The sequence below is a fragment of the Leucopleurus acutus genome (genome assembly GCF_964270905.1).
Source record: "Leucopleurus acutus genome assembly, chromosome: 8".
NCBI classification, from domain to species: domain Eukaryota; kingdom Metazoa; phylum Chordata; class Mammalia; order Artiodactyla; family Delphinidae; genus Leucopleurus; species Leucopleurus acutus.
Window position 1 is genome coordinate 42659792 of NC_139151.1, and position 72089 is coordinate 42731880.

The window sequence follows — 72089 nt, forward strand, 5'->3', positions numbered from 1 at the left end:
ATTATTATTATTTTTTGCAAGTTTTTTAGTTGTATACATTGTAAGTGGCTGTCACTATAAATATCTTTTGTCAAAGTTTATGTAAAATAAAATAGCCTGACTGACTAGGTTGGTTAAATAGCCTTTTATTTTTTGCCTATGTATTACCAAAATTATTCTGCCCTTCAGCCAAGGACATAAAGATTGTATAAATCAACATTGATTGTTTTGGCATTACATTGCTTTGCTGTTGAGGCCAAAGCATATTCACAGATGTCCTTAGATAGTGAGATATCATTTACAGATATCTGGGTAAGGCACTATGGAGACAGTCAGTTGGATGTGTGAATGCTCTGCTTTCCATGGAGATGTTCTGAACTCTTGGTAAACAAGTTTTTTTGTTTTTGTTTTTTTAAATAATGTGATGAATTACTAGTGAAGCAGTAACAAAATGCTGTGCTGTTTCAAGAGTAATGATTATGTTGAGATCATTTTCTTATTAAAAACAAATCAGTAAGTAGGCACATTCCCATTTTGGCTTTCATCTTAAAAGAAAAAAATATATTTAACATAACTTTTGTGACTTTCATTCAAAACATGTGTTCAAAAATGTCAATAAATGGTCAGCTTAATGTCTGGATATTTTTGTTACTAAATATTTTAAAATATCTTGATAATTGATTAGATTTTTCAGTTAATATTTAGTTTTATGGGCACATAGTTTACAAAACTGAAAAGGGGGAGTGCTTTTACAAATAACTTAGACTCCTGGTTTTCATTAATCACCATAATAATAAGTGGATTTTTAAACCATATGGGATTCCAAAAATGGTTTCTGCCATTCCAATATTTTTCATTTTTGTATTCAACTCACATGCACAAACTATAGAAATGTCGAGAGTTTTCTCAAATCTACTTTAGGAAAATAGACAAAAGGTTTTAATTTTTGTAGGGAATTTAAGTGGTCAAAGATCCTCCCTCCAAAAACATACATTTTAATTTTCTGAACAACCTCTGTTGTTTTATAACTTGGTGTATATTTCTGTTTTTCTCTTATGATATCAAAACTCTAACACTGCAACTCTTACTATTTTGCATATAAATCATCACTGGAAATCAGAATCATAGTTTACATTTCATGACTTGAGTTCTCAAAAGATTCAGCTGTGTGTAAACCAACTTTGTTACTGAGCATTTCCTGGGTTTGTTTAGATTTAGTCTTAACAAAAATATTGAAGCACTTAAATTAAAATCTGAGAACAGAAGATATTGAGCTGTTCAGGATTTGAAGGGACAATCAGCCTAAGATACATATAAAACTTGCCTTCTCCTGGAAGTGTGAGAAAATAGATATGATATGCATGTTCTGGTTCAGGGTTCAAATGGAAAAGCACACCTTAAGAAAGACACTGAACTAAAGAAAGAGCATGGATGTCTGGATAAAACTGGGTGGAAGGAACTTTAAAAGAATACTTGTCCAAAACCTTGTATTATCACCACAAGGTAGAAGTCAAATGACTTCTCAATGCCATTTACTCTCTTCATTTTGATTGACCTGGGAATTAATGATGAACATGCCTTGAATGTTCAACCATGGCACGGGAATCATTTATTTTGTAAGTGGCACTGGAAATGTGCCGAAACGTTTACAATTTAAACTCTCAAGCCAGCCATTCTGTCCTGCTGATTCAGTGGTATCAAGGACACAGCATCTAACCCTCACATTTTGCTTGGTTGCAACCCTCTATCTGCATAGGGTCCATGGAGCATGGATCTTGGTCGTATGAAACAAATCTTTCCTCTTTAAATGTCAGTATCTGATTAGACCTTTGTTTTGGTTCATTTTAGTGATGTTTTCCCCTGCTCTCTAGTGAAATGAAGTGAAGTGGTTAACAGCCTCTGCTGCCTTAAAAGTAAAAGCTTGTAATTTGACTCTAGGTAGGTTGTGTGACTCAAAACAAAGACTAAACATGCATTTCTGTCATGGAGGGATTTAAAGATCACAATAAAACTTGATAAAGTCATCTTATAAGAGAGTAACAATAATTTCCATGTTCAATAATGCTTAGTTAGGAGATTCCATTTGATCTCTAAAGGCCTTGGCTGAATTACAGTAATGCTGGATTGTTAAAGGGAGTCTATCTCTTATATCTCTTGGTTGAAGCTATATTTTGGTATAGGGTTCTATAGGTATGTTATGTGTATTGTTGGCAGAAGGCTTCTATCATTCAATTTTCTGTCTTTTAGACACAAACAATTCTGATTTTATAAGAATTTTATGATACATCCATTCAGAATGATATGGGGAAGATTTTCAGGGTCTATGTCAAATCGTACAAATATATTGCCCTGTCATTTTGTCATGTGAGATAAACAATTTTAAAATACTGGGTGCTATGGATGAGTTTACATATTATCTTGAAAAAAATTTAATTGTTTAATATAAAGTCAAGGAAAACTTGTTTTTGGCTTCATGCTGGCAAATAGTATTTTAGCTTGATAGTCACATTTCAATCAACTGTTTTGAAATAGCATAGAATGACACACAACAATAACAGCAAGGAAATATGTGATAACAAATTTCTTAAATTATTTATTTTCTAAATGATACATGAAGTAGAGTTGAAATGAAGCAGGACCCTATTATTCTTCCCTGCCATGTCCTCCTGCTTTTCATCTGTGGAAAAACTTTAGTCAAAGAATAAATTTAATCAGAGAAATGAGAAAATGAGGAAACAAGGAAAAAGCCATCAAACAGGACAAAATAAAAATAGTTTTGTCACTAAACAAACTTAAGGAAATTTAGTTCCTCCTCAAGTTCTATAGATGATATATTTTTAACATCTTTATTGGATTATAATTGCTTTACAATGGTGTGTTAGTTTCTGCTGTATAACAAAGTGAATCAGCTATACATATACATATATCACCATATATCCTCCCTCTTGCATCTCCCTCTCAGTAAACTAATCACATCCTCTGGGTGGACACAAAGCACCGAGCTGATCTCCCTGTGTGATGTGGCTGCTTCCGCTAGCTGTTCATTTTACATTTGGTAGTGTATACATGTACATGCTATTCTCTCACTTCATCCCAGCTTACCCTTCCACCTCCCCGTGTCCTCAAGTCCATTCTCTACATCTGCGTCTTTATTCCTGTCCTGCCCCTCTAGGTTTTTCAGAACTTTTTTTTTTTTTTTTAGATTCCATATATATGTGTTAGCATAGGGTATTTGCTTTTTCTCTTTCTGACTTATTTCACTCTGTATTAGAGACTCAAGGTCCATCCACCTCACTACAAATAACTCAATTTCATTTCTTTTTATGGCTGAGTAACATACCTTGTATATATGTGCCACAACTTCTTTATCCATTCATCTGTTGATGGACACTTAGGTTGCTTCCATGTCCTGGCTATTGTAAATAGAGCTGCAATGAACATTGTGGTACATGACTTTTTTTTTTTAATTACACTTTTATTTATTTATTTATTTTTCACACACACACACACACACACACACACACACACACACACACAATTTTATTTTTTCAAGAGATAAATAAACTGCCACCAAGCATTGTAAATGGATGATTGGAACAAAAGGAACAATGATTGTAATTATCAAACATGAAACACTCATACTAAGTCATAATATTGACATTCAGTCCAGTAATCCTCTACAGTAACAGCTCCTTTACTTTGCAGTGAAAATTGATTTTATATTTTTTGCCTCTGAGTCCTTGTTGGATTTTTTTTTTTATTCAGACAGAAAGTCACAAAAATTATAATCATCCTCATCAGTTCACTCAGTCCCATGTAATTAATTTTTTTTATCTTGATCTTCTGTTAGCACTTTTATGAATTCATCAGTTTTCCATTAGAGTTCTGAAAATGCTTATTCATTCAGTTCAGCAGTATAGTCAGTTACCAGAAACCTGTACTTGTCAGAGTCTTTTCCATGAATTCCTTGAAGAGGAAACCCTTTTATACGAACATTTTTGCAATAACATCAGAGTACACCGAGAAATGTCTGTAAATGACAAAAGACTTAAAAATGATCACAGTTAAAGATTTGATGAAAGTTCATAATAATGCAATTGACAAGGAAATTTAGCTATTTCTGAGATATACATTTTAAAGTAATAACTAGAATTATGACTTATAACATTGTACCAGAACATATAAGATTTTTAGAAATTTCATGTAATGTCTGAAACATTTATATTAACATATTTCCATACAAATAACCCAAAGAAAGTTTAGTATTCATTGTTTTTTTCTGTTTGTTTGTCTGTTTTTTTATACTGCAGGTTCTTATTAGTCATCACTTTTATACACATCAGTGTATACATGTCAATCCCAATTGCGCAATGCAGCACACCACCATCCCCAACCCACCACAGATTTCCCCCCTTGGTGTCCATATGTTTGTTCTCTACATCTGTGTCTCATTCTCCCCTGCAAACCAGTTCATCTGTACCATTTTTCTAGGTTCCACATACATGCGTTAATATACGATATTTGTTTTTCTCTTTCTGACTTACTTCACTCTATATGAGAGTCTCTAGATCCATCCACGTCTCAACAAATGACTCAATTTCATTCCTTTTTATGACTGAGTAATATTCCATTGTATATATGTACCACAACTTCTTTATCCATTTGTCTGTCAATGGGCATTTAGGTTGCTTCCATGACCTGCCTATGGTAAATAGTGCTGCAATGAACATTGGGGTACATGTGCCTTTTCTTTTTTTAAATCTTTATTGGAGTATAATTGCTTTACAATAGTGTGTTAGTTTCTGCTTTATAACAAAGTGAATCAGTTTTACATATACATATGTTACCATATCTCTTCCCTCTTGCGTCACCCTCCCTATCCACCCCTCTAGGTGGTCACAAACCACCGAGCTGATCTCCCTGTGCTATGCGGCTGCTTCCCACTAGCTATCTGTTTTACGTTTGGTAGTGTATATATGTCCACATCACTCTCTCACTTTATCACAGCTTACCCTTCCCCCTCCCCATATTCTCAAGTCCATTCTCTAGTAGGTCTGCAGCTTTATTCCCGTCTTACCCCTAGGTTCTTCATGAGCTTTTTTTTCTTCTTTTCTTAGATTCCATATATATGTGTAAGCATATGGTATTTGTTTTTCCCTTTCTGACTTACTTCACTCTGTATGACAGACTCTAGGTCCATCCACCTCACTACAAATAATTCAATTTCATTTCTTTTTATGGCTGAGTAATATTCCATTGTATATATGTGCCATATCTTCTTTATCCATTCAACTGTTGATAGACACTTAGGTTGCTTCCTTGTCCTGGCTATTGTAAATAGAGCTGCAATGAACATTTTTCTATATGACTATTTTTGAATTATGGTTTTCTCAGAGTATATGCCAGTAGTGGGATTGCTGGGTCATATGGTAATTCTATTTTTAGTTTTTTAAGGAACCTCCATACTGTTCTCCATAGTGGCTGTATCAATTTACATTCCCACCAACAGTGCAGGAGGGTTCCCTTTTCTCCACACCCTCTCAAGCATTTCTTGTTTGTAGATTTTCTGATGATGCCCATTCTAACTGGTGTGAGGTGATACCTCATTATAGTTTTGGTTTGCATTTCTCTATTTATTAGTGATGTGGAGCAGCTTTTCATGTGCTTCATGGCCATCTGAATGTCTTCTTTGGAGAAATGTCTATTTAGGTCTTCTGCCCATTTTTTGATTGGGTTGTTTGTTTCTTTAATATTGGGCTGCATGAACTGTTTATATATTTTGGAGATTAATCCTTTGTCCGTTGATTCATTTGCAAATATTTTCTCCCACCCTGAGGGTTGTCTTTTCGTCTTGTTTATGGTTTCCTTTGCTGTGCAAAAGCTTTGAAGTTTCATTAGGTCCCTTTTGTTTATTTTTGTTTTTATTTCCATTACTCTAGGAGGTGGATCATAAAAGATCTCGGTGTGATTTAGGTCAAAGACTGTTCTTCCTATGTTTTCCTCTAAGAGTTTTATAGTGTCTGGTCTTACATTTAGGTCTTGAATCCATTTTGAGTTTATTTTTGTGTATGTTGTTAGGGAGCGTTCTAATTTCATTCTTTTACATGTAGCTATCCAGTTTGCCCAGCACCACTTATTGAAGAGATTGTTTTCTCCATTGTATATCCTTGCCTCCTTGTCATAAATTAGTTGACCAAAGAGACGTGGGTTTATCTCTGGGCTTTCTATCTTGTTCCATTGACCTATGTTTCTGTTTTTGTGCCAGTACCATAGTGTCTTGATTACTGTAGCTTGTAGTATAATCTGAAGTCAGCGAGTCTGATTCCTCCAGGTCCGATTTTTTCCCTCAAGACTGCTTTGGCTATTCGGGGTCTTTTGTGTCTCCATACAAATTTTAAGATGAATTGTTCTAGTTCCATAAAAAATGCCATTGATAATTTGATAGGGATTGCATTGAATCTGTAGATTGCTTTGGGTAGTATAGTCATTTTCACAATATAGATTCTTCCAATGCAAGAACATGGTATATCTCTCAATCTGTTGGTATCATCTTTAATTTCTTTCATCAGTGTCTTATAGTTTTCTGCATACAGGTCTTTTGTCTCCCTAGGTAGGTTTATTCCTAGGTATTTTATTCTTTTTGTTGTGATGGTAAATGGGAGTGTTTCCATAATTTCTCATTCATTAGTGTATAAGGAATTCAAGAGATTTTGTGCATTAATTTTGTATCCTGCAACTTTACCAAATTAATTAATTAGCTCTAGTAGTTTTCTGGTTGTATCTTTAGGATTCTCTATGTATAGTATCATGTCATCTACAAACAGTGACAGATTTACATCTTCTTTTCCAATTTGTATTCCTTTGATTTCTTTTTCTTCTCTGATTGCTGTGGCTAGGACTTCCAAAACTATGTTGAATAATAGTGGTAAGAGTGGACATCCTTGTGTCATTCCTAATCTTAGAGGAAATGCTTTCAGTTTTTCACAGTTGAGAATGATGTTTGCTGTCATTTTTTCATATATGGTCTTTATTATGGTGAGGTATGTTCCTTCTATGCCAACTTTCTGGAGAGTTTTTCTCATAAATGGGTGTTAAATTTTATCAAAACTTTTTCTGTATCTATTGAGATGATCATATGTTTTTTCTTCTTCAATTTGTTAATATGGTGTTTTACATTGATTGATTTGCATATATTGAAGAATCCTTGCATCCCTGGGATAAATCTCACTTGATCATCGTGTATGATCCTTTTAATATGTCGCTGGATTCTGTTTGCTAATATTTTGTTGAAGATTTTTGCATCTATAATCATAAGTGATATTGGTCTGTAATTTTCTTTTTTTATAGTACCTTTGTCTGGTTTTGGTATCAGGGTGATGGTGGCCTCATAGAATTAGCTTGGGAGTGTTCCTTCCTCTGCAATTTTTTGGAAGAATTTGAGAAGGATAGGTGTTAGCTCTTCCCTAAATGTTTGATAGAATTCACCTGTGAAGCCATCTGCTCCTGGACTTTTGTTTGTTGGAAGACTTTTAATCACATTTTCAATTTCATTACTTGTGATTGGTCTGTTCATATTTTCTGTTTCTTCCTGGTTCAGTCTTGGAAGGTTATATCTCTCTAAGAATTTGTCCATTTCTTCCAGGTTTTCCATTTGATTTGCACAGAGTTGCTTGTAGTAATCTCTTAGGATGCTTTGTATTTCTGCAGTGTCTGTTGTAACTTCTCCTCTTTCATTTCTAATTTTATTGATTTGAGTCCTCTCCCTCTTTTTCTTGATGAGTCTGGCTAATGGTTTTTCAATTTTGTTTATCTTCTCAAAGAACCAGCTTTTAGTTTTCTTGATATTTGCTATTGTTTTCTTTGTTTCTATTTCATTTATTTCTGCTCTGATCTTTATGATTTCTTCCTTCTGCTAACTTTGGGTTTTGTTTGTTCTTCTTTTTCTAGTTGCTTTAGGTGTAAGTTAGAATGTTTACTTGAGATTTTTCTTCTTTCTTGAGGTAGGATTATATAGCTATAAACTTCCCTCTTAGAACTGCTTTTGCTGAATCCCATAGGTTTTGGATTGTCGTGTTTTCATTGTCATTTGTCTCTAGGTATTTTTTAAATTTTCTCTTTGATTTCTTCAGTGATCTCTTGGTTAGTTAGAAACGTATTGTTTAGCCTCCATGTGTTTGTGTTTTTTACCTTTTTTTCCCTGTAATTCATTTCTAGTCTCATAGCATTGTGGTCAGAAAAGATTCTTGATATGATTTCAATTTTCTTAAATTTACTGAGGCTTAATTTGTGACCCAAGATGTGATCTATCCTGGAGAATGTTCTGTGTGCACTTGAGAAGAAAGTGTAATCTGCAGTTTTTGGATGGAATGTCCTATAAATATCAATTAAATCTATCTGGTCTATTGTGTCATATAAAGCTTGTGTTTCCTTAGTAATTTTCTGTTTGGATGATCCGTCCATTGGTGTAAGTGAGGTTTTAAAGTCCCCCACTATTATTGTGTTACTGTCAATTCCCTCTTTTATAGCTGTTAGCAGTTGCCTTATGTATTGTGATGCCCCTATGTTGGGTGCATATATATTTACAATAGTTATATCTTCTTCTTGCATTGACCCTTTGGTCATTATGTAGTGTCCTTCCTTCTCTCTTCTGACATTCTTTATTTTAAAGACTATTTTATCTGATATGAGTATAGCTACTCAAGCTTTCTTTTGCTTTCCCTTTGCATGGAATATCTTTTTCCATCTCCTCACTTTCATTCAGTATGTGTCCCTAGGTCTGAAGTGGGTCTCTTGTAGACAGCATATAGATGGGTCTTGTTTTTGTATACATTCAGCAAACCTGTGTCTTTTGGTTGTAACATTTAATCCATTCACGTTTAAGGTAATTATCGATATGTATGTTCTTATGACCATTTTCTTAATTGTTTTGTGTTTGTTTTTGTAGGTCCTTTTCTTCTCTTGTGTTTCCCACTTAGAGAAGTTCCTTAGCATTTGTTGTAGAGCTGGTTTGGTGATGCTGAATTCTCTTAGCTTTTGCTTGTCTGTAAAGCTGTTGATTTCACCATTGAATCTGAATGAGATCCTCAGTGGGTAGAGTAATCCCCCGATCCTCGGTGGGTAGAGTAATCTTGGTTGTAGGTTCTTCCCTTTCATCACTTTAAGTATATCATGCCATGCCCTTCTGGCTTGTAGGGTTTCTGCTGAGAAATCAGCTGTTAACCTTATGGGAGTTCCCTTTTATGTTATTTGTCATTTTTACCTTGCTGCTTTCAATAATTTTTCTTTGTCTTTAATTTTTGCCAATTTGATTACTATGTGTCTCGGCATGTTTCTCCTTGGGTTTATCCTGTATGGAACTCTCTGTGTTTCCTGGATTGGGTGGCTATTTCCTTTCACATGTTAGGGTGGTTTTTTACTATAATCTGTTCAAATATTTTCTCTAGTCCTTTCTATCTGTCTTCTGTTTCTGGGAACCCTATAATGCAAATGTTGATGTGTTTAATGTTTTCCCAGAGGTCTCTTAAGCTGTCTCCATTTCTTTTCATTCTTTTTTCTTTAGTCTGTTCCACAGCAGTGAATTCCACCATTCTGTCTTCCAGGTCACTTATCTGTTCCTCTGCCTCAGTTATTCTGCTATTGATTCCTTCTAGTGTAGTTTTCATTTCAGTTATTGTATTGTTCATCTCTGTTTGTTTGTTCTTTAATTCTTCTAGGTCTTTGTTAAACATTTTTTGCATCTTCCCAATCTTTGCCTCCATTCTTTTTCCGAGGTCCTTGATCATCTTCACGATCATTATTGTGAATTCTTTTTCTGGAAGTTTGCATTTCTCCATTTTATTTAGTTGTTTTTCTGGGGTTTTATCTTCTTCCTTCATCTGTTATATAGCCCTCTGCCTTTACATCTTGTCTATCTTTCTGTGAATGTGGTCTTTGTTCCACAGGCTGCAGGCTTGTAGTTCTTCTTGCTTCTATTGTCTGCCCTCTGGTGGATGAGGCTATCTGAGAGGCTTGAAGGGAGGGACTGGTGGTGGGTAGAGCTGATTGTTGCTCTGGTGGGCAGAGCTCTGTAAAACTTTAATCCACTTGACTGTTGATGGGTGGGGCTGGGTTCTCTCCCTGTTGCTGTTTGACCTGAGGCAACCCAACACTGGAGCCTACCTAGGCTTTTTGGTGAGGCTAATGACAGACTATGGGAGGGCTCATGACAAGGAGTACTTCCCAGAACTTCTGCTGCCAGTGTTCTTGTCCCCATGGTGAAACAGAGCCACCCCCCACCTCTGCAGGAGACCATTCAACACTAGCAGGTATGTCTGGTTCAGTCTCCCTCAGGGTCACTGCTCCTTCCCCTGGGTCCTGATGCACACACTACTTTTTGTGTGCTCTCCAAGAGTGGAGTCTCTGTTTCCCCCAGTCCTGTCAGAATCCTAAAATCAATTCCCACTAGGCTTCAAAGTCTGATTGTCTAGGAATTCCTCCTCCCATTACTGGAACCCCAGGTTTGGAAGCCTGACATGGGACTCAGAACCTTCACTCCAGTGGGTGGACTTCTGTGGTATAAGTGCTTGCCAGTCTGTGAGTTACCCACCCACCAGTTATGGGATTGGAGCTTACTGTGATTGCACTACTCCTACCATCTCATTGTGGCTTCTCCTTTGTCTTTGGATGTGGGGTATATTTTTTGGTGAGTTCCAATGTCTTCCTGTTGATGATTGTCCAGCAGCTTGTTGTGATTCTGGTGTTCTCGCAAGAGTGAGTGAGAGCACGTACTTCTACTCTGCCATCTTGGTTCCTCCCCACATGACTGTTTTTGCATTATGGTTTTCTCAGGTATATGCCCAGTAGTGAGATTGCTGGGTCATATGGTAGTTCTATTTTAAGTTTTCTCAAGGAACCTCCATACTGTTCTCCATAGTGGCTATATCAATTTACATTCCCACCAACAGTGGAAAAGGGTTTGGTTTTCTCCATACCCTCTCCAGCATTTATTGTCTGTAGATTTTTGATGATGGCAATTCTGACCAGGGTGAGTTGATACCTCATTGTAGTTTTAATTTACATTTCTCTAATTATTAATGATGTGGAGCAACCTTTCATGTGTTTGTTGATGATCTGTATATCTTCTTTGGATAAATATCTATTTAGGTCTTCTGCTCATTTTTGGATTGGGTTGTTTGTTTTTTTGTTTTTTGTTTTTTTGTACTGAGCTGTATGAGCTGCTTGTAAAGTTTAGAGATTAATCTTTGTCAGTTGTTTCAATTGCAAATATTTTCTCCCATTCTGAAGCTTCTCTCTTCATCTTGTTTATGGCTTCCTTGGCTGTGCAAAAAGTTTTAGTTTCATTAGGTCCCATTTGTATATTTTTGTTTTTTTTATCTATTTGTCTAGGAGGTTGGTCAAAAAGGATCTTGCTGTGATTTATGTCATAGAGTGTTCTGCCTATGTTTTCCTCTAAGAGTTTGATAGTGTCTAGCCTTACCTTAAGGTCTTTATTCCATTTGGAGTTTATATTTTTGTATCATGTTAGGAAGTGTTCTAATTTCATTCTTTTACATGTAGCTGTCCAGTTTTCCCAGCACCACTTATTGAAGAGTCTGTTTTCCCTCCATTGTATATTCTTGCCTCCTTTATCAAACAAAATTTGACCAGTCCCTCCCATTAGGAAACTTTCTCAAGCCTCTTAGATAGCCTCATCCACCAAAGACCAGACTGCAGAAGCAGGAAGAACTACAATCTTGCAGCCTGTGGAGCAAAAACCACATTCACAGAAAGATAGACAAGATGAAAAGGCAGAGGACTATGTACCAATTGAAGTAACAAGATAAAACCACAAAAAGACAAGCACACAAAGTGGAGATAGGCAACATTCCAGAAAAAGAATTCAGAATAATGATAGTGAAGATGATCCAGGAACTCGGAAAAACAATGGAGGTAAAGATCGAGAAGATGCAAGAAATGTTTAACAACGACCTAGAAGACTTAAAGAACAAACAGACAGAGATGAGTGACATGATATATTTAAAGTAATGAAAATGAAGAACCTACAACCCAGATTACTCTACCTGGCAAGGATGTCATTCAGATTTGATGGAGAAATCAACAGCTGTACAGACAAGCAAAAGCTAAGAGAATTCAGTACCACCAAACCAGCTCTAAAACAAATGCTAAAGGAACTTCTCTAATTGGGAAACTCAAGAGAAGAAAAGGACCTACAAAAACAAACCCAAAACAATTAAGAAAATGGTCATAGGAACATACATATTGATAATTACCATAAATGTGAATGGATTAAAGGCTCCTATCAAAAGACACAGGCTCACTGAATGGATAGAAAAACAAGACCCATATATTTGCTGTCTACAACAGACCCACTTCAGACCTAAGGACACATACAGACTGAAAGTGAGGGGATGGAAAAAGATATTCCATGCAAATGGAAACCAAAAGAAAGCTGGAGTTGCAATACTCATATCATATAAAACAGACTTTAAAATAAAGAATGTTACAAGAGACAAGGAAGGACACTACATAATGATCAAGGGATCAATCCAAGAAGAGGATATAACAATTATAAATATATATGCTCCGAACATAGGAGCACCTCAATACATAAGGCAACTGCTAACAGCTATAAAAGAGGAAATTGACACAATAATAGTGGGGGATTTTAACACTTCACTTACACCAATGGATGGATCATCCAAACAGAAAATTACTAAGGAAACACAAGCTTTATATGACACAATAGACCAGATAGATTTAATTGATATTTATAGGACATTCCATCCAAAAACAGCAGATTACATTTCTCAAGTGCACACGGAACATTCTTCAGGATAGATCAAACATTGTGTCACAAATCAACCCTCAGTAAATTTAAGAAATTTGAAATCATACCAGGCATCTTTTCTGACCATATGATATGAGATTAGAATTCAGCTACAGGGAGAAAAATGTAAAAAACACAGAAAAATGGAGGCTGAACAATACGTTACTAAATATCCACAAGATCACTGAATAAATCAAAGAGGAAATCAAAAAATACCTAGAGACAAATGACAATGAAAGCACAACAATCCAAAATGTATGGGATGCAGCAAAAGCAATTCTAAGAGAGAAGTTTATAGCAATACAAGCCTACCTCAAGAAACAAGAAAAATCTCACATAAACAATCTAATCATACACCTAAAGGACCTAGAGAAAGAAGAACAAACAAACCCAAATTTTGTAGAAGGAAATAAATCATAAAGATCAGAGCAGGGCTTCCCTGGTGGCACAGTGGTTGAGAGTCCACCTGCTGATGCAGGGGACGTGGGTCTGTGCCCCAGTCCGGGAAGATCCCACATGTCGCAGAGCACCTGGCCTGTGAGCCATGGCTGCTAAGCCTGTGCGTCTGGAGCCTGTGCTCTGCAACAGGAGAGGCTACAACAGCGAGAGGCCTGTGTACCGCAAAAAAAAAAAAAGAGATCAGAGCAGAAATAAATGAAATGGAAACAAAGGAAACAATAGCAAAGATCAATAAAACTAAAAGCTGGTTCTTTGAGAAGATAAACAGAATTGATAAACCATTAACCAGACTGATAAAGAAAATGAGGGAGAGTACTCAAATCAATAAAATTAGAAAGGAAAGAGGAGAAGTTACAACAAACACGGCAGAAATACAAAGCATCGTAAGAGATGGCCAGAGATCCTAGAAAGGCCAGAGATAAACCCACATTCCTATGGTCAACTAATCTATGATAAAGTAGGCAAGGATATACAACGAGGCAAGGAGAAAAGAGTAAGCAAGGAGAAAAGACAGTCTGTTCAATAAGTGGTGCTGGGACAACTGGTCTTTCCCTTTCATCACTTTAAATATGTCCTGCCTCTCCCTTCTGGCTTGCAGAGTTTCTGTTGAAAGGTCAGTTGTTAACCTTATGAGGATTTCCTTGTGTGTTATTTGTTGCTTTTCCCTTGCTGCTTTTAATATTTTTTAATATTTTTTCTTTGAATTTAATTTTTGATAGTTTGATTAATATGTGTTTTGTCATGTTTCTCCTTGGATTTATCCTGTTTGGGACTCTCTGTGTTTCCTGGATTTGTTGACTATTTCCTTCCCATGTTAAGGAAGTTTTCAACTATAATCTCTTCAAATATTTCCTCAGTCCCTTTCTTTTTCTCTTCTTCTTCTGGGATCCTTACAATTCAAATGTTGGTGTGGTTAATTTTGTCCCAGAGGTCTCTGAGACTGCCCTCAATTCTTTTCATTCTTTTTATTTATTTTTTTCTTTTCCTGCATCTTGGTAGTTATTTCCAGTATTTTATCTTCCAGGTCACTTATCCATTCTTCTGTCTCAGTTATTCTGCTATTGATTCCTTCCAGAGAATTTTAATTTCATTTTTTTGTGCTGTTCATCATTGTTTGTTTGCTCTTTAGTTCTTCTAGGTCCTTGTTAAACGTTTCTTGTATTTTCTCCTTTCTATGTCCAAGATTTTGGATCATCTGTACTATCATTACTCTGAATTCTTTTTCAGGTAGACTGCCTATTTCCTCTGCATTTATTTGGTCCAGTGGGTTTTTACCTTGCTCTTTCATCTGGTGTGTATTCCTCTCTCTTCTCGTTTTTCTTAACTTACTGTGTTTGGGGTCTGCTTTTCACAGCCTCCAGCTTCATAGTTCCCTTTGTTTTTGGTGTCTGCCTCCAGTTGGTAAGGTTGGTTCAGTGGGTTGTGGAGGGGACTGGTGCCTGTGTTCTGGTGGATGAGGCTGGATCTTGTATTTTTGGTGGTCAGGACTACATCCGGTGGTATGTTTTGGGGTGTCTGTGACCTTTTTATGATTTTAGGCAGCCTCTCTGCTAATGGGTGGGGTTGTGTTCCTGTCTTGCTAGTTGTTTGGCATAGTGTGTCCAGCACTGTAGCTTGCTGGTCAATGAGTGGTGCTGGATCATAGTGTTGATGTGGAGCCTTCTGGGAGAACTTTTGCTGTTTGAGATTATGTGGAGTCAGGAGGTCTCTGGTGGATCAATGTCCTGAAGTTGGCTCTACCACCTGAGAGGTTCAGGCTTGACACCCGGCTGGAGTACCAAGACCCTGTCAGGCAAACGGCTCAGAAGAAAAGGGAAAAATAAATAAAGAAAAAAATACAATAAAATAAAATAATTAAAATAAAAAACATTAAAAATGTAATAGAAAGAAGAGTACAACAAAACCTAAAAACAAATCTGCCAATGATAACAAAAGCTAAAAACTATACAAAAAGAAAAACAAACAAAAAAATAATGGAGAGACAGAACCCTAGGACAAATAGTAAAAGCAAAGCTATACAGACAAAACCACACAAAGAAGGATAGACATACACACTCAGAAAAAGAGAAAAAGGAAAATAATATACATATATATATATTTATATATATAAAGAAAGAGAGCAACCAAATCAATAAGCATATCTACCAATGATAATAAGCTCTAAATACTAAACTGAGATAAACATAAAACCAGAAACAAATTAGATGCAGAAAGCAAACTCCAAATCTACAGTTGCTTCCAAAGTCCACCGTCTCAATTTTGTGATGATTTGTTGTGTATTCAGGTATTCCACAGTTGCAGGGTACATCAAGTTGATTGTGGAGATTTAATCCACTGCTCCTGAGGTTGCTAGGAGAAATTTCCTTTTCTCTTCTTTGTTCGCCCAGCTCCTGGGGTTCAGCTTTGGATTTGGCACTGCCTCTGCATGTAGGTCTCCTGAGGGCATCTCTTACCCTCCCAGAGATGACAGGGTTAAAGTAACAGATGATTAGTGGGCTCTGGCTCACTCAGGCCGGGGGTAGCGAGGGGTACATAATATGGGGCAATCCTGAGATGGCAGAGGCTTGCATGACGTTGCAACAACCTGAGGCATGCCTGTGTTCTCCTGGTGAAGTTGTCCCTGGATCATGGGACCCTGGCAGTGGCGGGCTGCACAGCCTTCTGGGAGGGGAAGTGTGGATAGTGTCCTGTGCATGCACATAGCATTCTTGGTGGCTGCAGCAGCAGCCTTAGCATTTCATACCCGTCTCTGTAGTCCATGCTGATAGCCACGGCTCACGCCCATTTCTGGAACTCCTTTAGGCGGTGTTCTGAATCCCCTTTCCTTGCACACCTTGGAACCATGGTCTCTTGCCTCTTATGCAGTTCTAGGCTAGCTATGGCTCACTAATCTTCCCAGCTAGCTGTGACCCACTAACGCCCTTCAGGCTGTGTTCATGCAGCCAATGCCAAATCTCTCTCTGGGATCTGACCTCCAAAGTCAGAGTCTCAGCTCCCAGCCCCCACCTGCCCTGGAAAGTGAGCAGACAAGCCTCTCAGTCTGGTGAGTGCTGGTCAGCACCAATCCTCTGTGCGGGAATCTCTCCACTTTGCCCTCTGCAACCGTGTTGCTGCGTTTTCCTCCGCTCTGAAGCTTCCCCCCTTCCCATCCCCTGTCTCCACCAGTGAAGGGGTTTCCTAGTTTGTGGAAACTTTTCTTCCTTCACAGCTTCCTCCCAGAGGTGCAGATCCTGTCCCTATTCTCTTGGCCCCATTTTTTCTTTTTTCTTTTGCCCTACCCAGGTATGTGGGATTTTCTAGCCTTTTGGGAAGTTTGAGATCGTCTGCCAAAGTTCAGTAGGTGTTCTGTAGGAGTTGTTCCACATGTAGATGTATTTCTGATGTATTTGTGGGGAGGAAGGTGATCTCCACGTCTTACTCTTCCACCATCTTGAAGGTCCCTCTATATAAATAATATAATGAGGCAGATCCTTTGAGCTGTTTTATAGATACTGAAACCACTACCAGGTGGAAGAAGTTAACTATATGATGACCAGGCTGTAGCCATGACATAAGATGTGACAATTCCAAGAACTGGCCTCAAAGAAATGGGAACAAACCGACCCTAGAACTAAAGATTAACTGTACTCAAAACAATCAAGATGACACTGATCAGAGCACTGCATGCACAATTTCAAGATGACTGTCAGAGCTGACTGTGCCCACTTATACACCTCTGAAACTCCCCTTTAAAAGTTGTTGCCCAGGGCTTCCCTGGTGGCACAGTGGTTGGGAGTACACTTGCCAATGCAGGGGACACGGGTTCATGCCCCAGTCCAGGAGGATCCCACATGCCGTGGAGTGGCTGGGCCCATGGGCCATGGCCACTGGGCCTGCACGTCCAGAGCCTGTGCTCTGCAACAGGAGAGGCCACAGCAGTGAGAGGCTGCGTACTACAAAAAAAAAAAAAAAAGTTGTTGCCCACTGACTGTCAGGGGAGAGTTGGCATTTGGACATTAGTCCACCCTCTCCCCCAGTTGCCAGCCTCTGGAATAAAACAAACTTTCCTTTCTACCAGCCTTGTCTCTAGAGTATTGGCTTTCCAGCAGTGAGCACTTGGACCCAACTTTTGGTAACAGAGTTAAAAATTACTATCAAAAGTTTTATAATACTGCTACTATTACTACTACTACTGATAATAATAATTATGATGATAATAACAATAATATTAAAATGATTCTTTTTCTTACCACCTCTCATAATATCCTTCCCCCCCAAGGACTGTTCAGGTTTTAATACCCCAAATCCCAAGCCTGGAAACTTTTCAGTACCTGACAAACCAGGAATATTTATCACTGTAACTTAAACAAAAGTACCTTCTCATGGTAAATATCTGGAACTCTAAAATACCTCAGAAGTCTTCCTATACTTATATCACTATGGTTGAATAAGTTTTTATATCATTATAACCATGTAATGCTAGACAGAGTCAAGTAGTATTATGATGATATTCCCCTTTTCATATTGCTATTTTGTCTTCTTGGAGGTTATAATTTGTTTTTTATTTCCACTTGTATAATTTGCTATTCACATAGCCTTATTTTGTTTCAAATACTATATTATTCTATTAAAACTTTCTTTCTTTCTTTCTTTTTTTCAGTATGTGGTCCTCTCACTGTTGTGGCCTCTCCCATTGGGGAGCACAGGCTCCAGACGCATAGGCTCAGTGGCCATGGCTCACAGGCCCAGCCACTCCGCAGCATGTGGGATCTTCCCAGACCGGGGCACAAACCCATCTCCCCTGCATTGGCAGGTGGACTCTCAACCACTGCGCCACCAGGGAAGCCCTAAATCCTTATTTTTAATGAGGACCTCTTTTCCATAATCCTTTTCTTTTTTCCTAAGTTGACTCACTTTTGTGGTTTAATCCTTCACTTTCTGAAGCACATTACTCTTTCCTCAAAAAAAGTGCAAAAAGTATATCTCTGAATCCTTTCATGGAAAAGAAAAATGGAGTGATAGTCTACCTTCATATCTTCTGAGTGGATATTTTGGCTTAGCATAATATTCAAGGTTGAAGAATATTTGCCTTCAGAATTTTGAAGACAATTCTCTCCTAGAATCCATAGTTGCTACTGAGAAATTTGAAATAGTTGTAATCCTTACCTTATGTATATGATGTTTTCCCCCTCTCTTTAGAAGATGTTAAATCTTCCAAATATCACTGATATTTCATGATAATTGACCTTGGGGTAGACTTCTCCATTGGTTATATCAAGCAGTCTGTAGTCTTGTGTACTTTAGTTCCAGAAGTTTTCTTGGGTAATGCCCTTTCATTTATTTTATTCATGTTTTCTTCTTGGGATTTTTTTTTTTTTTTAGTCAGACATAATTCTCAGATTTGATTCTTTAAGTATATTTTATTTCATATATTCTAACTTCATATCCTTTTTCTTTACTTTCTAATTTTTTTTTCTCAAAGATATTTATAACTTTTAGTCAAATTATTTTTATTTTGCAATATTTTGATTTCCAAGAGTTCTTCCTTCTTTACTGATTTTTATTTTCAGAGCATTTAAAAAAATTGCATGCATTAACTCTTCTTTGTGGAGAAAGTAATTATTTAAAAATTTTTTTGTTTGATTATGTAAAAGAGTTCTCTCTTTTCTCAAGACTGAATTATCATTTTTCTACATTTTTTCTCTGCCTTTCATTTTGAGATCTTTCTTCAACTGTCAGGTGATCTTTAACTCTCTCTTCCTATATAAGAAGGAGTCATTAAAATATCAGTTTGAAAGCCCTTTGCATACTGGTGGCCAAAATATAGGGGACTAGATCCAGTATTTGGGTGGACAGCTGGCTCTTTTGCTGGGTTACTGTCTTTGAAAATAGGAATATGTACATGTTATTTCTCTGCAGATCTTCAGTTTACCTAGAGATGATGCTTCCAGTTGACTTCCCAGGGAAGGATGTGGCAGCCACTGTTGATGCTCAGGCTCCCAGCAGGAGGCTCAATGTGCACATGTTTATTTTCCTTCCTTGTTTTAAACTCTGTGCATCACCTGCACTTTTTCTCATATCTGCTGATTTTGAATCCTGTGCCTCTAGATTAATTTCTCCAGAAGAAAGCATAAAAATCCTGCTTGTAAAATAGATATCTGACTGTTGGTATGTTTTATTTTTTTACTCATCCTTCCAACCACCTCCCCTCTGGCAACCACCTGTTTGTTCTCTGTATCTATAACTCTGTTTCTTTTTTAAAAAATATTTGTTCATTTGTTTTGTTCTTTTTAAAAAAATTTTCACATATGAGTGAAATCATATGGTATTTGTCTTTCTCTGTCTGATTTATTTCACTTAGCATAATACCCTCCAGTTCCATCCATGTTGTTGCAAATGACAAGATTTCATTCTTTTTTATGGCTGAGTAGTATTCCATTGACTGCTGATATTCTTTGCACTGGATGGTGAAAGGGGTGAGTCAAGTATTCATTTCAATAATTTTCAAATGATCCCTCTGTTTTCTTTCCCACTCTATTTTTCATTCCCACCTTTCCTGGGTCTTATAATTTTCCAGAGTTCTTCAGAGAAAATCAGTTCAAAACCCCTTCTTTTGAACCTGTGTTTTCTCTTCTTCCTCATTGTAAACAAGTGACTACTCCTTGACCTGCTTTCCATCTTTCAATATTTTTTCTTGCAATCAGTCATCACATTATGTCCCGTTTCTATTGATGTATACCATTTTATTCCCTTTATATCCTATTATTTTGTAATGGAATCTGGAGTGAGAGACAATCAAGTGGACAACTGACCATCTCCTGATAGAGGTTAATAGCACATTTATTTTAAAATGGCCTCAATAGTGGCATAAGTAATAGAAGTAGCAGTAGTTCTTTTAGTAGAAATAGTTGTAATGATTACAACAGTAACACCTAGCAGTATCTACTAATGTTACACAGTTATTACCAGTGTCATGATGCTACATAATTAATAGTGTCATATAGCTTATAGAAACTTTTAGTGCATTTGATTTTATTTCACTTAATTCTTACAATAGCTCTGTGTAAAGGAATGGGCAGATATCGTTAATCATTACCCACACATCTTACTTTACAGATGTGAAATATAAGAATCAGGGAGGGTAGGGTTTCCCTGGTGGCGCAGTGGTTGAGAATCTGCCTGCTAATGCAGGGGACACGGGTTCGAGCCCTGGTCTGGGAAGATCCCACATGCCGCAAAGCAACTAGGCCCGTGTGCCACAACTACTGAGCCTGCGCGTCTGGAGCCTGTGCTCCACAACAAGAGAGGCCGTGATAGTGAGAGGCCCGTGCACAGTGATGAAGAGTGGCCCCCACTTGCCACACTAGAGAAAGCCCTCGCACAGAAAAGAAGACCCAACACAGCCCTAAATAAATAAATTAATTAATTAAAAAAAAAAAGAATCAGGGAGGGTAAATAATTTACTCAACTTTGCTCAACTAGTAGTTTCTGTATAAAAGTCTACTCAGGCATCTTACCTTTTTGAGTATTCATAACCCATGACTGTAATTTGCAGAGTGAGTTTGAAACATTAGGTATGAATTTGATTTTAAACATTTCCCAGACTCTTTCTGGTATTGTGATTCTTGCAACAGTCATAGAACACGAATCTTCCATTCAAGAATTAATTGTTTAGAAAATTAGAGTAGCTCAGATGTTTTATTATTATTATAAATTCTGAAATAGAAATTTGCTTATTAAAAGGTTTTACCATAAATTGGATATCTCTAATAGTCCTCAGATACAACATGACTAAACTAAAGTAACCTTTTTCTTTCTCTGGATTTCAGGCATCTCATTTCAGAATTTTTCTAGGCATCCTTTGACCAATAACTCAAGAGTTTATTTAAACCATCTCATACCGACTTCCATTCAACCTAGATAAAAATAATGAACATTCAGTAAGTTTGCTTAAAAAGCATTATAATGGATAAATCCAGGGCTTTTAGCTAATAGCCTCTACCAGTATGTGTCCAATGTACAAAACGTACCAGTAAGTGTCCAATGTTCTAAATGGTTGTTCTTAAAAAAACACTATAGTTGGAATAAAAACTCAGACATTATTTATGCTTAGCTCAACATTTGCCCTACAATAACATATGCTTCGTCTTTTTATTAGAGAGGGATTTACATTTAAATTCCCTGTCAGTAATAGATCTTTATCTTAAATCTAAGTTCCCTGATAGCACTTCTCCCCTCCAAAAAAACCTAAAGAACATCTTACCAAGTATTGAAACCAGACCATCTGATTTTCTTTCCTTCCTGTTCTTCTTCCATGAAAAGAATACATTTGGTCTGACTTAATGTCTCAGAGATGTGTCTCACCCCCAAATTATTGGCTGTTATCCAGGCAAGTTTTTTGCAACCATGTATGATTTCAGAGTTTAAATGCTCTCCTTGTCTGGAGGGAAATTTCATGGTCAAGAATCAAATGATTCTTAATTCTTTCTGGGAAGACAGGCTTCTCTCCAAGTCTGTTTCAGTTCTTACCTCCATCATCTACCGCAAACACACATATCCATATAGCTCCTGGGACATATCATTCTTTCCCCAGGGTGTTGACAAGAGAGTTGGATTTTCTAGTACAGTGAAGAGTAAAAAGATCAGGCACTAAGGTATTGCATAGCACAAAAACCATTCAATGATGATTTATTTTTGTCTCAACTTGGAATATTCATGTTTCCATGAGTTGAGTTTTTAATAGTAAAACTTTCATGAAATATATTGAGAATGCCAACTCAGTTGTCTACATTTTATGCTTCTAAAAGTAGAAAATGCTTACATTAGTGACATGGTAATTATCATGAACTTTGTAGAGTCATGAACTTAAAGCACATTTGAAAAAGCTATCTAGTTTCATCTCTAATTTTGTCAGTGAACTGCATGTACTTCATGATGAGTTGATGCCATGTATACACAGTGACATGATCCTCTCATAAGTGTGAGAAAGTGCTAGAAGACTGCCCCTACAGACACCTTTCTCCAGACCTCAGAGAAAATGGAAAGGGCTATGGGGCCCTTTGAACCCCGACTCTAATAGACGTGTAGCTTTGGGTAAATTGAAGCTCCATAAATTTTCACCTTACTACCTATAAAGTTGGAATAAAAATACAGAGTTCATAAAACTGTAAAGATAAAGGAGATATACTTATTCTAACATAATGCCATAAAATAAATATTATCTTCTCTTTCCCTTCATTTTCTTCTGGCTTGTTTTTCTCCCTTTCATTTTTAATTTATTTTAAGAGGAGAACAACTTCAGAGAAGATTGTGGTTTTCTACTACAAGATGAGGTTAAATGTAGGTACCCCATGTAAGGATAAACGACCTCCTAGAGGAGAGATGCACCTCTTTGCACTGGGTTTTGTTACCTGGTCATCAGCAGACCAGTGTGCATATGTAAAAAAGAACATTGGGTCACTTATATCCAGAAAATGATGCACACAATCCGTATGATTTTATAGTCTGCTCCTCCTGTTTCTCTGTGCAATTGTGCCCCAAAAGGAAAGCAGGGAATAAGTTAATCTTGATTTTTACCTATAAACCATAAAGGTCAAAGGAGAGTCTGCTTGGACTTCCCTGGTTGTGCAGTGGTTAAGAAACCGCCTGCCAATGCAGGAGACATGGGTTTGATCCTTGGTCCAGGAAGATCCCACATGCCATGGAGCAACTAAGCCTGTGCTCCACAGCTACTGAGCCTGTATTCTAGAGCTCATGAGCAACAACTACTGAGCCCACGTGCCACAACTACTGAAGCCTGCATACCTAGAACCCATGCTCTGCAACAAGAGAAGCCACTGCAATGAGACACCCACACCCTGCAACAGAGTAGCCTCCACTAGCCACAAATAGAGAAATCTCGCATGCAGCAATAAAGACCCAAAGCAGCCAAAAATAAATAAATAAAATAAGCTAATTAAAAAAAAAAAAAAAAAAAAAAAGGAGAGTCTGCTTTCCTGCTGATCCCGCACCCTGTATTCCCTCCTGGATGAGATCTTCTATTTAGCCTCAGAATAGTCCTCTCTAAGTCCTCCTATGGTTGACTCTTATATGTCTTTTCTGCCTGTTTGCCACTATGAGGGTGAAAGTTAAAAGTTTCTGGCATGGGGAGTTATTGTTTAATAGGTACATAGTTTCAGCATTGCAATATGAAAAAGTTCTGGAGATGATGAGGACGGTTGCATAATAATGCAAATGTACATGATGCCACTGCACTGTACACTTAAAATGGTTAAAGTGGTAAGTTTTATGTTGTATATACTTTACCACAATTAAGAGAAGTCTTTTCAAAATTTTCTTACCAAAGGGAACAAGGATACTCCAATATGGATTGAACTATGTGTTCCCAACAGCATATATGGGAAGTGGTCATGAATAGATTTTCTCTACCTGTCTAATGAAAGGAAGCCCTATTTTGCTCTTCAACCCATGAATCTGCTGCTAACCACAAAAAGGCTTGAGTCTCTTTTCTTTTCTGAATCATTAAATCAGAATGCATAATAAATCTAAATGCTATTTTCAGAAAGTTATGTTTAGACTCTAGAGCATGACCTAAGTTTGAGAAAAATAACTTCTTTTGCCACCAATACCATAATTCAGAATAAGGAAAACTATTCACACTAGTGTTTCTAAGTAATATAGTCCACAGAAACAGATGAGAATTTTTAAATTTGCTTTTTTAAAATATACTTTATATATAATTGTCTCTTGTAATTAAAAAACAGAATTTTCCTAATAAAATAGTAAAGATTATTATGCAATGATAATTTTTTAGTTAAAAATCAATTTCTAAATGATCATAACTAATTTGACTTATAAGTCCACTAATTAGTGAGAATGGAAAATGAGAAAAAAGAGAGAAGAAGAAAGATATTGTCCACTCATTTGAGAAAGAAAAGAAAAATAATAATGATTCCTAAGATTGTTTGAAGGCTAAAGAGCTGTGATGATTAGATATGTAAGATGCAGGAAGTAGGATTAAAAACTATATGGTCGGGGCTTCCCTGGTGGCGCAGTGGTTGAGAATCTGCCTACCAATGCAGGGGACACGGGTTCGAGACCTGGTCTGGGAGGATCCCACAGAGCAACTAGGTCTGTGAGCCACAGCTACTGAGCCTGCACTTCTGGAGCCTGTGCTCCGCAACAAGAGAGGCCGCAGTAGTAAGAAGCCCGCACACCGCGATGAAGAGTGGCCCCCGCTTGTCGCAACTAGAGAAAGCCCTCTCACAGAAACGAAGACCCAACACAGCCAAAAATAAATAAATAAATAAATAAATAAATAAATAAATAAATAAATAAATAAAAACGAAAACTATATGGTCTATTCCATTGTAATAATATAATTCTACTGAAAGTAAGGATGTTCAGAGAAACAGATGCCATATAGTGCAGTCTCATTTTACATCATGATTCAACAAGCTTAAGAGATTAAATGACTTTCCCAAGTTCTTATGCCTTGAAGTGGCAGTCAGGGTTAGTATTAGCAAGCTAATCCTCATTGCATTGCACAATATGGTCTCCCTAAGAAAGACTATAACTTCTTCAGGAGGAAATGGTAGAATCTCCTAACTTGCTGACTTAAATAGAAAGAAAAAGACAACTCTCTTGGACATCTTAATATTCAAAAGCATTTTGATTAAATATGAAATCTCAGTAATCATGTGTATTAATTCACAGATAACTTTTAACACTCTGAAAATGTTTTCCATCATCTCATTAATGCTCATTTAATTGTATAGAAATAAAATAGCAAAGGAAATACCTCCAAAACTTGAGCTTACAAAGGTAAAGTGAATTTCTCTGTAGCATTAACATATTTTAAATTAGAGTAATTAATCGCTTCTTTGAAATGGAGGAGACTAAATTGGACTCCATTATGTGACCTATTTTCACATAAGATTTGATGCTATAGTTTTAATGTTCTGATCCATTCACCTTTACCCAGTTTAACTCCCAAACAATGCTAGCCTCTTTTGAACCCAGGATGATTATCTGGTTTACACATCCAGTAGGAAAGTGGCACCTTCTTGCTCTTTTTGCTTCAAGTTCTTTGTTTTTCTTTCACTATTTGTCCCCAAGGACATTGCACTTGCATTTACCCCTGCCTAAAATGTTTTCCATGAGTTTCCAGCAAAGCTGCCTCCTTTTCATGATTTAGCTTTCAGCTCAACTCTTACTTTCTCAGAAAAGTCATTCCTTTATCACCTTATCTGTTTCTGCTGTCTGAATCTTCTCTATTTCATCACCTTTTCTCTTCATGTAGTACTTTTAATTACTCCAAAATCTGTGGTTTTTTGTATGAATTCTATCTATGCCCAGGCTAAACATATGTTCTTCCAGCTGCTATTTACTTATCTCATTTCTCCACCTTTGATAAGAGAGTCACTGTCCCAACCAAAGCGTTGTGGGACTGCTGCTTCCTGAGATTTGGACATTATATTCTCTAATGTTGCCCAAGACACTTTCCTTAAATATATCTTCTCATTGGTTCACGTGAAGCTTATACTCCACTAAGATTTTATGTGAGCTGCTATAAAAACTATTCTCTCAAATTCTGTAGATATTTAATTTTAAAACACTTTTAAATGAAGAATTTATATTTAAGTGCCACAGAGTCACAGCAAATAAACCAAATTCTTTAGCCATGCCCTTTTGAAAGTCATCGTAGAGCTTCCCATTTCTTGAGACAGCAAACAAGAAATTCAGCATTTAGCTTGTATTCAGTTTGCATTCCTTCTTACTTATTGAGCATACTTTATCCACTTTAACTCCCCTGTGTCATTATGTTTCACAAATCTAGAAAACCTATATAAAACCAACACCAAGGATGCATTTTGTGTGGCTTGGGAAAATATTTTTAGAATCTCATATTAAAAGGCATGACATATAATAGTGTTACTCCATGTGGAGTGACAAATCACTTATATTTTGTACAAAGGAAACTGTTGGCATGAACTTGGTGGAATACTCTTTAGCTATTTGTGAATAAGAGGCACTGTTAACATATTAGATACGGTTTGTCTTCCAACCCCACCCCATGCCTAATTACACTGTATAGAACGTTAAGTAGGCACTGAACTAAGAGATGTGGAATCACAGGCAGCATAATCCTATTGTGATTGCCTCCAGCCCTGCATAGGCATGGTTGTTTTATTCTGATATTGTGGAGAACTTCATAATTATACATTTTCTGCCACTGAGTGATCCAGTGTGTAATTACACAGTTCAAATACAATAGTTCTGGTTACTGTTCAAATATATGTAGCTACATGGGATTAAAATGTATTTAACACTAATTACATAGAAATGTGATGGGACCTATTATTGCTTTTATTGGGAATATGAAATGTGCAGGTATAATCGACCCCATTTGTATGTAAGGGTAGTGTCTATCCCTGCATGCAACTTTGCATAGCCATTCTGTTAGCGTAATGCTCTTGATATTGTAACACCAACTTTAGAAACATTATACAAGGAAGTAAATGAAATCCACAGTGGAGTAGATTTTGGGTAAATAGTACATATTTATTACTTATTTTAGTGTGTTTTTCTTTTCCATTATGGCTTATTACAGGATAATGAATATAGTTCCCTGTGCTATACAGTAGGTCTAGTTGTTTATTTATTTTATATCTAGTAGTTTGTATCTGTGCTTCTTTTAACTGATTATTTTCTTTTTGTTTAGCAAGAACCATAAGGCAATCTCAGCAATGAACACCAGATGGCGTTGCATTGAATAACTGCGTTTTCAATTGTCAATGAATGCTAGAAACATTTTGGGGATGGAGTGCACGTTAGAAATATTCATGTCTAGCCTCTCATTTTGCAACTAAAAGTACTCACATTCAGAGAGGTGATATTATTTCTACAAGACTATGTTTAAGATAAATGTCTGACCTGGCATTCAAATCCCAGTGTGTTTTAAACACGCTATCCTATCTTTCCATGTGATTATGGTTTCATTGCATCAAAGGAAGAGAAGCACGAGGATAATGGTCCAATTTTAAATCTTAGCTGTGACACTTACTAGCTGTGTGACACTGGGCACAACATTTAGCCATTTCACTCTTAGTTTCCTTTGTGAAAAAAAGGGGGGGTAGGGATTAAAATCACAACTACCCTATAGTTTTCTTTTACGTTGATTAAGCTGTAAAAGTTCTATGTAAAATAGTTAATAATTTTATACATAGCAGATTCTCTAGACATATTGGTCCCACGTGAATTTAAGGGACCATATGTGTTCCATCATTTTTATAATCCTAAAGCTTTTGTTGCATAGTGCATTTTACTTTACTCTGTATTTAAGATGAGCTGCCTTTTACTCTCAGGAGCTTTTGCTCCAAGACAGATACTCAAATGTAAATCTGTAGACAGTACTCCAAATAATCACACAGGCCACTGCTGTGGAAGAGGGAATACGGTTTTTCAGCCTCACCAGGGCAGGAAAGGACACTGAAACGTCTTAGGACTGGACTTTTAGACTTTACTCTTTGTCTCTTCTCATTCTTTGTGAGTCTCATTCAGCCCCTACATTCTTCTTGTGTTCTCCAATATTATCTCCTGCTGCAAACTCTCTATTAGAGCTTCTCCTTTGGATTTTGGTGTGATGTGCATTCTGAGGCTGGTCTTTGTCAATAATTAGATCTGTGCCTTTAGCTCCTTTCCTATTGTGGTCCTAATATATTTTTGTGCAAAATGAAAGGCTGCGCTAGATAGATGATTTCTCTTTGAAACTCTATAGTTCTATGATTTTTTCCCCTCTAGTCTTATGTGACAAACCCTCTCCCCTTCACACACACATACACACAAGTCTGGTATAATTGCTCCCCCCATGGGTCTCATAGCCCCCTAAAATACCTATATTATTTTTCTTGGCTACTAGACTTTGTAAACGAAGTCTTCTCTCATGGTGACCATACTTTTGCATATGACTTGCGCCCAATGAGATATTAGCAAACATGATGCAAGCAGAGGCTTAATACGCATTTTCACAGTGGACTTGCCATTTTGTACAGTTTCTCCTTTAACCATGAGATCACCGTGCAAAGAAGCTCACACTAGCCTTATAGAGAAATACCAGGGAACCCAGATAACAGCCTGAATTCAGACACCAGACATATGGTTCATCCCAGGCATCCCATCCAGCCCTAATCATTTAAGCTCCCCACCTGAGGCCCCAGATTGTGGTGTTGTCCCCCTATGTCCAGCCAAAACTCTGACCAGTAATTGTGAGCAAATAAAAAGTCTATAAGCTATTAAATCTTAGGGTGATTTGTTACACATCAATAGATAACTACAACACTGTGTAACCTTGTGGATTGCCTTTAGTTTAGCATCTCTATGCCTCCATTCCCTCATCTATAAGGGGTGCATAATAAGGGAACAAATGTCACAGGATTAGTATTATTAAATGAGAGAATGCAAGAATGATGATTAAGAGGCAGTGATAGGCACAGAAGAAGATCTCAGTGTTAGTTATTATTAAAGGAAAACACTGTATTACTTTGATAGATTTGGCCAAAAAAATCTCATTCAGGTAAAATGAAGGATTGACTATTAACAAAATAGTTAACATTTATACAGTTAACAAAATAGGTTAACAAAATAACTTGAATAAACTTGCACAGCTGATAAATGGGAATTCCAGGGTAGCTGCAGTGATCCAAATATGCCTCAGTTACAGCTGCTGTTTAGTGTACTCTGGTGGTGTTTTTACGCTGTAGATTAAATAATTATGGGAATCATTCTGAGTCCTTCAGCTATCTGGGAATTCCAGGAACTTCATGATTAGGTGACACTTGTTTCCCCAGCTCTACTGGGGGAGACTAAGCCAAGAGATTGCTGATGACACAGGGACAATTTGACTCTCTTCCTGAGAAGGGGTCTCATATTATTTCTCAGCCTGACTTTTCCTTCTTCATCCTTCTTTTTACTATTCCCTCCCTTCTAATTCCTTCACTGTAACCCCATTCCCATCAATTGCAAGAACTTTATCCTGCCACCATTTGAGAACATGGGTTGGCTGAGGGAAAGAAGATGGGCAATTGTTAATCACATTTTATCCAAATTTACCTTTTCTCAGCTTATGTTATCATGGTGTTTTGCTGTGCTACAATGCTTTGCTATCATTATCATAGTAGTATGTTTACTTTTTAAAAAGATTTTATGATTGTGTGTATGTACTATGTATACATATACAATAAAATGTATGCATTACTATCATACATGCTTTATATATTAACAATTGCATCTCAAATGGAGTTAAATCATATGCCCCAAATAACATAATAAGAGCTGAACTGAGACAGATCATATCTATCACTGATGAAATTTTCCCCACAATGGGATAATTTTACATACCTTCTATGGTCATCATGAGGATTATCAGTAATCATAATACAGACAAGTAGCATATGATAGAGTTTGGTTTAGAACTATTATGCCTTTATCTTTTCTTACTCTGGAAAATACCCCTTATCATAATTCCAGGACCATATTAGTGATTCTGTATACATGTGAGATGCTCCCATGATCAAAAACCTTGAAAGACCCCATATTGAGTCCTTATAACAACTTAGCTCTCTGCAATGCATATCCAAATTACCTAATATATATGTGATAAAATGAATATTTGCATTTTTATTTTCTGAGTTGAATGTAAATTACTAACCTGGATAGCTCTTCTGCTGCAAACAGCACACTCTAGAGTTCACCAAGTCTCCTGTGCATTGTCATCACTCTATACATCATTCTTGAGTTACTTTTTATTCCTACAGTAAATTAGAATGAAAGACTGCTAGCACTGCTCAGCACACCCATGAGACGGTTGTAACTTGATCAGGGTAATGCAGCCAATCAGTAATGGAAGGAAGCAGAGGTAGGAAACCTCAGAGCAGAATATTATTAGACCAACGATAAGCTGTTATATGGTCCTCAGGGGAAGCAAGAAATCAAGCAGGTATTGAGGTGAATAACATGATGCACTTGCCTAAATCATATCACTGAGCATCTCTTGGGAAACCAAGCATCATGGGCAATGGTGTTATGTAACATGGAAACCGAAGCTGCACGGCTGAAGCCAACAGGGCTTCTTTCCTTCTTTCTTTTTTCATTTATCTTTTGGTAGCCATTCTTCGGTTAACTTGGATCAAGGAAAGGAGTCAGGACAAAAGTCCTCACAGGATAGTCTGGAGATTTTCCTATATTATCTGTGTGCTTCCCGAGTATCATAGAATCAAAAACTTTGAGGGGCAGAGTTTAATATCACCTAGCATGACCATTTCACAATATTTACATCCCTTCCATAATAATTCTGTTGACAAATAGCCTCTACCTGAGCACGTTTCTTGTCAGGAAACTCATAACCACGTTAGTAACTCATTCATTTCTTTTGATTTTTCTAGCTCAATAGATACCTTGCCATCCTTAAATGTCATCCATTTGCTCCTCCATTATTATCTTTTGTGTTATTATTGGATCATCAGATATTTAAATCATAGAATCATGATTTTCCTTTGTCTTCACCATGTCTTGTATTTTCCATGCCTTCTAATCCTTAGGGGAAACATCTAGAGTTCTTCCAATCATATTACTTCTTATGTATTATGGCTTTGAATTCCCTCATTAGTGTGACTTCAGGAAAAGGAAAGAACATACAACATTTGGGGTCAGATCAGGCTCCATTTTCAGCTATAGGAATAGATTTTGGTCATGTTATTTAAATTTCATGCCTCTGTTTCCTCTTCTGAAAAACAACACAAAGTGTTTTATAGATGGATGCTTCCAACAACTGTCCAACTGGCTTGCTCCTTTGTTCAATCTGGGCAACCATATCACATGGTTGATTGATTAGGAACTTATACTGACTAAATACCCTGGTTCTGCTTTCTACTTTTGTGCTTAACTTTGAACTTCCCACCTTGTATTTACATAATTGGTGGTTAGACCCAAATGCAAGTCTTTTCACTCTTCTCAAGTTTTAACTCAGTAGACTCAGTCCATTTTTCCAGAAATAGAGACTCAAAAATTCTTTAGACATTTCTGGCCAGACAACTATATGATATTGGCTTATATTTTATTGGGGATTATATGGTAGGTTAGCTCAGTGCTTGACCAAGGCCATGGAAACAAAGTGCAATCCTTGGATGGGTACCAGGCACAGTCACAGATTGGGCACTATCCCTAGCCAGCCTTTTGGCAATGTGCAGCAATGGTGCCAGGGAAAAATGTTGTGCTTGAATTCATGACTGCATCTCATAAGTAATTTAGGATGTATTTCATGTTTATGTGAAAAGAACAAATGTTTATTTAACAGCAGGATTCTTGTTTGAGTTCAATCACCATGGCTCTTGCTATTAAAATGGAAATTTCATTATTGATCTCTGGATTTCTCCAGCTATTTTTTGGAACCAGTAGTGTGACCCATGCAACTCCTTAAATTTATAACACAACAGCTTTTTGCCACCCCTACTCCAGTATCAACCATGTGGGAGTTACCAGACCTGCTAGTGAGAGTGACATATGCTCATGACTTTGTTGTTTACTCTTCCATTTGACCTTACAAATGACTTTTCTTGAGATTCATGGAGAAATTTGAAGTGACCAACACATTCCATGGGTAATTTCTAACTAAAATTCTAGGTATTCATCTGACCTGTTTTAGGTTCTCTGAGGATATGCCTGAAGACAGCTTGTTTGATTTTGGCTTTCTGCATCCCATGTCAGGATAACTATGAATAAAAATATTCTCCCAGGTTCAATAAACTAAGCTTGTGACACTATGTTATGACATATTATCTGGTTTCATGATCTTCTAAAACTGTATAAGCTCTTTCCCTGTGATATTCTGCTTCTGGTCTGATCATATTTATAGTTCCCCTTTACCATCACCACTGTCTTTAAAAAAAGTTGTATATGTTATTTGGTCTTTAAAACCTTGTTTTCTTTCTGTAAGCCTCAACAACTCATTTAATTCCAATATCTGGGTCACTAGCCATCTTATAAATTTTTCTTAGATCAAATTTATGGCATCCAGAAAGTGAGTTGAGTGTTGAATTCTGAATTGACTTTCAATAACATAAGTCACTGCAAGGAGAGTTGGTTACTAGTTGTTACTAGTTTGTTACTAGTTTAGGAGTTAACTGTGTGTGTCATCCCCAACCTTCCCTCTCTTGTCTCTGCCCTTGGACATTCCTTGCCTCTAGTTCTTCTAGATGTTTATGAACAGAACTATGCTAGTTGATCCCAAACTCATCTGTACAAGGATAATGATGCTTTCCAAAGTAGCCTGGGGTTTAAGGAGAGGAGGCACATGCTATACAGAGAGAAGAAACATTAAGCAACATTAATTATGTTGGAGCACAACTTTCTAGGTCTCATTATTGCTACAAAAGAACTGTAGGCAACGGCCTCTTAAATCTTGTCATATGAGATTCTATAGCAGGACCCTGTCAGAGGAACCATTTCTTCAAGGAAAACTTCTTCGATAATCTATGAACTGATGTACTAGGAATATTTCTGTCATATTTTCTCTGACAATATTTAATATGTTGAAAGATAAAATCTATAGAAAACAACCATAAACAGACCACATTTCACTCTGAAAGAAGTGATGCTTTAAGGACTTCTTTTGTATATACAGTCATGACTGGAATGGCAAAATCTTTATTTGTGTACAAGCTAGGTTGGCTTGCTTTTATAAGAAAATCTTTACTATTTATTTTTAAAAGACTTTAATAAGATATTTTATATTTAAAAATAAAACGTTTGTAACATTCAACTGCGGTCTGTTTTTCAGTGCTTCCCAGTATATAATTGAACTCTCTTGAATGTTAAACACTTGCAGTATAATTCTTTACAATCTTATATGTCTGTAGCTTTCTGCATACTTAAAAGTGTTATTTGCATACATTAACTTATTTAATTAGAATAACAATTCTTTAAAGTGGTTATTATCACCTTCAGTTTATAGATGAACAAAGCTAAGTCTTAAGAGTGGTCAAGTGACTTGCCTGAGGTTATTCAACTAATAAAGCAACTGAGTTGAGAGTCAAACATAAGATTTCTTGACTCTCAATCCAATGTTATTTCAACTCCATGGCTCTCTATTTAGTGAAAGGTCTTACTAAGGCCTTTGAAACCTGAAGGAGCAGAGAAAGAGCAGAGAAAAAAAGACCTGCACATAGATAAGACAATTACCAAAATGCCTGAGGTATAATGTAGGAAGAAAATAAAAGCTTTGGAAAGAAAACAAAAACAAAATCCAAAGAATACACTGTTATTTCTCCATTGGGAAACTCACAAAGATGCATTTAATTTTGTGTTCACATTCTTGAATCTTCTGGAAGACTATCAGTTTCCTAAGTTCACAAACTACTTCTGCCTGCCTTTCTCACAGTTGCACTTCTGGTGGCTAGTGCTGTGCTTGGTACATAGTATACGACTAATAAATTTTGTTGCATGAATGTTGAATGTGTGCTATGAAGGTACGTGGGACTCTCCTCTTCTCTGAATTTAGGGATGAGGAGAACCTTGCAGGTGATAAAATCTGAAGCATCAAGGAAGGAATAACTCAGGCTCTGCATTCAGCCTTAGATACCAAAATTGCCATCACACCTTGCTCCTTGAATGAATATGGAAAACACACTCTTTATGAATCTCAGTTTCTTCATCTGTGGAGGCCAAACCTATCTCAGAGGGTTGTTAGTGGAATGAGTGTGACCCTTTGAAAGTTAAATACATGTTTTCTGTTTAAACTTTTAAAATACACAGTATCTGTCCTCCTCAGATCACCAAGCTCTTGATAAAACCACATAAGAAAGAAAACGTGACCAAATGTTACAATGTCAGCAAAAGAATCTGAAGATCTTATCTCTCTCAATAAAAAATAAGCCTTGAACTGTCCAAAACCACATCTCTCTTCCATTAAGAAGCTGGCTGTCATCTTGTGGAAAACATCAGGGGCCCAGAGAAATACTGACAATTTTTCAACCATGTGATAATGTTACCCAGAAGGGCTGTTTACTTCCTCAGATGGAGTTTACCAAATGGGTCTAAATGAAATTATTGATTTTCCAAGTAACTAATCAGTGGCTTGTTAAGGAGTAAGAGATTAATTACAGATAGAATTATGCATCTTGTTTGTCTGTTTTCTGTATATCCCAGTTGTAGTACAATTGAATTTTGAGACTTTACTACATTAGTAAGATATAAATATATTTTCAGATTCTGTTTCCTCAAACTTGATGGTTAGACAGCTGAAGTTAGACTCTCTATAGTTTGTATTTTATTGTCATGAGATTGTTAGATTTTTCCAGTACTCCCACTCCTTCGCTATTTTATAGAAGGGTTCAGATATTAAAAATATTTCAATTAAAAATTGGTAACCTAGGACTTCCTGTTTCAGGTCTAACATGTAAAGAGGCAGTCATCACTTTCACTCTCACAACAAGAAAAATCTGACTAAACTGAAAATCAATGACTTTTCTTGGACCTATCATAGAACCGAAGTTACAGGGCAAATTGCATCATCTAAAATCTGGACAGAGAAGTACGTGCAAAGAGACACAGCTGAGATCTACTCATCAGGAGCAAAAGCTGCTGAACGTCATAAACTGTTAGGAACAGTTAAGCGGCAATTTTAGTGAAGTGCTGAAGGTTAACTACAGACTAACGTAAGAATGGGAGGGCTTCCCTGGGAGCGCAGTGGTTGAGAGTCCGCCTGCCGATGAAGGGGACACGGGTTCGTGTCCCGGTCCGGGAAAATCCCACATGCAGCAGAGCGGCTGCACCCGTGAGCCATGGCCACTGAGCCTGCGCGTCCGGAGCCTGGGCTCCGCAACGGGAGAGGCCACAAGAGTGAGAGGCCCGCGTACCGCAAAAAACAAAACAAAACAAAAAGAATGGGAAACTCTAGGGACCTGCAGGCATAAGGGTATCCCTACACTGTCACATGCTTTCACTCTAGTAAAACCCACCAGCCACAACCAGAAAATTTTAAAAACCAGTAGTAACAACTATGACCTCGGAAGAGAGACTAAAATTCTTGTGACGGTCATACCTCTGAGACACTAGCCCACTGAAGGACTGAGACTTAATCAGAACACTGTAAAATTTCGCTCTCATCCACACCATACCATGACACAGAAAGCCACTAGTGTAATAATAATAATGGATTGCAGCTGAAAGAGTGGCACAGATCCTCTCTAAGCAAGAGTACAAAAAAACAGTACAAGCCCAAAGCCAAGCAAGAAGGCAAAAGCAAGGACAATAGAGAGATGTGAAGCCTCTGGTAGTTATAGATGCAAAAACATTAAACAGCCTACCCCCTAGCCAGATAAACACTAAAGGCCTCCGAACATATTATCCAATACAACAGGTCCAGATTTAAACAAAAAATCACAAGGCATGCCAAATAGCAATTATAAAAAAGTCCAAAGGGTGAAGTGAGCATCACAACCAGACTCAGATATGAAACAAATATAGGAATTATCAGAAAAGGAATTTAATATAATTATGATCAATATATTAAGGGTCCTAATGGGAAAAAGTTACAATATACAAGACCAGGTGTCTACTGTCAGCGGAGACATGGAAACAATGAGAGAGAATCAAAAGAAAATGCTAGGGGGAAACAAAGGTAATAATTAAAGAATGCATTCATCAGGCTCATCAATAGATTCAACACATCTGAAGAAGAATTAGTGACCTTGAAGATAGGTCAATAGGAATTTCCCAAACTAAAATCCAAAGAGAAATAAGATGAAACAACAAAAGCAATAACAACAAGCAAATCAGAAGATTCAAGAACTGGGGGACAATAACTAAAGTTGTAACGCACGTAACTGGAGCACCAGAAAGGAAGGAAAAAGAACAGGACAGAAGATCTAGGGAACTCAGAGAAGACCAAACAAGATAAATCTGAACCTTGCAGCATCATCTACCCACCACCCCCCACACACACAATGAAAGTAAGAGCTGGTTCTTTGAAAAAAATCACTATATTGATAACTTTTTCTCAGGTTAGAAGAAAAGAAAAACACAAATCACCAATATCAAGAATAAAAGAGGATAATTACTAATCCCATAGACATTCAAAGGGTAGTAAATTAACACTACAAAGAACTCTATGCCCACAATTTTGATAATTTAGATGAAATGAATCAATTCCTTGAAAGAAACAAACTACCAAAACTCTCAAATAGATGAATCAAATATCTCCATATCTAGTAACAACATTTAATTAATGGCTAAAAATCCTCCCCAAAAGAAAACACAAATCCCAGATGGTTTTACTGTTAAATTCAGCCATGCATTTAAAATAGAGATAGTGCCAATGTCATATGTTAAACAATCTCTTCCATAAAATAGAAGTGGGAGACATATTGCATGTGATTTTATGAGGCCAGTATTGCCTTAATAATAAAACTACATAGAAATATATGAGAAGAAAACTATAATCCAATATCTTTCATGAACATAAACAGCTTTAACAAAATATTAGTCAATTGAATCCAGCAGTATAGAAAAAGAATTATATACCACAAACAAGTGTGGTTCTTTCCAGGAATGTAAGGTTGGTTCCAAAACAAGCAAACATAAACCTCCCCCCAACTAGGAATAGAATGGAATTTCATTAACCTATTAAAGAATATATTTGAAAAACTCTAACATCATATACATCATATTTAATAGAGAAAAATTGAATATTTTAAGATGGCAAATGAGGCAAGAATATCCTCTCTCATTACTCCTCTTCAATATTATCCTGAAAATCTTACTTAATTCAATACAACAAGAAAAAGAAGAGATATAGAAGAATTAAAAATGTTTTTGGAAAACATTTGGAAATTGGAAAAGAAGAATTAAAAATGTTTTTATTTTCAGATGACATGATGGATGATTTTCTCTATAGAAACCCCAACAAATCTATGCACGCACACACACACACACACACACGCACGCACACACACACACACACACACAGATAGATCCTGGAAATAATAAGTTAGTATAACAACTTTGCAGGCTTCAAGGTTGATATACAAAAGTCAATTGATACCAGCAATAAACAATTGGAACTGGAAATAAAGAATGAAGTCATTTACTGTAGCACCAAAAAGTTCAATAGCTCAGTATAAATATTACAAAATATATGTAGAATCTGTGTGTAGAAACTATAAAACTCAGAAAACAGAAATCACAGATGATCTAAACAAGTGGAGAGGTATTCCATGTTCATATATTAGAAGTCTCAATATATTTAAGAAACAAATTCTTCACAACTGTTTCTGTAGATTCAACACAATTTTAATCAAGTCCCCAGCAATTTTTTTTGTATATGTCAACAAACTGATTCTAAAATTCATCTAGAAATTCAAAAGGTTTAGAATAGCTAATGCATGTGGAGGATTCACTTTACCCTCTTTCAAGGTGACCATAATCAAGACAGTGTAGTATTGCCTTAAGAATAGAAACATCAACAAATGGATTAAAATTAAGATGCCAAAAATGAACCAAAAAAATATAACCAAATGATCTTTGATAAAGGCACAAAGGCAATTCCAGGGAAAAAGGATAATCTTTTTCCAATAAATGGTACTGCAATTGGATGATGTCCATATATTAAAAAGTGGTTTTTAAATACAGACATTGCACCTTTCACAAAAATCAACTCAAAATGTATTACACAAATACACCTAAATTTAAAACATGAAACTATATAATGTCAGGAAAAAAATAATCAAATTTTATGTAAGTTTTAGATAGAAGAATTCATGAAAATAAAAAACTAAATCATAAAAGAAAAAATGTAAATTGGACTTAAACATATTTTCTTTGCAACAGCTGTTAAGGGAATGAAAAACACAAGTCATAGACTAGTAAAAAAGTACTTGTAAATCACGTTTCATAAGGGACTTATGTCCAGAATACAAAATAAAATTTTAAAACTCAACAGTGTAGCAGAAACTTGAATAGACACCTCAGCAAAGAATATATACATATGGAAAATAAACATATGGAAAGATGCTTAACATCACTTGTTACTAGGTAATTGTACACAAGAAAATATGATATCACTACACATCTATTAGAATGTCTAAAATCCAAAAAACAGACAATATTGATTGCTGGCAAGGATAAGAAGCATTAGGAATTCTCATTCATTCCTGGTAGGAATGCAAAGTGGTACAGCCACTTTAGAAGACAGTTTGGCAGTTTCTGAAAAAACTAAGCAAATTTTTACCATACCCATCATACAGCATCTTGTTCCTGGGTATTTACTCAGCTGATTAAAAAACTTGTGTCTGCATAGAAACATGTATACAAATATTTATAACAGATTGATCATAATCACCAAAAACTTGAAGCAATCAAGATATCCTTCAAAATGTAAATGGATAAACTAACTTTAATAAATCCATAAAAAAGAAATGTTATTGAGTGATTTAAAGAAAAATGAACTATTCATGCATGCAACAATGTGATGATTTTTTTTTGCTGTCTACAGGAGACCCACTTTATTTTTCCCAGTTTTTTGAGATGCAATTGACATATAAGATCATATTAGTTTAAATGTACAATATAATGACTTGATATATGTATATATGGCAAAATGATTACCCCAGTAATTTATTTAACATCCATTACCTCCCATAGTTCCATTCTTTATTCTTGTGATGAGAACTTCAAAGATCTTAAATGTTTATAGGTAAATGAAAGAAGCCAGGATAAAAAAGCTACACACTGTATGATTCCATCTACATGACATTATGTAAAAGACAAAATTATAGAGGTAGAAAACAGTTTGATGCTTGCAAAGGTTTAGATATGGGAAGTGTTGAATAGATGAAGCACAGAGTAATTTTAGGGTAGTGAAATTAGTCTGTACGATACTGTAGTAGTGGATACATGACACTATGTCAAAACCCATAGTACCTTACAGTACAAAGAGTAGAACCTTAATGTTAGCAAATTTTAAAAATAAGTGAGGAGATCTGGGAATCCAGGCTGGGATGCAGACTCTGATAAAATAATCCAACCTTATTAAAAATTCATGACGTAACCTCACAGAAGCAGGAAATGTAAAAAGGTACTGACCTCAGTACCCTTGGAAATTAGTGGAAATTATAAAACTAAAGACAAAAGGAATTATATATAAGCACTGTACTTGCTTCGGTAAAGTTGTTTCCCATGGGATTATAGGTTAAATTTTTTGAAACCACTATACATGGATACTGGGATTGAACAAGTAAGCTGATGTATCTTGGGTGGTGGGAGACAAGATTCTTACTGTTAGAGTTTGGAGTTACAGATAAGCAAGGCAAGAATGAATGAATCATGAGGTATTAGATTAGAGTTAGAGACATCAATATTTACTCATGGTTAGCTTACTATAGATTCAGATTATGAAATATCAGTAATTATAGATGTATTATACACAGGTGATTAGACACCCATATATTTGTTAGCTCTGTCTGCTGAGATGCCTTGAAGCAATGACATTCCAGTAGCAGTGAACAAATCCAGTGCCCAGATCTTGGTTTCTAGTACCATTCCACAACAAAAGAAACCTGAGCTCTTCAGAGAAATGGCTGATTCTACATCTGGCGTAGGGAATATGCAAGATTGGCCTCAAACATTTATAATACCAGAAAGTAAGGAAGTGCTAAACAAAATCAAACAAACAAAAAATGATGGGCTTGTGTCAAAGGGACACAAAAGATAGCTGAAAGAGCTTCCAATGACCAAAGCTGGGACAATTTGAGGGAGATAATAAATAAAACTACATGGGATTATAACCCAACATATAAAATAAATACCCATGAGTTTGTATTAACATAAACAAATGTTTAAATAAATGAATAAATGAGGGAGAATAGACAAATATCCCATACAGAAGAATTCCAAATGAGTTAAGTAGAGACTCTCTTCTCAAGGAGATGGAATCTAATTTATTTTCCCTAAAGATGGGCTCCTTAAGGAGTGAACACCTTGAAAGTAACTCTTCCAAAGGGCAATAAGCAAAGGGGGCAAAAGAGTTACTTTACAGTGGAGAAATCTAACAAACACTTCCTCAGTCAAGAGACCTAGATTATCAGCAACAATCAGTGATATTGATAATATGTACCCTCTACATGGTGTGATGAGAATAATACTTTGCATCTGTGCTCTTCCTCCCCCAAACCCCTAATCTGCAGCTCACCACAAGAAAAAAAATCAGACAGACTCAAAATAAATAACGTTTTACAAAATACCTGATCTGTACTTCTTAAAACTGTAACATCATCAAAAATAGGGAAAACTGAGAAATGATCTTAATCTAGAGGGGTCTAAGATGAGGCAAGATAATTAAAAGTGATATATTTATAGGATCTTAAAACAGGAAAATCACAGTCAAAACTGAGAAAATATGAATGAAGTGTGCACTTTAGTTAATAATGAGTAAAATATCAGTTCTTTAGTTTTGACAAATGTACCACACCTACTGTAAGATGTTAACAGTAGTGTAAACTGGGTTCAGTTTATACAGAAACTCTCAGTACTACCCTTGAAGCCACTCTGTAAATCTAAAATTTTTCTAACATAAAATATTTACCTAAAAACCTCGTTCTGCAGTATGATCATAATAATAAAAAAACTCTCATTTTAAAAATTGGGCAACTATTAGCCTTCATCATAACTTATACAGTGGTTTAAACATAGTATAAAATTTGAATTTCAAAGCCTGTATGTGGTGCACACACTGTCCAGTTTACTGTAGTCCCTGCTATTTCTTATTCTCTTAAATAGAGTCTCCTTAACACATTTATATTACGTATCTACCCTCTTTAGGTATGTGTTTACCATTGCTAATAGAAAGTACATAATAGCCTAGAAGTAATTTGGTACTGATCATTAAATTCTTATCATAAAAAATGTTTAATTTGAAACTTTAAGAGTGGACAAGTAGAATTGAACAAGAGCCTCTGTTTTAAATTAGCTCATAAAAACGATTTCCAACAGATAATATGGAAGGTATGGTATTGATGTCTTCAAAGGACTTAATATAATAGATATGAGCATGTAGTAAGTATTCAAAAAGTGTTGACTGGCTTTTAATTCTGATGGGTAGTGAGTCATTAGGATGGACTAGAGAATGTAGAAATGGAAGAAGGGAGAACAGAACTGTGGAAGAAACAGCGGCAGAAATCTAAAGTTGGAGGTGTGGCTGACCAGAAGAGGGGGTTGTTAAGGTCTGCTAGCACAGATTTGCCAAATAATTTGCAACATACATGTTAAAACTTCTTCTTGGATCACCTGGAAAACACTGAGAACAATGACAACAACAACAAAAGTTTTGTAAAACATTTAACTGGTTTCACTTTGTTGAGAGACCTAACTAGAATATTTTAGGCATGTCACTATAGATTCTGCCCTCATCCAAGAAACTGGCAGTTTTCCTTACAGGTTGCCATGGGTACTGATGTCAGATTACATAACTGTTCTATTTTGAAATATATTTCTCTATGTGCATATGACAGTACAATGTTCTTTTTATGAAAAGAACAGACTTTCTGGAACCTCTTCTCTTTGATATCTCTCGTTTATTAGACTTTTCATTAACTTACTTGAGACTATATGTAAGTGGATTACAAAATGTAATGTCTATTAATGAGGATTCAAAAAGTAACTATTTAATTTTTAACTCAGTACATATATGTCTCCCAGTGAAATCAATCTTAAAATTATTACCTATCAAAATATTCACTTTTGTTCACATTCTCTTTGTAACCCACACATGCCCTTGACTCTTTTCTCCTTGTTGGAGAAGAGTTTTCCCTTGTTCTCTTTTGTGGGAAAAACACTGATTTTTAAAAATGTAATTAAGTAACAAAAGAAGGAAGAAATAACTCTCTTTATATGCCTCAGTCTGGGATCAAACTTTATTCAAAAATCTTCTCCAACAATACCTTCCTTCCTCCAAGATTTTCAAAGTGTTGAAAGGGGAAAATTCAATAGACATCTTGTTTAGTTGTAAGGCAGCCCAAACCAACAAATCCTAAATCTTTTATTTTTCCCTCTCTTTCTTCTTTTCTGGAATTTCATCAGTCATGTCCACTTTAAAATGGACTTGATTCACCTGAGACCTAGGAGAAGCAAGAAAGAAAAAAAAATGCTGATAGATAAGAAAGCATTTCTCTTGGTGTGACAATTGTGTAAACAACTAATTATAATCACAGTGTGATGGATTAAGTTCTCTGACATCAGTCTGTGAGAGCCCAAAGGAGGAAACAGTTAATAACATAGGTGAATACAATCGATATTAAGAAAAACTCTATAGGTAAAAAAAAAACCACTGGTGTTGGCTTAGAATAGTAAATAAGAATGACGTATTGGAAGTGAGAGAGATAGTATGCCGGGCTCAGAGAAGAACTTGAGCAAAATAGAGCTGAAAATATATCTGATTGTGTTTGGGGAAAAGAAGTCAGTTCAATATGGTTTGAATATGGTTTGTGTGGAATAATATAATAGGAGTCAGGCCAGGCCAGAAACATAGTTGGTTTATAATTTGGGAGGATTGGTTAAGGTTTGTAGTCTCTATAGGCCAAAACTAACTGCTGAAAATTCTGACAGCAGTGCTATAGCCTATCCCTTCAGGTAAGACAAACAAATAATTGTTCACTTTTACTCTAAGTCAAGGCATACAGGATAAAAAGTTGAATAACACACCTTTTTTGCACTGAGGATTTTACACTCTAATGGGTTATGTACAAAGTGACAGTTTCAATGCAGTCAGATGTTTTAGGATTGAGTTTTTACCCCCATCCTAGTTTGAAGGATGGAAGAACAACTAAAAAGCAGCTTTCTGAATCTGGAATTTGGGATTGTAAAGTAGTTGTGCTAAGAGACACACAATCAAAGGAGTTTGGTGAGTATGAAATATGGCCAGATGTGTCCTGCACCCACCTCCCCTGACCTCCACACCCCTGGCTGTTGACGTCATGAAGGAATCCTTGGCCTCCAGTTGCTCTGAATAAGTCAGATAGGGATTCACATCACTGACTTCATAAGTCATCTTTGGCAAGTGTGAAGAGGAAGCTGGAGAATGTCTGTGCACAGCTCAAGACCACTACTCCTCTCTCCTCCCCAATATACATGCTCACTACTTTCTTCCGTGTTGAAACCAACAGAGCAAACTTTTTTCATCTTTTAGCTTATCTTGGCAGCTACCACCAGGAGCCCTTGACATCCATGCCATGTCTCATCCAGGTCTGTAAACTCTCCTTAGCACATGTATCCCCCTTTCCTGTCTTGTTTTTCTCCATGGCTTTTTATCATTAGTTGATATTGTCCATATTTTATTTCTTAATTGTGTCACTCACTCTACTACAATATCTTCAATGATGTAAGCAATTTGGGAGTTTTGTTTTTTTTTTCTTTTTTCACTGATGTAGCCCCCACATAGCCATATAACAGCATGGCGCACATCTTAGGAAATCAACAAGTATACTTTGAATGTAAGAACGGATTGAAGACAAAAGGGAATATTTATGGACAATTAAAATAGCTTGTAGTGCTTCTGAAGAATGGTGACTCAATATGATGAATATAGAACATGAGGAAAATTGCTGGTTTGGGACAAATTCTGATATTTATCTTTGGACATGTTGATTTGTAGGAGACATTGAAATATCTTCATATTTTAGGGAGTGGGAAAGATGGACGTGGAATCCTCAAGAAATATTAGACTTCCAAAAATAGCTCTGGGAGAAGAGGTCTTCACTCAGTATTTAAACAAAAGAGTACTTTTTATGAGAAACATGGTCTTTAATCTTGGAAATCATTTCCCTTTCTAATAGAAATATAAACAGAATTCTCAATGATCAACCTACTAACTCCTGCCTGCTTTATAGGAACATTAAGTATTGTATATACACAGAATTGCTTGCTTTCAATTCTCTTAAACATTGTTCAAAAATGGGATTAATGAGTCCTCTTTGGCAAGACATTTATGTCAGTGGGTTAGGTGTCTGTTAATTTAAAGAGTGTGCAATGTCCCTCTCCTTCTGTAAAAGAAAATGTCTATTCTCAGTAAACCTCTGCAGTCTGCACTTCTGGAAGGAGAGAGCCACTAACAATGTCTGGGCTTTGTCAACATGCCTAAAAGCAACATTGTCAAAGGTAATTGTGATAATGCAAAGGGATAGGGGACATTCCTCTGTCTTGCCTCTGTCAGCTCTGTGGGTGGGCTCTAGGATTTTCCTTAATTTATGTGAAGCTGTATCAACTCTGCAGAATTCAAAATGAAATGAGGAAAGGACACACTACTTTTAACTTCAAATTTAATAATTTTAATTCTAGTTAATTTCCAGCCAATTTCTTCCAAATGAATGTTAATAAGCTCAGTTCTCTGATCATTATATTAAAAACCTAAATCAAAAAAAAACCCTCTGCAACAAGCACTAAAGTGTTTTATAAGGGAATTATAAGTATACATTTATGTTTTCTTAATAAAAATATTGAAAGAGTCAGGTGGCATAAGTAGAGAGATAGTGCAAAAATAGTGGTTGAAACGTGTTTTTACGGTGAGAGGACCATGATTAAATAACCAAATCTCAGCTATTTCACCATAAGTGAGACATGGATTCTCATATGCAGTGGATTTTTCTTCTGTGAAATGGGGGTCATCACGCTCCTAGAGTTTTCTTGAGAAATAAATGAGATAATTTAGGTAGAGGGCTTCCCTGGTGGCACAGTGGTTAAGAATCCGCCTGCCAATGCAGGGGACACAGGTTCAAGCCCTGTTCCAGGAAGATCTCACGTGTCACGGAGCAGCTAAGCCCATGCGCCACAACTACTGAGCCTGCACTCTAGAGGTCACAAGCCACAACTACTGAGCCCACGTGCCACAACTACTGAAGCCCACGCCTAGAGCCAGTGCTCCGCAACAAGAGAAGCCACTGCAATAAGAAGCCTGTGCACTGCAACGAAGAGTAGCCCCCACTCACTGCAACTAGAGAAAGCCCATGTGCAGCAACAAAGACCCAACACAGCCAAAAATAAAAATAAATAAAATAAATAAATTTAAAAACATATATAGGTAGAGTATCACATTTTCTGCAGTTTGGAAGAACTTAACATATGGTAGCTATTAATGGAGATAGGCAGAGACTGTGGAGTTCTGAGAAATGGAATTTCCTAATTTGCCATTATTCAAACTAAAAGCTAACATTTCTTAGGCTAAGTAAGTGAGTGATTTTTCAAGGTCAGGTTAGGAAAGAAATGTATAATAAGACCCAAGTTCTTATCTTGCTTATTTTTTTGTAATGTGTTTTTATTAGCAGGGAGTTCCTTGGGAGCTGCAACTGAGATCTCGGCAGCTTACAAAAATCAGGAGTATAGAAAAAAGCATCAGATCAACCTATTTCAGGTAATAAAACCTTTTCTGGATTGTAGAGCAGGAGATGTAGGCACAATTGTTTTAGATCATCTATGAATTCCTGATATAAGAAAGGAGAATCCTGTGGATCTGTGCATGTCTTTGATGGTAGGTTTGGAGACAATTCTTTTGCAGTGCATTTGTGAATTAGTCCTACAAGAAACTTAGAACTAAACATATTCTGGACTTAAAGAGAAAGGACAATGATCGGTACTGGCATAGTGCTCTTTGTATCTAGGTGTTCGTGCATCTTCTTAGAATACTTTCATTGACCTCAGCCAATGGGATGAACTGGACCGGTGGCCAGGAACTAAAGTGTAGTAACAAGGTTGATGGAGGCAGCAAACCATATGGTTTAACACTGGTTTTGAAGTCAGACTCTCTGTGTTCTAAACTGTCCATCAATTTCTAGTTGTGTCGTGATGCTCAAGTTACCTAATACTTCAAAGTCTGTTTTTCACTCAGATAATGGGGATAATAATGCTCTATTTCACAGGACCCCTGAGAAAATTACATGAGATACTTGATTTAAAGCATAGTACACTACCTAGCACATAATAGTGGATCATTAAATTTTAGTGGCTATTATTATTATGCAAATAAACAGCATTTAATACTTTTACTTATAAAAGATAAATACAACGCTGAGCATCAAATACACATTTCCAGATTCCCAATTACATTTAAGGAAGGGTTGCTTTAATACTTGCCTAGTTTATTTTTAAAAAATTTTTATTGTAGTGTAGTTGCTTTAAAATGTGTTAGTTTCCACTGTACAACAAAATGAATCAGCTATACGTGTACATATATCCCCTATTTTTTGGATTTCCTTCCAATTTAGGTCACCACAGAGCATTGAGTAGAGTCCCCTGTGTTATAGAGTAGGTTCTCATTAGTTATCTATTTCATACATAGTATCAATAGTGTATATATATCAATCCCAATCTCCCAATTCATCCCATCCCTCCCTACCCCCTTGGTATCCATACATTTGTTCTCTATTTCTGTGTCTCTATTTCTCCTTTGTAAATAAGATAATCTATATTATTTTTTTAGATTCCACATATATGAATTAATATATGATATTTGTTTTTCTCTCTCTGACTTACTGCACTCTGTATGACAGTCTCTAGGTCCACCCACATCTCTGCAAATGACCCAATTTCATTTCTTTTTTATGGCTGAGTAATATTCCATTGTATATATGTACCACATCTTCTTTATCCATTCCTCTGTTGATGGACATTTAGGCTGCCTCCATGTCCTGGCTATCATAAACAGTGCTGTAAGGAACATTGGGGTGCATGTGTCTTTTTGAATTATGGTTTTCTCTGGGTATATGCCCAGTAGTGGGATCGCTGGGTCATATGGTAGTTCTATTTTTAGTTTTTTAAGGAACCTCCATATCCATACTGTTCTCCATAGTGGCTGTATCAATTTACATTCCTACCAAGTGCAAGAGGGTTCCCTTTTCTGCACACCCTCTCCAGCTTTTATTGTTTATAGATTTTTTGATGATGGCCATTCTGACTGATGTGAGGTGTTACCTCATTGTAGCTTTGATTTACATTTCCCTTATAATTAGTGGTGTTGAGCATCTTTTCATGGGCCTCCTGGCCACCTGTATGTCTTCTTTGGAGAAATGTCTATTTAGGTCTTCCACGCATTTTTTGATTGGGTTGTTTGTTTTTTGATTTTGAGCTGCATGTGATTAATTTGTATATTTTTGAGATTAATCTTTTTTAACCTTCTTTTCTGGCTCAAAGATTTTTCTGTATGGACAAAATTTCAGGGAGAATTTACAATGGGAGATTATATAAAATAGTTAGTGAAATCATTGCAATGTCTTTCAAATTTCTTGCAGTGAGGATAGGGTAGAAATACAGTATTTAATAAAAGCAGCTCATCCCATGGGCCCTGCAAGCCTAAGTGAATACAAAGAGAAGAAATGATGCTAAGAAGGGGATTGGGAATGCACAGACTTGACCAGAAGACAACATCTTCTTGAATCTTTGATTAATTTAATGGAACATTTCAGGTCACCAGGCTCAAATTTTACAAATATGAATTTTCTTTAATTTCCCCAATCCCTTAAAAACACCTTCTGCAGCTCTGCATATGATTTTAAAATAGTTTTGCCAGCACAGTTATTTATAGACCAAATTCCTATGGGAAATACACACAACTTTTGATATTGCTGAGTCCTTTCAACTCCTATAGATATTTTTTCCCTCAGTTCTTTCAACTCCTACTGATATTTTTTTTTCCTTTTCTCTAAATTTATTGGAAGACATGGACTATCCTTCATTCTCTCTTTTCTCTCTCTCTCTCTCTCTCTCATTGATTGATTGATTGATTGGTTCATTTTGTAACAGAAAGGAAAAGATATCTCTGGTAACCTACTATGTCTTGTTTGGTTTGTGGTATTGTTCAAACTTAATATTCCCTTTATTGAAAAAAGTAATTATAGAATTATTTTTTCCTGAGTTTGCCATTTTTGAATCAAGGTAAACAAATGTCATTGAATATAAAAGTAAGAATGCACATTCAAAAGCATCTAGGCTTCTTTTCAACAAGAACTAAATGATGCGTGAATAACTTAGTTTTTGTTATTGTCTGACAAGGCTACTGTGACAGTAAAAAGCACTGATACCAACTAAGGGAAAAGAAATAGAATTAACTTAAAGAAAAACTGAATTTTAGGGTAAATTCCTTACTTAGACTTATTCTGTTATAGTAACTTGAAGATATAGGGCCCCAGTCAATCTCTGCAACATTATGAGTACTCATCTTAGAAAGGTGAAAATATCTACATAGCAGCCTTGCAAATATTAGAGTGTATATAGTGTCCCAGGTTATCATTTACACATTTTCTTCACTCATCGCTCTTCCCCTTCCTTTTTTTGACATTTTTACTAGCTGTAATTCTTCATTTTATTTTTTAATCCAGAAAATGTTATTTAACATTTGAATGGTAATTTACATAGCTCTTTCACATAAGTTATACTTTTAAAAATAAATTTAACCACGTTAAAAGGACATATGAAAGGAATGCTGATTATCTTTATTCCCATCTTGTAGCTGGAGAAACAGGGAAAATGCCATCTGCCAAAAGTCAACCGAATTATAGATAGCAAAGCTAACTCCCAATTTTCTGCTGTTTCTACACTTGTGCCTAGATGCAGCCATCAGCAACAGGATCAATTTGCTGAATGCAGCAGAGATAGGGTTAGGTGGCACACAGCAGAAAGAACCAGTCTACAAGCACCACTCTAGTCTAAAGGCTAGAAATTTCCCAAATGCCCCACTTTTATCTCCCACGTGATTTATGGTTTGGCTTAGAATGCTATTTCCCACCTTAATTGCCTGGCTGATTGTCTCTCCACCCGGACAACATAGAGGAGATGCCTCCTTTCCTCTCTGAATCCCTGTTTCTATGGAAGAGCTCCTAGCTCTGATACCATGATACCATGATGTGTTTACCTCGTTTATAGATTCTTCAATTACAAAGCACTGAAGTTTTAGAAATTAGAAGAGAATCACATTTTAATTATCTTCTTTGTTCATATACCACCTCCACCCTGAAACTTTTTGGGAGACACTCCCTCTCTGGGCAGGCATGGCTCTGCCTGCAGAGGACTGTATAAACATGTTCATACATCACTGCAGCTGTTCATACATGTGCACACATCTCCCAACACACTGCCATGACATTGAAGGTTCAGACTTGCGTATTGTGTGCCTTTGTATCCCCAGTGATAAGATTATCTCCTGAATTTATTGAAGGAAGAAATAGTTAAGTGAATGAATGTTCTTAAGTGTTTGACCAAGTATATGTTTAATAATCTTTCAGGCCATGTGATGAGGATAACTCTTCATATATCAGTATCACCTAGAATAATCATGTTCTTGGAACAACTCTGTAGAGCCAGGCTTGATTATTGGGAATAACAATATACTGTCTTCATGATATTAGGTTTATTTTTAATAATTATTGTCAACTAAATCATATTATATATGATTAAATATATATTTAATACAAAAATGTATATAAAAAATCCATTCCCCAATAGCCATTGTTTCTGTAAGTTCTACTGGTTCCAAACAGTCTAGGATTGATTCAATTCTGTTTCTCTGTGAAAGAAAAACAAAACATATTTAGAAGAGGAATAATTAAAAATCAATGAATATCATTCCACCTGGAGTTTATTTGTAAGAAGCCATCTGGTCATACTTGGATCAATACTATCAGGAAGCTTATGAAAAACTAAAGTTGGTATGATAACATCCCTGGTGATTGGTTATTAAAAATAAGGGAGCACTTATTTCAAGGGGCTCCTTTTAACAGCAGTTTATACTTCAGTGAATCTCACAGGTGAAATTTTGATTTATGTTAGAGAACCTGAGGTTTTAGACTTGGTTCGTATTAGATAATGTTACAGAATTATGTCATATAGTAGAGAATGGCACAGAAGGGAGAAATGTAGTACAGATCATTTTATTAAACTTTGGAGAAGGCATTTGTAAGAGTAGAGAAATATGAGAATAGGTGTATTAATGAAGATGATAATTTATTCAGTAATATTTTTAAATTTAATTTAATTTTCTATACAGCAGGCTCTTATTAGTTATCTATTTTATACATATTAGTGTATATATGTCAATCCCAATCTCCCAGTTCATCCCATCACCACCACCCCATCCCGTGCTTTCCTCCCTTGGTGTCCATACATTTGTTCTCTCCATCTGTGCCTCTGTTTCTGCCTTGCAAACTGGTTCATCTGTACCATTTTTCTAGACTCCACATATATGCATTAATATACAGTCATTGTTTTTCTCTTTCTGACTTAACTTCACTCTGTATGACAGTCTCTAGGTCCACCCACATCTCTGCAAATGACCCAATTTCATTCCTTTTTATGGCTGAGTAATATTCCATTGTATATATGTACTATACCTTCTTTAATCCATTCATCTGTCAATGGGCATTTAGTTTGCTTCCATGACCTGGCTATTGTAAATAGTGCTGCAATGAACACTGGGGAGCATGTGTCTTTTTGAATTATGGTTTTCTCTGGGTATATGCCTAGTAGCAGGATCGCTGGTTCATATGGTAATTCTATTTTTAGTTTTTTAAGTAACCTCCATACTGTTCTCCATAGTGGCTGTATCAACTTACATTCCCACCAACAGTGCAGGAGGGTTCCCTTTTCTCCACAGCTTCTCCAACATTTGTTGTTTGTAGATTTTCTGATGATGCCTATCCTAACAAGTGTGAGGTGATACCTCATTGTAGTTTTCATTTTCATTTCTCTAATAATAAGTGATGTAGAGCAGCTTTTCACGGGTCTCTTGGCCATCTGTATGTCTTCTTTGGAGAAATGTCTATTTACGGCTTGTGTCCATTTTTTTATTGGGTTCTTTGTTTTTTTAATATTGAACTGCATGAGCTGTTTATATAGTTTGGAGATTATTCCTTTGTCCATTGATTCATTTGCAAATGTTTTCTCTCATTCTGTGGGTTGTTTTTCATCTTGTTCATAGTTTCCTTTACTGTGCAAAAGCCTTTAAGTTTCATTAGGTCCTATTAGTTTTTGTTTTTATTTCCATTACTCTAGGAGGTGGGTCAAAAAAGACCTTGCAGTGATTTATGTCAAAGAGTGTCCTTCCTATGTTTTCCTCTAAGAGTTTTATAGTGTCCAGTCTTATATTTAGGTCTTTAATCCATTTTGAGTTTATTTTTGTATATGGTATTAGGGAGTGTTCAAATTTCATTCTTTTACATGTAGCTATCCAGTTTTCTCAACACCACTTGTTGAAGAGGCTGTCTTTTCTCCATTATATAGTTTTGCCTCCTTTCTCAAAGATAAGGTGACCGTATGTGAGTGGGTTGATCTGTGGGCGTTCTATCCTTTTCCATTTATCTATATTTCTGTTTTTGTGCCAGTACCATATTGGCTGGATTATTGTAGCTTTTTAGTATAGTCTGAAGTCAGGGATTCTGTTTCCTCCAACTCCGCTTTTTTTCCCTCAAGATTGCTTTGGCTATTTGGGGTCTTTTTTGTTTCCTTACAAATTTTCAGAGTTTTTGTTCTAGCTTTCTAAAAAATGCCATTGGTAATTTGATGGGGATTGCATTGAATCTGTAAATTGCTTTAGGTAGTATAGTCATTTGCACAATATTGATTCTTCCAATCCAAGAACATGGTATATCTCTCTATTTGTTTGTGTCACCTTTGATTTCTTTCATCAGTGTCTTATAGTTTTCTGAGTTCTGGTCTTTTACCTCCTTAGGTAGGTTTATTCCTAGGAATTTTATTCTTTTTGTTGCAATGATGAATGGGATTGTTTCCTTAATTTCCCTTTCTGATCTTTCGTTGTTAGAGTATAGAAATGCAAGAGATTTCTGTTCATTAATTTTGTATCCTGCAACTTTACCAAATTCATTGATTAGCTCTAATAGTTTTCTGGTGGCATCTTTAGGATTCTCTATGTATAGCATCATGTCATCTGCAAACAGTGACAGTTTTTCTTCTTCTTTTCCAATTTTTATTCCATTTATTTCTTTTTCTTCTCAGATTGCCATGGCTAAAACTTCCAAAACTATGTTGAATAACAGTGGTGAGAGTGAGCAACCTTGTCTTGTTCCTGATCTTAGAGGAAATGCTTTCAGTTTTTCACTATTGAGAATGATGTTTACTGTGGGTTTGTCATATATGTCCTTTATTATGTTGAGGTAGTTTCCCTCTCTGCCCACTTTCTGGAGAGTTTTTATCATAAATGGGTGTTGAATTTTGTCAAAAGCTTTTTCAGCATCTATTGAGATGATCATATGGTTTTTATTTTTCAATCTGTTAATATGGTGTATCACACTTATTGCTTTGTGTATATTGAAGAATCCTTGCATCCCTGGGATAAATCCCACTTGATCATGGTGTATGATCCTTTTAATGTGTTGTTGGATTCTGTTTGCTAGTATTTTGTTGGGATTTTTGCATCTATATTCATCAGTGATATTGGTCTGTAATTTTCTTTTTTTTTTAATATCTTTGTCTGGTTTTGGTATCAGGGTGATGGTGGTCTCGTAGAATGATTTTGGGAGAGTTCCTTCCTCTGCAATACTTTGGAAGAGTTTGAGAAGGATGGGTGTTAGCTCTTCTGTAAATGTTTGATGGAATTCAACTGCAAAGTCATCTGGTCCTGGACTTTTGTTTGCTGGAAGATTTTTAATCACATTTTCAATTTCATTACTTGTGATTGCTCTTTTCATGTTGTTTGTTTCTTTCTGGTTCAGTCTTGGAAAGTTTTACTTTTCTAAGAATTTGTCCATTTCTTCCCAGTTGTCCATTTTGTTGGCATAGAGTTGCTTGTAGTAGTCTCTTAGGATGCTTTGTATTTCTGCAGTGGTTGTTGTAACTTCTCCTTTTTCATTTCTAATTTTATTGATTTGAGTCCTCTCCCTCTTTTTCTTGATGAGTCTGGCTAAAGTTTTATCAATTTAGTTTATCTTCTCAAAGTACTAGCTTTTAGTTTTAGTGATTTTTGCTATAGTTTTCTTTGTTTCTATTTCATTTATTTCTGCTCTGATCTTTATGATTTCTTTCTTTCTACTAACTTTGGGTTTTGTTTCTTCTCCTTTCTCTAATTATTTTAGGTGTAAGGTTAGATTGTTTATTTAAGGTGTTTATTGTTTCTTGAGGTAGGATGGTCTTGCTACAATCTTCCCTCTTAGAAATGCTTTCGCTTCATTCCATAGGTTTTGTATCATCCTGTTTTCATTGTCATTTGTCTCTCGGTATTTTTTGATTTCCTCTTTGATTTCTTCAGTGATCACTTACCTGTTTGGTAATGTATTGTTTAGCCTCCATTGTTTGTGCTTTTTATGTTTTTTTCCCTATAATTGATTTCTAATCTCATAGTGCTGTTGTCAGAAAAGATACTTGATATCTTGATACTTGATTTAAATTTACTGAGGTTTGATTTGTGACCTAAGATGTGATTTATCCTGGAGAATCTTCTATGTGCACTTGAGAAGAAAATGCATTCTGTTGTTTTTGGATGGAATGTCCTATAAATATCAACTAAGTATATCTTGTTTAATGTATCATTTAAAGATTGTGTTTCCTTATTCATTTTCATTTTGGATGATCTGTCCATTGGTGAAAGTGGGGTGTTAAAGTCCCCTACTATGATTGTGTTACTGTCAATTTCCCCTTTTAATGCTGTTAGCATTTTCCTTATGTATTGATGTGCTCCTATGTTGGGTACACAAATATTTACAATTTTTATATCTTCTTCTTGAACAGATCCCTTGATCATTATGTAGTGTTCTTCTTTGCTCTTGTAATAGTGTTTATTTTAAAGTCTATTTTGTCTGGTATGAGCATTGCTACTCCAGCTTTCTTTTGATTTCCATTTGCATAGAATATCTTTTTCCATCCCCTCACTTTCAGTCTGTATGTGTCCCTAAGTCTGAAGTGGATCTCTTACAGACAGCATATATGTGGATCTTGTTTTTGTATCCATTCAGTGAGCCTGTGTCTTTTGGTTGGAGCATTAATACATTCACATTTAAGGTAATTATTGATATATATGTTCTTATTATCATTTTCTTAATTGTTTTGGGTTTGTTTTTGTTGGTCATTTTCTTCTCTTGTGTTTCTCACTTAGAGAACTTCGTTTAGCATTTGTTGTAGAGATGATTTGGTGATGCTGAATTCTCTTAGCTTTTGCTTCTCTGTAAAGCTTTTGATTTCTCCATCGAATCTGAATAAGATCCTTGCTGGGTAGAGTAATCTTGGTTGTAGTTTCTTCCCTTTTTTCACTTTAAATATATCATGCCCCTCCCTTCTGACTTGTAGAGTTTCTGCTAATAAATCAGCTGTTAATGTTATGGGAGTTCCCTTGTATGTTATTTGTCCTTTTTCCCTTGTTGCTTTTAATAATTTTTGTTTGTCTTTAATTTTTGTCAATTTGATTACTAGGTGTCTTGTTGTGTTTCTTCTTGGGTTTTTCCTTCTTGGGATTCTCTGCACTTCCTGGACTTGGGTGGCTATTTCCTTTCCCCAGTTAGGGAAATTTTCAACTGTAAGCTCTTCAAATATTTTCCTAGGTCCTTTCTCTCTCTCTTCTCCTTCTGGGACCCCTATAATGTGAATATTGGTGTGTTTAATGTTGTCCCAGAGGTCTCTTAGGCCATTCTTTATTCTCTTCCACAGCAGTGAATTCCACCATTCTGCCTTCCAGGTCACTTTTCCGTTCTTCTGCCTCAGTTATTCTGTTCTTGATTCCTTCTAGTGTATTTTTCATTTCAGTTATTGTATTCTTCATCTCTGTTTGTTTGCTCTTTAGTTCTTCTAGGAGTTTGTTCTTTAATTCTTCTAGGTCTTTGTTAAACATTTCTTGCATCTTCTCAATCTTTGCCTCCATTCTTTTCCCAAGATTCTGGATCAACTTCACTGTCATTCTTCTGAATTCTTTTTCTGGAAAGTTGCCTATCTCTACTTCATTTAGTTATTTTTCTGGCGTTTTATCTTGTTCCTTCATCTGGTGCATAGCCCTCTGCCTTTTCATTTTGTCTATCTTTCTGTCAATGTGGCTTTCATTCCACAGGCTGCAGGATTGTAGTTCTTCTTTCTTCTGCTGTCTGCCCTCTGGTGGATGAGGCTATGTAAGAGGCTTGTGCAAGTTTCCTGATGGGAGGGACTGGTGGTAGGTAGAGCTGTGTGTTGCTCTGGTGGGCAGAGCTCAGTAAAAGTTTAATCCTCTTGTCTGCTGATGGGTGGGTGTGATTTCCCTCCCTGTTAGTTGTTTGGCCTGAGGTTAACTGGAGGTTAACCTGTAACTGGACGTTACAGACCTTTTTGTGGGGCTAACAGTGGACTCCAGGAGGGCTCACGCCAGAGAGTACTTCCCAGAACTTCTGCTGTCAGTGTCCTTGTCCCCATGGTGAGCCATATCTGCCCTCTGCCACTGCAGGAGACCCTCCAACACTAGCAGGTAGGTCTGGTTCAGTCTTCTACAGGGTCACTGCTCCTTCTCCCTGGGTCCTGATGCACACACTATTTTGTATGTGCCCTCCAAGAGTAGAGTATCTGTTTCCCCCAGTCCTGCTGAAGTCCTACAATCAATTCCCACTAGCTTTCAAAGTCTGATTCTCTGGGAATTCCTCCGCCCATTGCCAGACCTCCAGGTTGGGAAGCCTGACGTGGGGCTCAGAATCTACACTCCAGTGGGTGGACTTCTGTGGTGTAATTGTTCTCCAGTTTTTGAGTCACCCTCCCAGCAGTTATGGGATTTGATTTTATTGTGATTGCGTCCCTCCAGCCGTCTCACTGTGGATTCTCTTTTGTGTTTGGATGTGGGGTATCTTTTCTTGTGAGTTCCAGTGTCTTCCTGTCGATGATTGATCAGCAGTTAGTTGTGATTCCGGTGCTTTCACAGGAGGGAGTGAGCTTACGTCCTTCTACTCCACTATCTGAACCAATCTTTATTCAGTTATATTTATGGAGCATATGTTGTATGTAAAGAGTATTGAGAAGATCTAGGATAAACCAAACTTTCTCTTAAAAATATCAAAGTTTAGTGTGGCAAAGTGGGAGAAGAACAGGTAAAAATATTACTTTAAAACATTGGAAAATAGTATAGATAAGATATGTATAAAGTGAGGTGAAGATGCAAATGAGCCACATGGCTTGGAGTGAAGAGTTCTTAGAAAGCCTTATAGAGATGCTCATCCAGAGTCTTAGTAAAGAAAAGAAACTGACATTTCCACAAGGTGGATAGGGGATTCTAGCAGAAGGAAACACATGTGCTAAGATAAAATCAAAGCATGATAATTTTGCAGAATGGGAAGCAATTTGAATCAGCTGGAGAATCAGGCCTGTGGAAGGTGACACGAGCTTTGCATATGGGGAGTTAAATCTGATCTTGGAGGATATTCCAATTAACTAAGCTAAATTCTCTTCAGCAATTAACTTTACATACATAAATATGAAGCAAAAACTACAGACATGCTTAAATATATGAAAATGAGGGAAACAAACTTTATTTCAGGTACATGGAAATGTCATTTCCTCCTTTTAATATTCAGAGGTTAAGTGGCTGGACAATTGAGGGTATGGACTTTGGAATTAGAAATTCCTGTTTTTCTTCCTCACTTTGGTACTGATAATCTGGATGACTTTGAAGACATTACAAAACCTGCTTAGTATCAGTTTTCTAGATGAAAATTTGTAAATAATAAACTTATCTTGCTGAGGTGAGCCTGGAACCTAGAAGGTCCTCAGAGAATGACTGTTGTTTTAATTTTTATCATGCTACTTGATTGGGCTAGGAGATGTGTTACTATAACAAACCCTGAGTCATTGTACTTGGAAGATAGTATTGCAATATATTCCCTAAAGAGTTGGGCCACTGGGCAGGGCCTCTTTATCCCATATGGGGTATTCTTAATGCTAATAGCTCCTCAGGACTTTTAGAAATTCAAGAGCAGAACTACTATAATATGTGTACCACTTTTTGCATGTTTTTCCCCTACTGGGTGCTACTTCCATCTCTCATTAGAACTTTACTCTTTCTCAGGAGAAAAATGCAATATAAACAGCCTATGTCCATGGCTGCAAAGAGAAATAGAAATATTCATATAGCTACCATTATGTCATATAGTGAAGGCTCACCCTGTATTGGGCACTATGCTGAGTGCTGTTAAAAAATATTGTCTTTTTAATTCTCAGGACAGTCCTGTGATCTAGTTACTATTATAATTCACATTTTAGAAACAAGAAAAATGAGACTTAATATGGTTAAGTAACTTGTCCAAAGTCAAACATTTAGTAAATGGCAGGATATAGAACCTGAATCATATTAATTCCAAAACTCATAAATCTACATTGCACAGGCTAAATTTATCACAAATATAGCATATTTCATATAATTAAAAATTGGGAGGGGCAGCGAATAAATGTCCTGATTTGCAGCTTCATTTTCCTGGCCTTGTTCTAATATGTAGAAACCTTGAAAGAACAGACTTGCTACACTGTGTCTTCCCCCACTCTTTAGATCTCACATTCCTCCCCACCCCCAATATTTATTAAAGGGTATCTATTGAATAGCTATTAGGAACTAGGCACTGGTATTTCTATTATGCTCAAAATATGTTTGCTGCCCTTGCAGCCTTGCAGAATGCAAAATAATAAGAGAAAAAATATTATTTGGGGACTAACCAATAAGTATAATAAATTGTGACATGAGTTACCTAGCAAATATAAAAAGACATGAATAACTGTGCTTAGATTGGAATTAACAAGTTTCTTATTTAATAAACTTTATTGTAATGAACCAGTGCTACAGGAACAAATAAAATTGATCTTCTAGTTGGGTCATGAAGGAGTGCTTGTAAGGTTAACTAATGTCAACATACATCTCCGACTGAATTACTCCATAAGGCATATTTATGGGTTCATTTTTAACTATAATATGAAAAAAAAAAGCCAGGGATGCTTTCAATTTTGAGCAAGTGCCAACCACAATGTAAGAGTCCTTCTTACAATTCTATTTCTTTCTTTCCCAATGGTCAGTGATTTGGTCTCTTTGGGAGCCAGCCAGACTTGCAGGATTATGGATCACTTAGGAGAGTTTAAAGAAGACTGTTATGTGCCTTAGATTCAGGGACAAACCAGGCTTCCTGTTACCCCAGCAGATGGTGGTATGACTATCTGAGGTAGAGATTAACCTGAATCTTGCATAACTTACTGAAAAATGTCACACTTGATGGTAAGTGTCCAGCCACTATAACAAAATGGAGTATCCTGTTTGATATGTGATAGCAAAATGTGTTAACACATTAATTTATGTTTTGTTTATATTGTTATAGAAAAAACTAATGATGCTCATTTTTAACTTCTTGTCCTTCCCAGTTGAAATCAGCTATGGCTTAAATAAAGCCAGTATTTTAAAGAGTTGATACTTGCTTTGCTCCAGAGTAAAGAAGTATTTATGAGAAAAAGAGCAGAATTGTGTTAGTGGAGGAGCAGGGGATGGAGGAGAGTCAGGGAGGTGAACATTGTCTCCAGGCTTGGAAAATGAGAAATAGTAAGTGCCCCAAGCTGACAGTGTCCTGAGACTGAAACCTGTTGATTCTCAGAAATGTGAGCTTCTCAGAAGGAAGTTGCTGAGTGGTTTGCCTAGGGACACTGACCCTGTTAAATGGGATTCCCTGCCTTGGCCAAAGTCTCCAAGATCCATATTTAGGTTTTCACAGATACAGTTAATTTTCAGGGCATGACACAGCTTGGGAAAAATGAACACACAAATGTCACCAGCATGGATCAAAGCTAGAGGGGATTCCCTAAATATTTTGGACTATGTAAAACCATTTGAACCTTTTCATAATTCTGGAAAGGGGTAGGTTGGCCCCCAGATGACTAATATATAATTTCTCTCCAGCCCAGTAGAGTTGAGGAGAACTGCAGATTAAACATGAATTTTTAAATGAATTCAATCTTTCATATATACTTTCTGGTGGCTCCAATTAATATATACTATAGATGTCAAACCTAAAGGCCATGTAGGTTAAGATTCCCTGAAAAAAACTAGAATGGAGATTAAAAGAGAAACTCACAAGCTTTAGGGATACTATAAAAGAAAATGATTAATCTGCACCATTAGTAGTCTTATTGATTAACTATATTGCTTGGATTCATTTGGTTAAGTGGGCACATTTATGCTTTCTCCCTTACAACTTCATGCTCATCTTTTCTGTAGCTGCTCACTCTTCTAGAGAATAAAATCATATTTTATATTGAGAGATTAGAGATTTTAAGAGTCTAAAACAATTTTGACTTGACATCCTTCTATTACCCACACATCAGATTTTGAGACATAATTAATTTCCTCTGCACATAAGAATCACCATATGCAAGCATCAGATTTTAGTTAACATCACTGATTGTAAAGAAGATGGTGATAGCAAGATTAAAATGAACATTAGATAACTTCTAAATCATTTATATATAAGCATAAGCATATATTATGTAATTTCCTTAGTAAACTCTCATCTGATTTTTTTTGATAGACACAAATTTAAAGTAGAATATCCTTTCATATTTGCAATTTCAGAATTAATCTGTGGTAGGCAGCCTCTAAAATGCTTCACAGTAATTCTTGCCTCCTGGTATCCACAGCCTTGTATAACTCTCTCCCCTGGGGTGGGAACTGGTCATGGAGTATGAACTGGTGTCTTTCTTCTAACAAACAGAGCATGGCAAAAACTTATGGAATGTCACTTCTGAGATTGAGTTACAAAAAGACTCTGGCTTCACTCTTTTATCTCTTCATTATTCTCCCTTTCTCTCTCTTTCATCTCTCAATTTTTCAGTCTCTCTTGACCCCCTCATTTTGGGGAAACAAGCTGCTATATTGTGAATAATCACATAGAAAGATCCATGTGAAAAGGGACTGAATTCTCTCTTCAACAACCACTGAAGATCTGAACAACACCAGCAACCACAGGAGTGAGCTTGGAAACAGATACTTTTCCCAGTTGAGCCATGAGATGACTTCAGCTCTGGCTGACAGCTTACGTACAGCCTTGTGAAAGAGCTTGTATCAGGTGCATGATGCCAAGCCAGTTACCTGACCCAGAGAAAATGTGAGCTAATGAATATAAGTTGTTTTAGGCTGTTATGTTTAAGAATAATTGTTATACAGCAATAGATGATGAACACAGCAGCTGAGTTGTAAGAGAAGGGAGGTTGGTGCTTGGGCTCATTGATGAAGAATAGAGAAGTCTGTGAATGTAGATAAATTTGAAAGGATTATCTGATCCAAGTTGAATAATCCTACCTGAATGTTTATATCTTCTTTATAACAATAGAAAAGATATACTGGAACTATTGCATCTACAAAAGAGAAAATGCAAGGTTCACAGTTTTCCTTAAACATTTCACGAGTGCTGGACTCAGCTGACAAGACATCCCTGTGAATATAGATAGAAGTTTCTTTCCATTTGCAGCTGCTCTCAGTTACTCTTGTATTGGTGGCATACTGGACTGCTACAATGAAAATAGGGGTGATGGTATTTCCTTGATATATCAGCAGCTATGTTCCTGAAACTCATATCTGTTGAATACTGGAATTACACACTGCTTGAGCAGTTCTGAAAATCATTTCTTGACTGCTCTTTGCAAAATTGGGGGAGATTCCAGAATAGATAATTCATTTATTTGAGAATCGAATATGTTTTTATGACATTCCCTTATCATGAAATCCTCACTATGTCTTTAACTTTTTCTTGGTGTGTGTGTGTGTGTGTGTGTGTGTGTGTGTGTGTGTGTGTGAGATGGGGGTGTGGGATGGAGATGAAGTAATATACACAGGAATTAAATGATTCTGGGAGTGCTCCAAAAGAGAGATACATTGATCAGTATTCTGTTACTCAAAAAAGACAAGTGAAGCTTAGGAATACATGACATGCTTATTTCTTGCTGCTAGATATGGGGTTGCCATAGTGATAATTGCATAACATCTATATTTCTATGAAACCATCTGGGAAGGAGCAGAACATTCTTTTAAAAAGGCATTATACTGTTGGCATGTTATTTGTAGTTGGTTAAAAATAGCCCAGGCATGTGGGTGTTTGGTGTTCCTGTCATATGCTTAGACTTAGAAGAAATGCAAACCAAATATCCCCATCCCCCAACTCTCACTCAACAAACCACACATTACTTTCTACTCTTCTATCCACTAATTCACTAGCTCTTTCCTACTCTGTAAGGAAAACCAAGACAACACTCAAGAGTTAATTTCCCGCAACCAGCGGTGAGAAATTCCTCTCCTTTGACACTGATGTCTCTGGTTGCTTAACAGGTAAAAACCCTCTCCCATACTCCTTCTGTTTAGACTTGCCCCTGCTTGCTTGCAGATGCTCAGGTCCACAGCAACTAGCAAGAGAGCTTTTCAGAACTACTCAAAAATAGTGAAAGGAAGTTTAAGGAGGTTGTGAGCAGCTGTGGTCTCAAAAGAGTTAGTGACTGTTAGGAAGTGAGCTTCCTAAGGATAGAGGTTGTGGCACATTCTTCTGTAACCAAAGTTCAATACAAAGTAACATGAGGCACTCAAAAAAAGATATGTTGCAAGAATTTTAGCTCGTTATGCCCATCAAAATTTTGGTTACTGGAGGTTATCTACAGCTTCTCCTCTATTTTAGGTTTATTTGTCCATTATAAGTTTAATTCATCCTACATGTCATGCATTTCTTTTCTTCTCAAGGATCTCACTGACAAGGACAAGAAAAAACTCATGAAAAACAAATAAATGCACCTCAAAATATACTTACACTCATGGATTTAGTTACTTAAGATTTTCTCTTCTAAGGACATCCATCTGCTATTTTGTGGTACGTGGTTTTTAGAATGTGTACACATGCTTTTAACTTGATGCAAATTAATATCTATGAGATTCCTTTGAATCTCAATGATTTTTTATGTATTTATGAGATTATTATTTTCACTATTAAATTCTTAGAAATATTAACAGATGAATTAGTGATAAATGATTCATGAATCCCTTTGTTTCTCCTTCTTATCTGCCTACAATTGTTTTCAAGAAGTACTGCTACCTTTAAGGTTCAACTTTCATTACAGATAAAATAAGAAGGGACCTAAAGGATGTGATTTGAGAAACACCAGGAAAACTCCTTGACCTAACTATCTCCTTTTATTCCTTCTGACTGGCATCTTTAAATTCCAGTTTCTTAAAACATCAAAGACACTAATTAAAGGCCAAGAATTATCTGGACTGGGTAGAGTATTTGTCTTACGTCTGTTGTTATAAACTTTCAATTGAATTATACAGTTGGTCAAACTCCCTATCAAGAGCAGAATATTGGGATGATAGTTTAAGGGGCAGGAGGATTTGGAGTGGAACATTAACTTCTTCTGGGAAAGAGAATCATCTCAGAATACTCTGTGAAACGTGAGGACAGTGGGATAGGGCACTGAAAATCAAAATAAGAAAAAAGTATAATTATTAATGATGTCATAATTTTATTTACTCCCTTATGAGTTGCTGGGAAGAATTACGCTACATTTTTCTCCTATCAATACATCATTCACATATTAAAGAGAAAATGAAATAGGAAATTTGATAAATAATATCTATCTTGTCCCTATCAGTAAGACCCTTGAGAAGAAAAGGTTTAGTTCATTCAAAAAATTCAGAGCTAGAAGTAACTGTAGAGATAATCTTCCCCCATTCTCTTTTTCATCTCATGAGTCTCTCCTTCTAAACATTTTTTTAAAGTTTAGATTGTGTCATTTATCCAACAATCACTTATTGAATTAAGGGGATTTACCAGGAAGCGACTGTGCTTTACTATATAGCACAGCAGCTGCTACATTAAAGAGATCCAAAATGGTACCTGTTCAAATATTGCTGACAGCTTGAATGCCTACTCTGCCCTGAGTATCGTACTAGATACAGGCCAAGAATATGTTGTGGTACCATGTGTATGATCAACATATGTCAACCCATGAGTCCTGAAGTAGCAAGATAAGATTTCTCATTTTTCCTCCTTTAGTTAAAAAAAAAAAAGAATGATAACTAGGAGTCTCTGGTGCTCCATTATCAAGTAGAAAACCTGGTAAATGCCTACATGTAACAATGTCAACAATATAATGACAAATATAGCAATTAGGTTTATAGGAAAAAGCTCTTGTTTCATAAGAACTTCAGCCTGCTCCTGGTCCCTCTCAATCATTTTGTTGTGCATCTTAGATGTGACTCAAATGACTAGAAAATTTGGGAAGAATAACAACAGATTCTGCTTAGGTTCTGCCACTTTCTGCTTTCAAGTGAACTCTGCAGGAAGCTTGCATTTTCTTTTGTTCCTTTTTGTTGAATGTCTTCTATAGGAAAACTTACCCTGGTTTGGCAGTGCCAAAACTGGGAGGGAGAAAAACTTGTCTTCTTTCTGCAGTTCATTGCTAGCAGGTCTATTTGCACAAGGACATAAACTATATCCTCTAATCTGATCTATACCAGTAGTTAAAATGCTTTTTATGCCTCGGTATTTACTTAATTAAATATATATATATATATTCAGACAGTCTCTTCAATAAGTGGTCTGGGAAAACTTGACAGTTACATGTAGAAGAATGAAATTAGAACACTCCCTAATGCCATACATGAAAATAAACTTAAAATAAATTAAAGACCTAAATGTAGGGCCGGACACTATAAAAGTCTTAGAGGAAAACATAGGAAGAACATTCTTTGACATAAATCATAGCAAGATCTTTTTTGACCCACCTCCTAGAGTAATGGAAATAAAAACAAAAATAAACAAATGGGACCTAATTAAACTTCAAAGCTTTTGCAAAGCAAAGGAAACCATAAACAAAACGAAAAGATAACCCTCAGAAAGAGAGAAAATGTTTGCAAATGAATCAATGAACAAAGGATTGATCTCCAAAATATATAAACAGCTCATGCAGCTCAATATTAAGAAAGCAACCAACCCAATCCAAAAATAGGCAGGAGACCTAAATAGACACTTCTCCAAAGAAGACATACAGATGGCCACGAAGCACATGAAAAGATGCTCAATATCGCTAATTATTAGAGAAATGCAAATCAAAACTACAATGAGGTATCACCTCACACTGGTTAGAATGGACATCATCAGAAAATCTACAAACAACAAATGCTGGAGAAGGTGTGGAGAAAAGGGAACCCTCTTACACTGTTGGTGGGAAAGTAAATTGATACAACCACTATGGAGAACAGTATGGAGGTTCCTTTAAAAACTAAAAATAGAACTACCATATGACCCAGCAATCCCACTGCTGGGCATATATCCAGAGAAAACCATAATTCAGAAAGACACATGCTCCCCAATGTTCATTGCAGCACTATTTACAATAGCCAGGTCATGGAAGCAACCTAAATGCCCATCGACAGACTACTGGATAAAGAAGATGTGATACATATATATAATGGAATATTACTCAGCCATAAAAAGGAATGAAATTGGGTCATTTGTAGAGATGTGGATGGATCTGGAGACTGTCATACAGAATGAAGTCATTCAGAAAAAGAAAAACAATTATCGTATATTAACGCATATATGTGGAATCTAGAAAAATGGTACAGATGAACCAGTTTGCAAGGCTGAAATAGAGACACAGATGTAGAGAAGAAACAAATGGGCACCAAGGGGGGAAAGTGGCGGGGATGTGGTGGTGGTGGGATGAAATTGGGAGATTGGGATTGACATATATACACTAATATGTATAAAATAGATAACTAGTATGAACCTCCTGTATAAAAAATAAATAAAATAAAATTCAAATAAAAGTATATATATTCAGAACACAGGGAAGGAATATGGTGCTACATATTCTGGGACCCCTAATAAGCCACAATGAAAACCACATTTGAGCATCAAACAATAACAGCTAATATTTATTACATGCTTAATGAATACCAGATAGTGTTTTATGTGCTTTACAAATATATGCTCATTTAATCCTCATATAAATTTGAGATATATATCTGTCCATAAAGTAGAGATAACTATTCTCTTAAATTATCTCATGATTATTGCCTCTCCACAAAAACTGTAACAGATTGACACTATATTTTCCCCAGAAGTATGTAAGAACATCTACTGCTTTACCTTTTTGCTGAAAGGTGTTATGGTAAGACTAAAGTTTTTGCCAAGTTAACAGTAAAATTTATTTCAATTGGTTTTAGTTTGCATTTCTATAATTATTATTAAGGTTAAGTAACTCTTAGTATTTATTCTGTTTGGATTTGCTGTTTTGTCATGTGCCTGTGTTGCCTGTTTTTTTTAATATACTATCTGTTTTATTCTTACTTATTTTTAGGATATTTTTGCATATTCTGTACAGTAATCTTTTTTGCTTACATGTGTTATAAGTATCTTATTCAAATGTATGACTTTCCCTTTTGCTGCCTATAAAGTTTTCTTTTACAAAAAAGTTGCTAATTTAAATATTGTTAATATCTCATTCTCTTCTAACAGTTTGATTGAAATATAATTCACACACAATAAAATTCACCCATTTCAAGTGTACAATTCAACTGTTTATAGTATACTCATACAGTTACACAATCTTCAAATATGACTTGAATATTTTTATCACCCCCAAAAGAAACCCCATACCCATTGACAATCACTACCCATTTGCCCCAATACCTAGCCATAGGCAATCACTAATCTACTTTCGGTCTTTATAGATTTATGTATTCTTGACATTCTATATAAATGGAATAATGTAATACATGGTTTTCTTGTGACTAGTTTATTTCAGCTAGCATAATGTTTTCAGAGTTTAAATATGTTGTTTCATGGTTCAGTACATATTTTTTTTTTATTGCTGGAATGTGGGCCTAGTTCAGTAAAGGAAACAATTATGAAAATGTTAATATATGTAAAATAAGAGGTCTCCTATAATTACCCTTCCAACTAAAATTTTGATTCTATAATTGTACACTCTAGTTTCCTTTATTTTACTGGGTTAGTAATCCCATGCTATCTGAAGGTATGACCTGCCATTCTGTATACCCTCCTGAAGTTTATTTAGCCAGAGTTTATTACTTGCTTTGCCGATGAAAAGCATTATGTGCATGCACATAACTTACAAAGCAAGGGGTTTTCTCTAGTGTTTGGATTACCTGACTTGTATCTACATTAATCAAAATAGATAGATCAATGGCAAATCTCCAATTCTGCTGATGTCATATGTTATTCAAATAAAGTTGTCCCTGGAAGAAATAGTAGACTGAGAAAAAGAGAGAAAGTTTGTAATGAAATTGTTTCAGATTTATGTAAAAGCCTGTACCTCACAGGACATTTTCACACTGCATTATACATCTTTTCTCTAGGTCCATCTTTCTAGAAAACATAAAATTTTGCAAGGAACTATGTATGACTCAAATGTGGTACAGGTAACTATAATAATTAAGATTATTCAAGGGAAGACCCTATTTATTGTTTTTATTTTTATCCATGATTCTTTTGATTAGCATAAAAGCTGCAGTTTGGTGCACATGAAATTTTGACCCTCTTTTAATACTACTTAAATTGATTGTACCTGAAACCAAATTGAAACAATAACAATTTTAGACATACTTCTGACAGCTACACATGACTCCCTTGAATTTCTGATACTACCCCTTGGGTATCATATTCCTCTCCTGATGCAACCCTTTGGGGTACTAACTAAGGTAGTGACTTTGTTCAAAATATTCATAATTTTGGTTTCAAAATTATTCTATTAGGACACGAAGAAATCCTAGGCTTAATGAATCCCCTGAGATTCTGTCCTCCTACATGTGCAGTCTGGTGTCTGTCTTCCCACATACATCTGTTATCAACTAAATAATATGACAAAGAATATGAAAATAGAAAATAACAAAATAAATTTTAAAAACCTAGAAGTTCTAGAAAAACCTAGTTATTATATTTAGAATTATTGCTTAAATTATCTTTCTTTTGATAATATGTTTTTATTTTAACAACTAACAAGCACTTAACCATATCTATATAAATGACAAAATTTTTTTCATAAATTGTACTTTATCAGAAAACTATCCTGTTATACCAAATCAGTAGACAGCAGCTGTTACTGTGGGAGTATTGTTATATAATTTGCTGCCCCCATGCTCCAAATTGAAGATCTGTCCAAGTTATCAAATTGTCTGAGTAACATCATTCTCAATTTCATCAATATTTTCATTTGGCATATAAAAAATGCAAGAGAGGACTCAGAAGAAAAGTAAAAGAGTTGCTATTTTTGGAGGTCTGCACAGAAACCAAAATAAAAGACTGGAGTTCTTGAGCAGAAAAAATTCTATCATTGAAACTTGAGAAACAGAATGAATGCACAAAGAGTAGAAATTTAAGGCGAAGGATAGGCTACGTGGTACTATAATATTCATGAATACCTCAATACCCATACGATAAATAGATCTGTGCTTTTTAGCTTTGTACTAGAACAACAATATCATGTCAACCTACATGCTTTTAGACCAAGTCCATCTTTCCTTGAAAGATCTCAACACTGGTCTATTCACAGTTCATAGTGGGTATTGGACATAATTGTATTATATTATTTTTGTGAGTTTTGCCAACTTCTATGAGTTGACATTATTACCCTTATGATGTTAAACTCCACTTCAGTAGAAACTTCTTGTAACTGCTGCCTGCACAGGTGTTGCTTGCCAGTCTGACTATGCTTTTGTCTAGCCCAGTGTACATCCCAAGAGAGAGCATATATTTTGGAAAGTAGGAGCACAGGCAGCATGGCCCTTCCAAGTATAAAAGGCCTGTGTAGGACTGAGGTGATTCCTGCGTAAGGTCTATCCAGCATTGCTTTTAAAGTAGCATGGCATAAATTTCACAAGGACAAAAAATTTAAACCAACCATACAAGTAGGGGAAGAATAAAGAAGTACAACTTCATGAGAGTTTATAACCAACAGTAATTTCCTTCAGCCATTAGGATAAAATGTAATGCACTTCTATTTATGTCAGTGCCCTATATGATCTGGCTCTTGCTGACTTAGGAGAAACTTTCATTTCATCATCCCACTCTTTCTCTTAACAACAACACTAAGACAACAGACCTATTTTTCTAACATCCTGACCTCTTCTCACCTGAAGGCCTTTGCTTCTCTCTCTACTTGTGCTATGGACTAAATGTTTGTGTTTCCCCCAAATTCATATTAAGTTCTAACACCTGATGTAATGGCATTTGGAGGTGGGGTCTTTGGGAGGTAATTAGGTCATGAGAGTGAGCCCTCATGAATGGGATAAGTGCCCTTATAAGAGAGACCCCAGAAATCTCCTTTGCCCCCTTGCACCATGTATGGACACAGTAAGAAGATGGCTAAACCAGGAAGCAGGCTCTCACCAAACATCAAACCTGCTGCTGCCTTGGTCTTGGCCTTCCAAGTCTCTGGAACTGTGAGAAACAAATTTCTGTTGTTTATAAGCTACCCAGTCTATGGAATTCTGTGATAGCAGCCTGAACGTACTAAGACGAACTGCTGTATACTTACTTTAGACTCTCACCTCACTAACGCCTTGACATCCAGATCTCTGCTCAAATACCCTCTCCTTAGAATAATCTCTTTTCACTACCATCTTACATTAGCTCTGCCAGTCGCTTTCTATCATATTTTCAATGAATGTGGTAGTTTACAAATCGTGTTTCCATTAAGGAAAAAAAAAATTAAAAAGAAATGAATCATAAACTGATAATCTTTCAAAGTTTTCTATTTTGTCACTTTGTTTCTTTTTATTAAAGTTCATAAACCAGGGGAATATGAGCAAACTTTACAAAAATATTTCAATGAAATATCAAACAATAATTTTGGATTAATTTACTATATAGTTTTTATAATATATATGAATACATGTATGTTATATTTGTGTCTCCAAAGATAAACTATATAAACATACTCAATAAGAAAACCTTGGTTTTAAAAATTTAAAGAAAATCTACTCTTATTTACAGTAATATACTGGGCAAGCTATTGATAAGATTCTGCTACTATAAAACACATATAAAATAGAATTTAAGATGAATAACTGTAGTGCATGGAAGATGGGATAAGACAATAAAGGAAATCATTGGAAGTCAAAAATATAAAAAAAAAACATAAATCCAAGTAAGCAAGCCCCAAAGCAGTCGGCTGCCTAAAAGGATCTGACAGTCTTCACCGTTCTCAGACTTCAGTTTTAAAAATACAAGATTCACTATATAAGAAGTAACTTGGAGAGTATTGCATAAAATCAAGACCTTCAAAAGAACAACTTCAAGTAAAATTTTGGACAAGAAAAACAAATAGCAAGAAATGGGAAATAGTGAGGAAATATATCTATCTCCAACATAAAAAGGAAAACTAACAAAGGTTTGAAACATGTATTCAAACTACCTACATGACCAGGGGAAAAAAAAGACTGAGAATTTAATTTAAAGTAGTCCTGGATGATAGGGCCCAAGGAATATCTTAGATACTAAGGTAAGTCTTCTCTGGGCCATTACCAAACAACAAAGACCTTAAAGAAATCACACAAAGTTTCAATGAATATGATCTCAAAATAAAAAAAAAAATCTCAAACATATGACAAAACAAGTGGAATCAGAAGACATTAGAAAACATAAAGTTAGGATCCATACATACATTGACATTAGAATTACTGTATAAAAATAGAAAACATCATAAAAATATAAAATCCAAACACATGTTTAGAAGAATAAAACATGAAATAAAATTATGACATACACAAAGTATATCACTAGAATAATTTGAAAAGAACTAAATAGAATATTTCAATGATAGATATTCTAATTAAAATAAAAAGTTCCATGGAAGGGTTCAAAGGACAATTAGACATAGATTAAAAATTTCTGAATTAGAAGTTGAACTAAAAATAAAAATCAAGAATGCAGTTTTGTGTTACTAAAAAGAGGTTCAAAGAGAAATACTGAACAAAGAAAGCACAAAGTTTAAGAGAATAAACTTGTCTCAGTTTCTTATCTTATTTGGTAAGAAAATAAATACAATAAATAATTATAGATGTTAAATATGCATTATATAATTTCTAGAGAAATCATTCAAAGTATAGAAATGTCAATTCTAACATCTATATTAGAAAATGTACATTTGTGTGGTGAGGAAGAATCAAGGGTAAAAGATGTGCACTGATAAACAAACTCAAAAACTCAATCTGTCCAAAAGAAGGCAAGAAAAACTTTCTAAATGCATGAAATCAATTCAAATTAAAAAGGAAACAATCCCTGTACATCTCTGGCAGTAAACTACAGCAAGAAAAGTATCAAAGGAAAAAATGATTGGGAAAGAAAAAATTATCTACAAGTAATAACTAAAATTACATACTGGAAATTTATTTGAATTAATAAGTTTAGTAAAGATGCTACATACAAACTTAATACACAAATGAATTTTGCATTTCTACATTATAGCAACAAGTAGCCAATACATTGCAAAATGATGCCATTTATAATAGGAACAAAATTGTGTACAAAAGAATCAATGTAATATAAGGTATGTAAAACTCATGGAAAAGTTTATGAAAGTTTTCAAATGCATCAAGGAAAGTCTCAACAGAGAGATTATGTTGTTCTTGGATAGAAGGACTTAATATTATAAAGATGTAAATTCTTCTAAAATTGATTAACTTTCAATCTGATCTCAATAGATAATTTTTTCCTGAATAATGATGCATTAAATCCAAAATATGTATAGAAGGTGAAAGAGCCATAAAATGCCAAGGCCACTCTACAAATGTAGCTTCCACATATTGTTGACTACGTACACAATGATGATCCAGTCCTAGGAAGAGATTCTTGAACACGTTCAGAAAAGATTCATGTAAAAGTGTATTCAACAGTATCTTTTTTTCATTAAAAACAATACCAGAATCAAAGCAAATGCTCAAGGGAGAAAATGATAAATAGTGGGACATTCACATATGAAATATTATACAGCAGAGAAAATGAACAAATTATGGATTTACACTTCAACATTTTGAATTTCTCTAAAACTATTGAGTGTGAAAAATCATTTCACAGAAGAATCAGTATGTAAAATTATTTTTATATAAAGTTCAAAATCTTACCCAAGTATATGTATGTAGATACAGAGACCCATCCCTTATATACAATATACACAAACATACACACAGTCACACACAAACACACAAAACTATAAATAAAAATAAGGAAATAGTAAGCATGACACAAGATATTGTTACATTGTTACCTCTGTTGGAGAAGAGGAGAATGCATCATGGAGACTGTTTTGAAGATGAATACAGGGGTTTCAAGTATGATGTTTTATTTCTAAAGTAGGGGTGTAGATATATAGTCATATGCTTTATTATTTAAACCTTTTCTATGACTTAACTATACACTTTCAAAAAAGAAAAACCTACAGTGGAAGAAAATTATAGCCATTGTAAATTTAATATTAGAAATATAACTGTAGTGGACAGCATGAGAGTTCTGAGGGTGTGGTATTTTCCACATGCAGTATAAATTCCTTGTCTTGTCAACTTGTTTAATTAACTCGCTAAAATAATGAAAGTGTTGCCTTAAGAAATTTGGGGACTATTTTTAGTTTATTTTCTAAACTTCCCTCATCTCCTTTTACCCAAGAATCAACATTAATGATTACATCTTGCAGAAAAGTAGGGAACAAAAATGTGGTCTGGTCTTCCATCTTTTCATTTCATAACTTCTCTAAATGCAATTAACTATGTAACTAAATGCAATTAACTATGTAACTTAAGTCCTATCAGGCCCTGAGCAAATCACTCATGTATTCATTCATT